At 44.8% G+C, this 71,362-nt stretch overlaps 2 protein-coding genes across 8 annotated transcripts; both read right to left on the bottom strand.

The window, feature by feature from the left end:
• Window positions 1-10,790: 10,790 nt before the first annotated feature.
• Window positions 10,791-63,174, bottom strand: PROX1 (prospero homeobox 1). 7 transcript variants are annotated; one of them, XM_032318175.1, is made up of 7 exons: window positions 62,961-63,174; window positions 62,720-62,825; window positions 57,050-57,093; window positions 53,193-54,984; window positions 46,112-46,219; window positions 39,436-39,630; window positions 10,791-16,382 (listed from the first exon to the last, which is right to left on the bottom strand). In XM_032318175.1, the coding sequence occupies exons 4-7, from the start codon at window positions 54,915-54,917 to the stop codon at window positions 16,194-16,196; spliced, it is 2,217 nt and encodes a 738-aa protein (XP_032174066.1). In that variant the 5' UTR covers window positions 54,918-54,984; window positions 57,050-57,093; window positions 62,720-62,825; window positions 62,961-63,174; the 3' UTR covers window positions 10,791-16,193. The 7 variants fall into 7 exon arrangements, with proteins under 7 accessions (XP_032174066.1, XP_032174065.1, XP_032174072.1 ...); XM_032318174.1 differs by lacking the exon at window positions 57,050-57,093; XM_032318181.1 differs by lacking the exon at window positions 57,050-57,093 and having other exon boundaries at window positions 10,791-16,379.
• A 1,130-nt stretch (window positions 63,175-64,304) lies between these two features.
• LOC116576715 (collagen alpha-1(I) chain-like) lies at window positions 64,305-69,784 on the bottom strand. The gene is made up of 4 exons (XM_032319196.1): window positions 69,709-69,784; window positions 68,037-68,667; window positions 67,591-67,687; window positions 64,305-66,394 (listed from the first exon to the last, which is right to left on the bottom strand). Exons 1-4 carry the CDS (start codon window positions 69,782-69,784, stop codon window positions 66,326-66,328), a joined length of 873 nt encoding a protein of 290 aa, XP_032175087.1. The 3' UTR covers window positions 64,305-66,325.
• Between the last annotated feature and the right edge of the window lie 1,578 nt (window positions 69,785-71,362).

Genomic DNA, 71,362 nt, shown 5'->3' with positions numbered 1-71,362 from the left:
TATACCTTCCCTTTATGGGCCCTACTTTCCTTTTTCTAAAAAAAAAATGAAGATAATTGATTTCATTAATATCTCATAAGGTTTCTGAGAGTAAAGAAATCTTCTAGTTAATTCCTAGCACATTATAAGAATGTAATAAATATTGGTTACAATTATTATCATTATTGTTGTTATTGTTATTGCCTGACTCAAGTCTTTTAGGGCTTCTTTATGTCTTTAGAGGAGTTTTATAGCTTTATTCCTGATTTTTTGTAGGTGTGGTTGTTATTTTATTTCCATTGTATGCTCTCATTGTTTTTTGCTAATATGTAAAAAACATAAATTGAAATGTACATGAATTCTCCAAATATTTCTGAGTGTCCTCTATGGGCTTTCCCCAGTTCTTCCTCCAGACTAGCTCTGGTGCCCTTGGGAAGTACCAGGTATGGAGAAACAAAGGCCAGTTTCAAGAGTCACCATGTGCGCTTCTCTCAAGGTTGACATGTTATCACTCCAAAATCAAACATAAATACACTTTTAATGCTTGATCTTTCATATTAATCATCCCTCTGACCACATTGGATACATTGGAGAATTGGCTATGTTGTACATGGAAGTAATAATTGCCATCAGAAACTCTGAATACTGACTTATATAAGATACAGACTTGACCATCTCCTTGCAAATAGCCACTATATATATATAGTTTAGGATCAAGTTTGTTTTGCGACATCATGGCTAACTGAGGATGCCCAACAAGAAGATATGGCTTGGCGGATTCCAGCCATTCCTACGATGCTAAGAGAAGAAGTGGCTAAGCGTTACTCAATGTACACAATGTTTAGATAGGATATTTTGAAACAGAAGATGATGTATAGCATCTCACTGTGCTATGCTAGTTAGACTAGAGTGGCTGAAGCTGCTATGAATCTAAAAGAATATCATCTCTCCCTTAAACCAATTACCCAGGAGATTCATCATGGCCCTGTGCAACTGAGTCACATCATTAATATCAAAGGAAAACTACAATGATCTCTCTGGTATTTAGATTTTTTTTTGAACTCCCCAAGATATTTTGTTGGCTGCGTCCAGGTCTAGGAAGCAGTTCCACAACTCCAGGGTTATTTATGTGTCTGCGGTCTTGCAAGTCAGTGGAGCCCACTCAGTTTAGACTCAGATCATTTAAAAGTGGATATTGCTGTTCCGAACACTGTCGAACTTTCTCTTCTCTCTCTTCATTCTTACCACCATGGTATCCCCCAAGTATCACTGGCCTAATTCCACTGTGTCAAATGTATGCAGCAGGGAAAGGGGATACACCAGCAGCTGGAGGAGCTGAGCGGAAGGAAGGAGACTAAAACATAGTAATCCCATTTTAAGTAACAGGCACCGTGTTAAATGCTTCCAGATACAATACCGCATTTAATCCTCATGGCACTCTTGCAAGGAGAACATTATTATGATTATTGTCACACACGAAGAAACTGAGGCTTGGACACATGAAGGTCTGAACCAGGGTCTCTCGGACTCCAACACCCAAGTGTCGGTTCGTTCTGAGCCCCAGCTAGAGCTCCCTCGGCTCTTCAGCCAGGTCTCCAGGAATCCCCGAGACAAGACCTGTGTGATACTGGAGCCAAAGAGGAGCCTAGAAGAGTTGGACCCATCCACATAGTCCTGGGTTTCTTTACTGGGAGGGTGATCTGCCAAGCTCTCCCCTGACAGGCGCGTCAGAATTCTTTCCAACAGAATGAAGACCTGTAGTCGTCATGGGGATGCGTCTCTGTTGTTCTTTCAGCTCCAAAATCGGCTTCTTGGAACCAGGTCACAGACTTGTAGGAGTTTCCATCCACAGTTTTGCTTAGTCGGTTAAGATCAGATGAGCAGGGCTGAGGAAGCCGTAGGCAGACAGCGTTAGTGGTCATTCTTTCCCACAATACCGCACTCCATTCTTCTAACATACCTCAAGTGCATGCCCTCGGCCAAAACAGATCTGGCAAGAGGGAGATTAACAATGATGACAAAAATAGTCCCTGACTTGATAAAACAAATATCAACTGGGTCAGGGAACAAGAACTGCCCATAACCAACCTGGGGATCTAATATGTTCTTCATGAGGGCAGGATTGCACCATCTTAAGTATTTCACCTCACGCTAACTCTGAAGTTAGACCTTATACCACTGCCCTTGAACTCAGTCAATATTTGCAGACTGCAGGGGGAAAAAAAAAGGCATGCAGAATCTGCAAGAGGGGTAAATGTAAGATATTCGGGAATAACTTATGTGGTTTCCTGTCAGCTCATAATTCCCTATTTGTTGATCTTTCAGAACTGACCTTCCGAGACTAGGTCACTCGGGCCGATGTTTTACTATCACGGTGTGTGCGTTGTTGGGGGGTAGGGGGAGGAGGAGGTGGCGCTGAGTTTTCATTGAATAAAACGTGGCTTTGTCTGGGTCCGGTCTCCCTAATTTCCTCTCAAGATAAAGATGAGCTCATTGGCACCGATCCGCCTCTAGATCAGTAAACACTCTGCATGGGTCAAATTCCAGCCCCGGACCTGAGGCTCCGGCACTTCGGGAGCCCATTGATTTTCCCCTTCCTGGGGCTTCAGGGTGAGAGGTCAGGGCAGGTGGGGGTGCCGGTGGCCTGCATTTCCTCTGCCTCCCACCTTTGCCACCATGCACGCTCCGCGCAAGGCTCCAGTTCCCAGAAGTGTGAGCGGTGAATCCCAATACACCCAGTGCCGGTTTCCAGACCTGGGGGCACCTTCTTCCCCGTGGCCCTCTGCACCCCCACTCTGCCCTCCACCCAGACTTCCAGCATGGGTTTTGTGTCATCTGTTTCACAAGTTAATTTGCTTTCCTGCTCACTCACTCTGAACTCTGTTCTTCCTAAATAAAGTTCCCCTGCCTCTTTCCCCACTTCTTCCTTACTAGGGCCCCATGTGCCCCGACATCCTGCTTGGACACACTCACTGGGGGAAAAGGCACCTTGCTCCACTCCTGTTTGTGTACCATGCTTGCTTCCCTTGCCCGATGCCCCATGAGAATAGATTTAGGCCATCAGACTGGCAAGAGAAAAGAAAAAAACCAAGCATCAGTGGTGACATTTAAGACATCAGTGACCACCCAGTGAGGACAGCCATGTCTCCCACACCTCATGGTCAACGGTAACCCTTCCCACCTGACCGCCTCTCCCTCCTACCCTCTCTTGAGCACACAGCACACTAAGCATTTTGCATAGCATGGCTCCTGGACTCCTTAGTTTGAAAGGTAGGAGTTATTTATTCTATAAAGTGAAGATTCAAAAGAACTAAAAACCAAAGTCAAGGCTTCGGCCTCGGGTGTAGGTGTGTCTGGCTTGGTGTGTCCACCTTCTTCAGGAGTCGCCGACGGCTGAGGTGAGCTTGGCGGTGCAGGCTGCCCACCAGGGACCACCAGCCAGCCCAGGGGAGCCACTTTTCGGGGGCAGGTCTTGTTTCCTCTGCTGTGCGGGGAGGGGGCGCTTTACCTCTGTGCTTTCGTATCTTAATACACGTGCTTCCTACAAACCATAGTTGTGCTTGCTTGCTTGCTGGGGGGAAAAAAAAATGTATGCATTTATTCAGAAATGTAAAAAGTAAATGTGGAAACTCCCCTGTCACCTAAATGCCTTCTGCGCTCTTCCACTCCCCGGCGGTCGCATTTACTATAAAGCTGTGTGTTCTCACCGATAGTGCGCGTGCACACAGTCATAGAGCTCTAAATAAAGGAGGAGCTGCTTTAAAAAAAGAAAAAACAGGAAAGTGGAGTCATGTTATATACACATTTTGTTAGATCTACTTAAAAAATTGACAACATACTATAGAAAACTTCCCATTTCACTACATAACTGTAGCTCAATCTCAAACTTTTATGGGTACATAAAATTGCATAGACCATGGAATTAAAATACAAATCTTACTACTAAAAAATGCAAATAAAACTCTTTAAAAAAAAGCACAGATAAGATTTCTTTTTTTGCATGACTTTTTTTTTTTTTTTTTTGCATGGCTTTAATTTGTACTCTAGTCAAATATACCTTAAAGAGGCATTTTATTTTAACATATTTTAACAATTCACCCAGTGTTGGAAGTTTAGTCTGTCTACAATTTCCCCTTGTTACTTGTAATCCTGCAATGAATATCCCTGAACTGTCCCCATAAAACTGAGATACAGTAACTGAAGTTTTTGCATCTGTGACTCTTTCTTGTTCAGTCCCGGGCAAGCACAGTTTCTGGAAGGGATTCATGGAGCGAATGCAGAGAATTAAGAATCAAGGTTTTCACTTTAAAATTTCTAAATAGGGTCTTAACATTTAGTATTGAGATAAAAGTCAAGGTTTTTAATTTGCCAGAGCCAGCCTTTTTGTGTGTGTGTGTGTGATAAGAAAGACTGTTTTATGTCCTTTGCAGCATTATTTACAGTAGCCAAGAAAGGGAAGTAACGAACCTAAGTGTTCATCTATGGATGAACAGCTAAAGAAAATGTGGCGTATTGTATGTAATATGGAATATTATTCAACCATAAAAAGAAGGAATTCTTGCCATTTGTCACGATATGGATGGACCTTGAAGGTCTTATGCTCAGTGAAAGAAAGAAGTCAGATAGAGAAGGACGAGTGTTGTATGACCTCATATATGCATGGAATCTAAGAAACAAACAAACCAAGCTTATAGGTGCAGAGGAGAGATGGGTGGTCCTCAGCGGTGGGGAGTGGAGGATGGAGAAATGGGCAGAAGAGGTCAAGGGGATCGAAGAGGACAAGCTTCCAGTTATAAAATCGACCTGTCGTGGGGATATGAGCGCACACGCGCGCAGTCATTGCCATTTCATTACATACTGGATGTAGGGAGGGGCTGAGTGGGAGGAATCCTGAAATTTTCCTGAAAACTAATTTTGACAGGTAAGGGGAAATAACATGTGTTTAAACGCCAAAAGAAAAGACTCTAGTTTCAAGAGTAAAGCACCAAAAGAACCAAGGCAAAAAGCTTAATCCACAAATAACAGAATAATAACAAAAGAGGAGCCAACTTAAACTTTTTGTCACTGGATGGAATTTTTCCTGGACTGAGGGACGAAATGGCCAGAAAACTTAGGTAGACCCTGTTCTTGTAAAGACACCCTGTCCTTTGTGTTCTGGGCTGAGCCTGAGGCTTGGGTAAAGGTGACCGATCAGCCCAGTGTATCTGGGGTTTAGAAGAAGGGATTTGTGTCTATGTTCTCCCTGGCACCTTGACCCTAGAAGGCATGTAGAAATGTCCTGGGCCAACATGGTGTGGCTATGGTATGGTAAAGACACCATGAATACCAGTCAAGTCAGAGTGGCTTGAGAAAAGAGTCAAATATTCCTGTGTCCACACCACTGGACGTACTACGGCCAAGAATGAGCCAGCAAGGGCTTGAGAATGCCTCGGAGGAAAGTGGTGTGAGTTTGGCATGACAGAAGCCCAATGCAGTGATGACTATTTTAGCAAAGCATGGCACCTTGATAATAACTTGGAATCAAATGCTCCATGCTTCCCTGCCCAAAGACTAGAGAGGACATCCCACCAAGAGCCAGAAGCCTCCTTGCTAGCCCAGGAACTTAGATGCCCATCCTAAGGGAAGGGCGCAGAAGGGAATAAAACCTAGTCTGAGATGCTGAGCATGCCTGAAGTCTGAGATGGTTTCCCTCATCAGACAGAAAAGGAGCTTGATATTAGAGTTTAACCTGAGTTGTAAAAAAAAAAGAAAAGAAAGAAAAGAAAAGAAAAAAAACACACATTTTAAGGTAACCAATTATGTGCTTTTGTAATTCCTCATGCATGCAAATATTCTAAAAAGCTGATTGCTAACTGTGGGGCTGGTGAGGCAAAGGCATGCACAATTTTTAAAAAAATTATGGATGCCAAATTCCTCTCCAGCGCCATGTTACTTACAATGGCCGCTCTCATATGCTTCACCAAACTGCCTGGGGTTCATGCTGCCCAACTCACTTCTTTAGAGCGGAATAGTTCACTTTTTAGTCTTAGAATATAAACACATAGGTTTTTATTTTAAACTGCTATGCTAGAAAAGGAAAATTTCGGGATTCCTTTTATGTAGCTTGAATAGTCTACTTTAAATTAGCATTATTTTGCTGGATTCCTTTATTCCTTTTTCTCCTTCTCTTTGAAATTGTTGAGAAAAATCCTAGGGTTCTCTGTATGAATCTGGTTTTTTCCAAAGATTGGAACTTCAAAAATCCATGTTAAAATGAGATATGACCTCTGAGTTAGGCAGCCTGGCAAACTAAAATGGCCAACAGAGCAAAGGCTCCTTGGCCCTTGTTAGAGAAAAAATTAGGAGAGACTAGCACATGATGGTTGGATTAGCTGACAGTGCCAATAAGAAACATTTGTTTCCATTGTCATTAGGAGGTAGGAAAGATAAAACATCAAGAAATTGTTCCTGCTTTTCATCAGGAAGTAAATCCAGATCTTCTTTCATTTCAGTTTATTACAAATAATGAACCCTGCTTGTTTGTAGTATCATGTTTTTCTTTTTTACTACACTGCGCAACTAAATATACTTACATTTTTATTTGGGATTTTTGAATTTGTGGTACTCGATGTGGGCTTCATAAAATAAATTGGGATGAACTATTTAGCCAATATGATCTCTTTTTGAATATTTTATGTATTTCACCCATAAAACTACCAAGGCCACGTGCCTTTGGAGAAGGAGAGACTTTGGACAACTTTTTCAGGACAACTTTTACAATTTCTTCCATGGCCTTGGATCTTTTAAATTTTTCTTTTTCTTTCTTTTTTTTTTTTTTTAAACTTATAGACTAAAATTTGATACATTCTTTTTACTTAGAAATGCACCCACTTCACTGAGATTTCTCACATATCTAACCATAGTGTTGATTCTATAAATTCTTGACTATCAAATGGAGAAGGCGCATATATAGTACTCAATTGGTAATGTATAATTCCTCATGAGTTTTTCAGATGTACACACCCTTATCAGGCTTGAGTGTTTAATCATTTATGCTCCTCTGTGCCAGATTCCAAGACTCTTTTGCTCCACCTCACTATCAGCTGCTGAGCTGGGATTTAGGGAGAACATTTCCTCTGGTTACCAAAGATTTTCCACTTCTAAATAATTGGAAATAGGACCATTGATTTTTGGAATCATTTCCCAACAGGTCAAGGGTAACAACAATGACAAGAAATCCATAGCCCCAATTTTGATGGTCTAGAGCTACTCACACCAAGGAATTTCCAATACCAGCAAAGCACGGAGTACTATTTGCACAAGCAATGGGGAAAACCCAGTGCTTTCTCCACTGGCAGATTTATTTGTAGAGACACAGGCATTTTTTCCAGCGCGGCTGCCAAATTATCTCCTGAGCCTGTCTAGCTAGCACCTGGGCTACTCAGCAGGGGGCTTTGCAAATAATACCCTCCCCTTTGCCAGGGTGGAGGCAGCCTGAGTGATTCTGTTTCAGGCTGTTGTGGCACCTTAATCTTTCTAAGCTGCTTCACTCCTATTCTGGGGCCTACCCAAGCATGGCTGGCTGGAGGTGGGGCCACAGCAGCTCTAGGCCTGAGGCTGAGGGCAAGGGGCTGGAGAAATGGCAAGTGTGCGAGAGAAGCTTCCAGTTCCTGAAGAACTTCTGTGTTCTTCAACATTCGAATGTCCTGGGAATTTGCAATGGGTCTGGGCATAATTCTTCCATCACGACTGAAAACAACATGGCGAGCTGACAAAAGCCATCAACCATGGGAAAGGAAAGGAAACGAATAGTGATTCAGCACAAACCCACGTCCCAGCTTCTGTGTTCTATGTTGTAGGAATGATCTCTCTCTCTTTTTTGAAGGTTTGACAGAACTCATAGAGCTGTTATTTAATTTTTACATTTATCCTTAAAGATTCCTTACTCTACCCAATGAGTCTTGTGTTGTTGTTTTAGCAGAAAACTGCTTTCTTTAAATGAAGGTTTGGCTGAACTTACTTGCTACTTATTAATCATATTCATACTTAGAGATCTGCCCCATCGCACCTGGCGAGATCATTGTTATTTCAAGCAGAGAACTATTTTCCCCCCAATGAACATTTTATTGTCTTACTATAAAGATGAAGCTCTTTTGGCTAAGAGGGGTCTCAATCTGGTTGTCCCTGAGATAGTGTCATATTACCTTAGAGATCTGGAGCATAAAAGCCACTGAATTTGATTCTCTTAAGATTTCTTGAGTGCTAATCATTTCCTCTACCAGGAAAATCTCCAAGATCCAAGGGAGAAGGGTCCCTCCTTCTGTGAGTCTTTATGAATGCTTTTTAGGGACATTTGGAAGGACTCTATGACCGTGGGCAGGAGACAAGTCCTGGGGAGGGAGGGAAAGAAGCCCGAGGGGCAGAAATACTCTGACAGATAGTACTGCCATCGGGCCACGTGTAGCCATGAGTGATACCACCCCAAAGACCTGGTCTCTGTTTTGTGGAGGAGGCCCAACCCCTCATTGCTCAAATTCAGGTGACCTTGGACCTCATATGAAAATGTAAAATGCATCCCTGTGCTCCAGTAACTTTTTACGCGCATACCCCTGGAAGAGAAACACACCAACACCATGGTAGCTAGTTAACTTTATGGATGGCTCACCCCTGTGGACAGAGGGAGGCGGGGGCAGCACAGGAGCGCCAAGGCCTTGGCGAGGGGCAGAGACACTGAAGGGAGAATGGATCGTGAACAGAGAAGAAAGGATCCAAAGTCACTCGCTCAACTTCAGAATTTTGTTCTTGCCTTGTCCTGCATCTTAAATTGCCTTTCTTATGAGAAGAAAAATATTTTAATAAGGCTTTTTTTCCCCCACATGGTCATCTGCCTTTCTTATGAGAAGAAAAATATTTTAATAAAACTTTTTTTTCCCCCACATAGTCATCTGTCAGAGAAAGTTAACAGGGTGGCGATCTGATCCCAAAGATTCGTTTGCCTTCTTTGGATTCTTCTGGGCACTCAGGGGCTATGTGTCTTATCTAGGTTTCCCTGGGTAGTGAAGATTTTTAGAAACGAACAGCTTCAAGGAAAGTCTTCTGGCACTCAAAGCGGTGCTCTCTTGACTATCTTCCCTTTAGCCAAAGAAGTTACCCTTCCAGTTTGACGCCAGTGTCTTGACCCTCCCTCCAAAGGGTTATAATATTGACCGGGGGCGTGCAGCACACTTATTTCTTCAGTGATCTTTCATAATTTTGTTTAGATGTCTTACCAGCCGGTTTTTAATGACTGTGGCAGCTCTTTTCCTTTATATAGACTTTTCTTTTATTTTATGCCTTTTAAAATACAGGAGTATTCATAGATTCCAGGACTTGGCAATACACGGCACATGTCTGATGTTTTCCTGTGACTCCTACTCCGGGGTATCTACTCCTTACCTCAGCACATGGTAGTAAATTAATTGTGGGAGTCCTTCTTAGCTGTAGGTCTTTAAGAAAACTTGTAAGTTGCTTATGATGACAGATGGAGATAACAATGAATAAAACCAGCATTGTCTTTTTTTTCTTATTCGTGTGTTGGAGCTTATACTTTCCGGTAGAACATGACTACTGGCTGACATGGAGACATCTGTGGAATATGGTCTGTGATCAGGGATCAGTATTGTTCTAGACCAATGCCACTGGATAATTTAGAGTCACCAAAGGAATGATTTGGTGCTATATTGGTAATAAGCCTATCAAAAACCGTTACCACCTGCTGTAACGTCTTGGTGATTTAGTCGCTACCTGGATTATCCGATTTAGTTTAAAGCACATCAGTTTTAAATGAGTACAAGAAGATAGAAGAGTCATTATGTTATTCAAATGTCTCCTGTCTTCCAAGAGCAGGTGGAAGACGGACAGCTTCTTCATTTTCCTCCAATCACGGAATAAATACTTGGCGCAGAGAGACGTAGCATGCTCTTTTGCCCAATTAAGGTAGGACGACTGGAATTTAAGTCTGTGCCATTGATAGAGAAATAACATTAAGTGGGAAAATACTGTTATTATTTAATTGTTTTGATAGTGTTAAACACCTTTGTGTGAACAGGGTCAAATACAATGTCATCATTTAGGTGAAAGCGAAAGAATTCTGAGATTGAGAAGACTCAGTCTACGGTAAAATGGAAGCCAGAAACAGAGGTGCAGCTGTGAATGATAGGTCACAGAGTCAATTTCATGTAGGTGAAGGATTTTTGCTAATTCTTCTTGTTCCTGATTCAAGGATAAAGGAGACAGGGTTTTAAACCAAAGCGAAAGAGATAAAGGAAATTTTCAAAAGCCATAGGACCAGCGGTCTTAGTATGAAACATGCTGCCAGTCACGTTTGAAGGAACATTCTAGAAAGATTTCAGAAAATTTACATTAGTACCTAGTTCTGACTCCAACCAGAGGGGAAACAATATGAGCTCTCCCTCCCCATATTTCAAGTGATATATTTGCCATTTTTGATTTCTGGGAACACCTCTCCTTGTTCTTAGAACTGTTAGACGTTTGCAATTTTGAATTAAATTTAGCTCACTAACATTGTTTTAAACCAAAGCTTTTGTCATTTTTAAAGTTAAATCCGCGAGAAGAGGTCTCAAAGAGACACACAGCCCTTTGCTACAATAATCTGAATTAAAAAAGATCATTTCTAGGAGTTGCAAGCATTCATGTTAGACTTGTGAAATTAAGCATTTTAATGAAAGCAAAGTCCGGAATGGATATTAGTCACAAGCAGCCCGTTGTCCTAAAATGGGACACGGGTCCAAAAGCTAAATGTCACGTGATTAAAAAAAAAAATCGAACGGCACTGAGCTTGTAATGTATATTTTATTTTGCACAAGCTTGCATATATACTGCACATACATTCAGTTTAAGAGAAGATGGAAGGCACACAAGGCAATTGGACTACTGTATCCTTTAAGTGGTACAAAGCAAAAGGTAAAAGTTTGGAGAGTATACAAAAGCTTAAAACACACAAAGTAAAACCCCCTACCCACCCCACCCCCACAACTTTTTCTGTTTTAAAATTTAGTAGCTGCCAAACTAAATTTTTGTACTTTTACTTTAAAATCAATTGTCTACTGCACCTTTTTATTTTCTTTTTAATATGGACAGGGAGTCTCATTTTTTTTAATCATATCAATTAATATTACAGTACATCCTTGGTAATACAAAATTGTACACCTTCATCAAATAAATTAGGATAAATTAAACCAATAAATTATGCAAAGTCTTCAGAACAATAGACAACAACAAAAATCCACAATTGAAATTGCCTCTAGCTAAAAAAAAAAAAAATCAAAAATTGACTTTATCAGTTCAGTTATTGTACTATATTCAAATCAAAGGGTCTTTATTACAAAAAAAGAGCTTAATAATGCTATTTACAACATATTGCTAAATAATATAAAGGCAGTGTTTTTTCACGGTTTATACTATATACATATAAGAAGTGGCTGGGACAACATCGGGAGAAGCCATGACCTTTGATTCTTGTAGGTAGTGCTGAGACCAACCCCAAATGCATGTTTTTCTAATTCTATCCTTGAAGTGGTAATATACAATTTGAAAATGTTTCCCCCCTCCCCATGTGGAGGATTAGAATATTTTTAAAACACAGAATGAATACCTTTTCACAAAAGCGGGCCAGTCTGTTTGCCTTTTCTGCTCGTTTGCGCATTTTAGAGGGTGTCAGATTTGAGAGAGGGCTCAGTTAAAAGATTCAAAAGTCCAGACGCTTCCAGATCCTGCTATATTCTTAGAAGGATGATTATGAGAAGATGCAAAGGTTGAATACGAGTTTTGATCCCAGCTCTGAATATGAACGTTTTAGCTTTAGTTTTATAGATGGTTTACAACCAACAGATCTACAGAAAAAAAACTGCATTTCCTTCAACAGAACATTTAAGTGCAATGCAGTAACCGCTTACTCATATAAACCAGTTACATTCTTTTAAGGGGAGCTTTTTCAAAACAATGCTTCTTGTAATTTGCAAACACAGAGTTTGTACCAGAAGGAAACATTTGTACTATTCACACCAATGAATATTCTATAATATACAGGGCAAAGAGATTTTGCTCTGTCCTCACATGTACACGGCTTTCAGGGAGTCAGTAAACCACGTTTTCTTTGATAAATGTATGATTGCTTCTGAGGGACATCCTGTTTTTAAAGCCCCCAGATCTTCAGCTCTATGACTTAGTATTAACCTGTTTGTGTACGTGCATGTGTGTGTGAGAGTGTGTGTGTGTGTGTGTGTGTGGTGGTGGTTACTTGCTAAGTGTTTTCATGTACATAGAAAAGAAATTTCATAAATTTACAGAAACTGCATTACCCTTGCCCTTGACATCTGATGAAAGAGACTGTTATCTTTTAAAAGTAGAGAGCAGGATTTTCAAGAATGCTTTCAACTGTCTATACAGTCACTGTAGTGTTCCTAATAAATTCAACAGATGTTGTGAGAATGTAGTTATTTATTAAAATCTCATGTCTTACGTAACAACAGCCATGAGGTTAAATATTTACATTGCTTTATAAAAGTTCCCCTCTTGCTTTAGTGTTTTTATTTTGCTTTTTTTTGTTGTTTTTAACATTTTTAAAAATGATATTCACCCACATCCCTAGCACAGCAACAAAGATTCTGCAAACATAAAACACTTGAATTAAATAATACTCGGAGGCACAAAGCAAACTTCAGGAATATGTGGGTGAACATTTCCTTAAATAATTACTACATTCTACCATCTTCCACGTTGTTTTACCATTTAATGTGAAACGTCCTCATTAAACAGCCAGAGATACAGTAAGAATTAAATGTTTTGTTGTTGCAAATAGAACATTCTTTTCACAAAACATAACAAATGTCTAAAATAGGTCCTTAAATCTAGATAGGAAAAGGTAAGCTTTCCACTTCACACGCATATATATATGTATATTTTTACATGTGTGTATATGTGTGTATGTGTCCTCGTGTTCACACACCTGCACACACATATACAGCACATGGTATGAAATATTGCTTCTATACTACTTTTCATTAGGCTAAGAAAACACAAGATTTGCACCACAGTTACAAAAAATTGGCTTCTACAAGAATTTTCAAAACTCGAATGCTGCTCAAACAATTGAAGAAAAAATAATTTGCGGTATCAAACTGTTCTAAAAATTCTCTTCTTCAAAAACGTATTCTCCCGCTTTGTTTTAAAAAGACACAAAATATGCATAGCTATCAACGTTATGTCAAACAGCCAGAAAAAAAAAAAAGATCTAGTGTTTATTGCAGCTGTAGTAATTGGAAATAAAGTCAAAAAGATGAAATCGAAAGCCACAGAAGGCACAAGAACAATTGTACTTGTGGGAAAAAACTGGTATTTTGAAGGATTTTTAAAAATCCCCCCGCTGGTGCATTTTAGGTCTAGGCACAGACTATCACCTCAAGTGTATATGCAAAAATAATTTAGGGTTAGCAGAAAATAAGTGGTAATGTGGTATTTCAACATGCACTTTAGACTTCTTTTTTCCTATGTAAACTGTCCCTCCCACCTTCATAGAAAGTTAACTTTCTCCCAAGTAGCCAATTTTCACTTGGTGAGAGTTGAGCTGAGATTGGAAAGATGATGATTAAAAAACCAAACCAAACCAAACCAAACCCAGAATCGTTAAGTAGGAGTTTTGAGAGACAGGCTTTTGTCACTTTCCAATGCACTGGGAGGCACAAGATTTGTGATCGTAAAAAGGGGAAAAACCACCCAAAAGCAAAAGTGATCGAACAAAGAGGTGAGTTTAACCTCATGCAATTCCTACTCTGAAACCATTTCTATGCCTCAGTGAACCTCGAGCGGCTATTATCATAGATAAGCACATCAACGTTGGTTGTGAACACACACTTTTGCTGAATCCGTCTACTTAAATTAGAAAGGCAGGGGAAAATAATGCTAAAGATCCAAATGAGCCTGGGATCGTTACTGAATTTGCCCCAGATCAGAAGATGCTAGCAGTCTGTCTACATAGGTGAATACACTACGGTTTTGCCTTCTACCTTGTAAATGGCAACACGATGCTGATGTCAATTACACGGAACAGCGAAGACCCAGTGGTTTCATGACGTGAACAATGAATTCCTACTCTTTCACGTGAAGCAAGACAAAAGAGTGTGACCACAAGTTGAGATTGCTTCCCTACTTTGTGCTGATTGGATTTTTTTTTTTTTTTTTTGGTTTGCTTTTTATTCCAATGCAATGATTATCCAAACATTTTTTTATTTTTTTCCCCAAGCAAACCGGAGCAAATTGGATCTGCTGGCTTGGTGTGTGCTACGTAGGGGAGCATGAGCTGGATGATGCATTGGTTGGGGGTGCAGAGAGAAGCCAGTGGTGTTCCAGCCCGTGTCGCTGCACACTGCGAGGGCCCGTTAGCCTCCTGAATGATGCTGGGCATCACAGGACTGTGCTGTTTAATTTAAAGTCAGCAGGTTTTAAGGCTTTGTGCTGACAGTAATTGCCTCCATACATTCCTGTCCATCAGCAGAATTTATAAATGATGGTAAATTACAGCGATTGGGTCAGCTAGTTAGTCACATGGGTCAACCTGCATTCTCCAGAGTCAAATGTAACTTTTATGAAAATTAAGGGAAAATGGTATTTGTGTTCAGTATAATCTAAATACCAGGTTTGTTCCTGTGTCATTTTAAGCGTACGTCCAATGCCCTAAGGGGAGGGAGGGGGGTGTCTGGAAAAGCCTATTACAATGAACAAGGAATTCTTACTGCATCTGCACACAAAACCCATCTGGGAAAACAAGCGTGAATGCCGTAGGACTTTTTTAAAAGCAAGTATGGGACACTGTACACCTCGGAAAACCTGGAAAAAGAGAAAAAAAGGAAGAAGAGGAGAACCATTGAAGAAAACGCACACCAGCAGCCGGCTTTCTTAGGTGTGCTGAAATTGCGTCTTTTGGGTTAACCCCAACCTTTCCTATGCTGCCTACACACGCTTCGCATGATTTGGTCAGTACTAGCTTCTGAATTCGAAGAGACTTTCTCAGTTGCTTTAAAATGCTGTCCCTAAAACGAAGAAACACTTCATTAGACCATCACCACTTGGGATATCCATCAGGGCAGTGTGGGATCGCGTATGAAAAAAGAGGTCATCCTGACGTGGGCTCCTCTTTGGTGGTGAAGATCAAGTCAGCTCACCACTGTCAACAAGAGTCTAATGTAGGCAGGAATTTTATGGTCAACTTGGGATGTCCTTTATTCCTTACTAGAGAAATGTATTCAGAAGATAGTGTTGTTGTTGTTGTTGCTTTTTTTTTTTTTCTTTTGGAAACAAGTGTTAAATATAAAACAGACATAATAACTCGTTGAACCATATAAACCAAATTAAGAGTCCATTTGAAACGTATGTGCCTTTTAATATCTGAAGTGAGATAATAGAAAATGATGTGAAAGGGGTGTTTCTCTATCAAAAATGATCTATACTCACTGATTACGAAGAACCGATTGTAACTCTTAAGAGCGATGTAACCGGAAGATCGGGTGCGAATTTCCAGCTTCATCTCGAAAGAGTCAGTTTTGTGAAGAATTGCTTTGCCCCCAGAAGAAACGGGTACACCCGTGTGGGCCTACTCGCCATTTCTCTTATGGAAAGGCTTGACCGTGACTATTTTTGGTTTTGGAATTTGGCCTTTTGGGGTAAACAAGGAATACAACTTACGGAGTTCAAACCGAACAAAATATTTAAGTTTACGTAGTGGTTTCATTGAGTTTTCTGGCCTCGTTAGCAGTAAAAGCAGGAGACACACGTCACCGTCGGTGGGGCAGTGCCGTGTCACGGGTCTCCCTCTGCCAACTGCCATTTGCGATAAAGTATCGATCAAGCAGAAGCATCTTTGAAATGCCTTTCCTTGTGACTAGAGAATTTCCACACGTCAACGTTCTTTTTCCCTGAAAATTAACCCTATTTTAAAGTCTCCAAATGTTAAGGGCCTCGGGCAAAAGTAAACTAAAGACCAAAGGAAAATAACCATCCCCTTGCAACGGAAAACAAGAGAAAATGAGCGCAAGATGACGAGGAGGAACTACCAGCTGATTCCATAACATACCCATGCCTCCCATCCACATCCATAGGAAATCAAAATCTAGACACGTACAACTTAGACATCCAAAGGGGACTGCTACTATTCATACATTCGAAAAGAGTTGTTGAAATTTCTACTCATGAAGCAGCTCTTGTAGGCAGTTCGGGGATTTGAAAATCTCAGGGACTTCACTATCCAGCTTGCAGATGACCTTGTATATGGCCTTCTTCCAGGAAGGATCAACATCTTTGCCTGCGATAATGGCATTGAAAAACTCTCGTAATGTGATCTGCGCAACTTCCAGGAATCTTTCTGGAACCTGCTGATACAAGGGGACAATGGCATTAATAAAGTTTTCAGTTTCAAGTCTCTAGTTCTTCAAAGGAAATGGAACTAAGTTCTTTCTTTCAGAAAGGGGCTTTACGTGGCACCCGCATTTGCTAAAAATGGCCGGCCTCTCTTCTCTTATGTAAAGTCGTTATATATAGTAGCACTGTAATGTGGGGTGGACAGCTTTGTGAAGTCCTAGAAAGGGACTTGTGTAAAGGATATACGCAGACGTACTGAAAAACCGGGATTCCCTTCTGAATGTTTGGGTGAGAAAGGGGACACACCGTTGGGATTCCCCACTTTATTAAACAGGTGCATTCCGGTGCAAGTCTCCGGCTAATCTTTCAGAATTTGAATCCTATTTCCTTTCGATTTCCATTATGAAAACAAAGTGTGGTTCTCAAAAGTAGAATAAGAGATCACTGGGCTTTGATATCACCGAAACCCCCTGTAAATGAAGAAAACCGAAAAATCTGTTTTCTTCTCATAGCAGCAGAGGACTGCTGACTCAAATGCCAAATTGTATATGGGAGTAACATGCACCAGAAAGTGCTCTGCGTACAGACAGGGATAAGGGGATGACATTAACATTGAGTCCCAAAATACAAAATCTCTACCGGTCCTAAAATTCTACATCGGAAATTATTTTACTTTGAGATTAGAATTGCTCCATAAGAGTGATTCATGCAGCTGATAGTACTAACGAAAACCAACATTTCAGGAGTGTTTGTTACGTGTCAGGAGCTCAGTTATGCACAGACTGTGAATCATCCCATTCCGTTCTCCCAGCATCTCTATAAGGTGTCCCTGTCCCCTTTTTACTGTGCGGAAAACTGAGGCTCAGAGAGATCAAGGGAATTGTTCAAAGTCCTTACATTCTAAGACAAATATCCTCCAAACATTCTTTTTTTTTGTAAATTATTTTTATATTTTAAAAGATTTTATTTATTTACTTTAGAGAGAACGAGAGAGAGAGAGAGAGAGAGAGAGAGAGAGGTAGAGCACAGCATGAGTGGGGGTGAGGGGGGAGGAGCAGATGGAAAAGCACAGATTCCATGCTGAACCAGAGCCTGACACCGGGCTTGATCTCACACTCCTGAGATCACGACCTGAGCGAAATCAAGAGTCAGACGCTCAACCGACTGAGCCACCCAGGAGCCCCTTCCAAATATTCTTTTGAGAATCCCTAATTGTTTATCCATTTCTTCCACAGCAATTAATAAGTATGTGTGTTCTCAATTGTTTATTTAATAGTCCAACGTCTTGTCCAGGGAAAGGGGTAGATGTTGATGTCTTAGTATTCTCTGTCAGCTACCCAAGGTAAAGCATGGCTTCTGTTCCCTACACCAAGATAAAGGATTTGAGCCCGATGCGGGACTCGATCCCAGGACCCTGAGATCATGACCTGAGCTGAAGGCAGCGGCCTAACCCACTGAGCCACCCAGGCGCCCCCGTTCCGTGAACTCTTAATTGCCCATGTACACATGGACACTCAGTAGATTTCTTTTAGTGGGGTACTTCTGCATTAGTAAGTTTTACTTTTATAGTAAGTGCAGATATATGAGGAAGTAAATGCACTGCAGTTGTACGTGTAGACAGATCTGTCCACACATACGGAAGGGTTCAAAGATTTTCGTCCCAGTTCACATATGCCATTTTACCAACTACACGGAGGTATCATCATGTCGAACAGATTTGATCTCTTTCTCCCACTCTTTCTCAATTTGTGCAATGGACCATTTTATAATGACAGTAACTATTAAGAAAAACTAAAATGATCACCAGGCATCCCTGTTTCATACATTTAAAGTTGGACAAAGAAGTTCACTCCTTCCAAAGGTAAGTCACTTGTCTTTTGTAAAGAAAATTAAAGGATTTTAATTCCCCAGAAAAAGAAAGGACCCCACGTGGGGCCTATCAGAGTCTAGAAAAAGTGAAAATTTTCAGTAGCCTCTTCCAAAGACATCCACCCCAGCCAGTTTCTCCAGACACTGCTCTCCAAATCATCCCAACAACCCCTTGTCCCTGCCTCGTCCCCCATGGATGTGCTAACCCTTGTACCCCAATGGCCATTCCCTGATGAGAATTCATCTAAATTTTCTACACAATGTTGGTAATTTCTCCCCAAATCTCCTGCAGATACATGAGTATTTGTGGGATAGGAGAAGCCTAGAGAAGGGATTGGCTCTCTCACTGACCTCACACCCAAAAAAAAAGTCATTAAGCAGTCTTTTTGCATACTCTCCCCTCTTTCCTCAAAGATAATCCTTTACGTTTTATCAGATGGGCATTACTGAGAGAGGGGATCTGGCTGGAGAACAGTGAGGCAGGGACAACTCCCCATCCTAACTACTTGGTTTGGGAGCTATTAGCCAAAGGCTAAAGAAACATAATCATAGGCATTTATTAAAATAAGCATTTCAAGAATTGTGGTTTTCCCTGCCATTGGCAACAGAGGCATGACACAGATCTATGTTCCTTGAACAACTAGGGACGCAGCAGGGCATGGCAGAGAGCAGTGCGGGACATAGGGGATGGTCGCTCCTCCAGAGGAAGTCAGGGAAGACCGGAAGCTCCTCCACACCAAGGGCCCACAGGAGATCTGGTGTACCCGGGGCCAAGGCAGCAGAGGTATTGTTTGAGACCATGAGAGGAGAGAAGATGCATCTAGAACAGCATCAGTGCTGGAGGAGGGAGAGAAGGTTCTAGGGGGTGCCTGAGGGCAAATCAAAGTAACTTGGCGGGGGGGGGGGGGGCCCTGCTTCTCCCACCCTATTATTATTTGCCATGCTTGTTCATGGCTTTTAGTGGGTTTTATCTTGTTTTAAACATTCATTTCTTTTGGTGGTAATCTTGGGCTATCCTTCACCCATCTTTTGTATTTCTGTCTTGTGTGGTTTAATTTTTCGCCTGCTTCTATCTAGTTGTAATGAATTTGCCCCGACGTGTCTTTAGATAAAGAGCCACGGTTTCTATTGTGGGTCTCCGCCACAATGCTTAACAAAGTTCTTTTGCATAGTCTTTCATAATGAGAGCCTGCCTTCTGCTTTATTCCACACTGCTCTGGAGTCACATGTAACTTCTCCCTCGATACTTAAACAAGAAAAAAAATTTTTTTTCAATAAGGCTAAAAGCTAGCATTTAAAGAGTTGGAATAGACCTCAAAAGTCATTTTGTAGATGAAGAAACTATGAGACTCTACAAGATGAATAAATTATGAGAACAAGAGACTCATGTGAAATAACATGTCCAGGTGTCTTATCATTAAACCATGCTGGCTCTCTTTTAATGCATTTTCAGTAATTTCTATTTATATGGGGCATCAAAACCTCGACAAGCTGTGGATCTGTGGCTGAGGAAAACCACAGAAGAGCTAGGAACTTCAAAATAAATGTGAATGGTACAAAGGATTCCCAGGAGGAGACTTAGGATATTGGTTTATGTTTGAGAAGGGATGAATTCTTTTTGAACAAATGAAATGGTTTGCTAATTTAGGGCTTACTTTGAGGCAATACTCATACAACAGATTGGGCTGGTTTAAAGCAATTGATAATGAGATCCTCTAATGCTAGAGCAATTAATCTTTTCTGGTGGCTCCAGAGAGGTAAACTGATGGGTAGCAACTGATCTTTTGAGAGGGTGCCAAGGAGTTCCATCCACAGGTAGAAATATCACCCATGAGAAAAGAGACCCTTACCCCTTTCTGCTTTAAAACTTTCCCCAACTCCATTTAACAGACTAAAAGGGGGCCCTTTCTGATTTTGGGGGGGCTGCCTTAGAATTTGGGCTTACGAGAATGATGTTGCCCATATTCTTCTGTACCTCTTCACACCTAATGGATTTCCAATCACTAATAAACATCTGCAGAAAATCCCTTAGTGACAAGTAATCCCTTATCTAGGTTTCTTTTAATAGAACCTAACAATCTGCAGAATGAACCCCAGAGTGTCTCCTCAGCATCAGGTGGCAACAGTCAATCAAGTCCCTGGAATGCAAGACAATGCAGGCTGCTGGGAGGGGGGAGGGAAGGCCGTGCCTTTGGACATGCCACAGGGAAAAAACAAAAGGCTTCCAAAGTCTCTGGCTGGAACTCTGAAGCTATTGTGGGAGCTGCTCTGCTGAGTGTTCTTCAGGAGAGGAGAATGGAAACTTTGCTTGATAAAAAGGCATCCCAATATAGGAACCTCACCCCAAATGGTCTTGCCTCTCCTTGCCTTGATATTTGGAGGAGAAGAGAATTACGACGAGGTACTTGAATGCACTCATAAATCTGAAGGGGGCTGGCTATCAGCGTCTACCCATCTCATCACGATTATTTGTATTTGAGTCTCCTCAGAGCAAACAAGGGCCTTATGGGCTTTGATGAAATGGGGAAATCGGGAGGACGTTATCAGATCTGCTCCGGCTGTGGCTGGGTTGGGCGCGTGCGCACGCACACATGGATCCACGTGCGCACACCCACACGCACAGTGTGTTGGGTGGGGGGCTGTTCTGCTGTTCTTTTTCTCCCCACCCCCCCGCCCCAGAATGAGTGGCAAAGACACATTTTCCCCCTGTCTTCCTCCTCCTCTTCCCAGTTGCTTTACCTTCAAGGATGATTTGTTTTATTAAACTGACTGTCCCTAGCCTCTGCAGTACATAATAAAAGCCTGACATAGCAGGCTGCCTGCCTTCTGTGTCCTGCAGACACTCATCATAAGTGTCAGGACATACCAAGGTTAGTGGTCACTGGAAGTGTGCTCGCTGGCCCAAACCTTGCCAAACGCTCTTGGCAGCTGAATGAATGTCACAGAGAATAGAAGGGGAATTACAAAGGTTAAAAAGAAGACAGCCTCCCCTATTTTCTGGAGACAGAGAAGCTGATTTTTCACACCTCTGAAAGATCCCCAAGCTCATCCCTTGGCCTTTTGCGGGAGACCTCAACCTGGCCCTTTGCACAGTTTCCCATGGATACCTCTCCATCCTCCATCCCCTTTAAAAATTGGTCCACTGGCCCCATTTTATCAGTGAAATGATCTTTGCTGAAATGGAAGGAAAACAAACCAGGCATAGAGCTCTCTCCCCAGTCCCTCCCCAACATCCAAAGGCTCAAATGGTTTATCAAGGTTATCAATGGATTACAATCTTATCAAGGGAGATCATCTATTCAGTTCATCTTTTAAACTATTTTTTTTTTCAAACTCACTTTGAAGGGAAAATGTAAAAGGGAACCTATGTATGGGCAGGAATATTTAACGGATGGAAAAGTAACATCGTGGCTAGTATTTTGGTGAATTAGTTGGTGTGTGGGTTTTCTTTCTTCTTCCCCCTCCAATTTTTTTTTTTTAATACTATAAAAGGGCAATAAAATGCTGACTGTAAGAAGACAATGTCAAGGAGAAAAGGGTACTGGTATTTTGGATACTCTTCACTGCTCGCCTTGGAGAGAGAGTTATTCTTGTCACAAACCCTTTTGTCTGCATCTGCTGACTGCTTGCCTGTAGCCAGCAGCATACTTTAACTGTTTTGTCACCTCCTAACATCACATGCATCAGCTGTTGGGCTTTTGTTACGGGTATTGTAGAACTAATCCACTGTGGCTGTTCTACTGTGCAGTAAATAAAACAGAAACGGGCTTCTCAGACAATTCTGCATGAATATTTCAGATGGCTTTACAACTCCAATTCACAAAATCAAATAAATAAATAACTCCCCCAGCCTCCCCCAGCCTCTACCCACACAGAAACAAAACCCCTCCAACTAGACCCAGATGCCTCCAAGTCAACTGCATTGGAGACACTGACTTGAGCCTTCAAGCAATTGTTTCGGTGAAGTTGAAAGAAATAATGCTCTCTAAACTTGAACGCCGCGGTATTCATATTTATTATTAGCGTTAGACACATCTAATTCCAAAAACTGGGTAAGCAGCTTTGAAAATCTGGAGAGCTACTTTTCTCCTTGGGCTTTCACACACGCGTGTGCGTGCGCGCGCACACACACTTTCTCTCTCTCTCTCTCTCTCTCTCTAATGCCATCGGAAATAGAGTTGCCTTGTCTAAACTGTTTTCACTGTCTCCAACTGCATCTCCTTCCCTCCCACTCATCTGAGCAAGGTCAAAGGAAGACGCTTGTGCATCTTGTTCATCCCAAGAGTCTTTCCAAAATGTTGAACCTGTGTAAGAGCCTAAAAGGAAAAGTCGAACTTGGGGCTTTCAAACCTGAATTTACATCATGAGTTCTCTTAGAGTGTGAACAATGCACTAATCACATTTCGCGAGGCATTTTCTCGATGACTTCTAAGTGTCTTTGGAGAAGCTAAAAACAGAAAGGGCCTCTGCACGCGCACACACGCGCACACGCGCGCACACGCGCACACACGCGCATGAAGGTCCTAGGGAAGGAGACAAAGTTAAAGTACTTTCCCGAGCATTCGCTTGCTCACCCTGGTGCGCACATGATTCCTCTAAACAAACTCTCCCATCCCTGCTGTTTGTTAAGTAAATATTGATCAAGGAGAGACGGAGCTCCTGACGGCAGTGGCACAAGCTGGGGACTTACACTGCAGACAGAGTGGACTTAAATGGATAAACTCAGATGCTTTAGTAACTCCTCCAAGATTATCAGAGGAAAAGGCAAAAACAGAGACGACATTGCTGCTCCTCTCCACTGTCTCATTCTCCCGGAATTTTCCTGTCGGGGGCAGAGGAGGAAACCTGGAGCAATCAAATATGGTCACAAGATGCCATGGCGCAGGGTCTCCCTTGCGGGCGGGCTCCCGTTTACCCTGAACGCTCGCCCGGGGCCGCAGCGGCCCGGAAGGAAGCCATGACGCCGGACGCCGCGCGCAGTGCATTGTGGGATCGCGTCCTGACGCCCCGACGTGGCGGGGAAGGCCCAAGGGGGAGAGCAAACATGGATGCGCTTCCGGGAAGCGTAAAATACCCCCGAACGGAAGGTGATGCTTGGAACCTTTAAAGAAGAGTCCAGTTCCTGGCAAGTGTCTCACTGTGATGTGTCAGTGTGTACAAGGCAGTATTTTGAGAGATGCTTTGAGTATGTTTGCTTCAGCGATCTTATGGCCCGAGTCAACAAGTTGAGAAAGTTGCTTTGTATTTCCCAAGTTTTATTTCAGTCACTTCATGATGGTGATCTGAACCCCTGTCTTAGAGCTTAAGGGCCAGTTTTAAAATGGTCCCCTGAGATTCGCTGGGTGCCATGGTCAAAGAACGAGCTAGTGGAGTTCCCACCAAACGGCTACATGGTGTTTAAATTTTACTGGGATCCTCACACCTATGTTTGGAAGCCTGGCGTCATCCGGGGTGCCCGGGCTGCGAAGCCACTTGCCGAGGCCGGACGGGTGATACCAAGAAAGGCAGAGGAAGATTCTGCGGCAGCAACCGGGCTTCGGACTAAAGTCTCTTTCACTCTGATGCTCCAAGTGGCCTTCAGCCTCCGGGGACCGTACGGGACTGGGTCAGCATAACGCCCATGCAGTTTTAGCCTAAGAGCGGGCTCACTTCCCCCAGTAACGTGTTTTGCTACTTAAATATGTGAAGAGTAAATGCTTATAGAAAGTGGTTATAGTTCAAGGCTGCCCTTAAAAACAAAAAAAACAAAAAACAAAAAACACACAATAAAACAAAAACGAAAAAACAAACGCATGTTTCCTCTAAGCAAAGGAACACATGGCAATAACAGTCTGTATCATATTTTTTTTTTTTTACAAACCTTCAAAAGAACAATGTTCTGTTGAGCAAAATTCAGTAGCATTCTGTAAACATTAATTTAAGGAAATCAATAGACTCAGTGAGCTAAAGCCATATTGCAAGATAAACTGGCCAGAGTGCCACTTTGTCAAATAGATTTTCGTTTTCTCGGCTAGATAAAGACAGTTTCAAAACGGGGCAAACGTGTTGCAACCAAGGTTTGAAAAGTATGTGGCCTTCAAACAGTCTGCTTGTTCCTACGGCAAAGCTGGATAAACATACTTTAAAAATGATAAGATGGCTTAGAATTGATTTGGCTTTCAGATTCGGCATATAGTAGATTTCTTGGTTGTCTCACAGAAAAAGAATAAAACAAAATCCCACGCATTCAGAAAAAAAATGTACTTGGGAGAAGGGGTTAAATTGTCTTGAGAAAAGGAGCTGGGGGGGGTGGGGAGGGCAGTGTCAGTTGGTGCTTGACTTTAAAAAAGAAAGGAAGAAAGAAATCTTTATTCATGCTGACCTGATGGGCAACAGGCCTTCTTGCCAAAATCCAAAAGCCAAACTCTCTAGTGGGTTTGGGATCAGAGGTTTCAGCTGGTGGAAGCTGTTCCCGTTCTGTGCACACCACGCAATGTCATGTTAATGTGCCAGGGGCGGGGATGGGGGACGGAGCGGGAGGGAGACCCACACAACGGTCCCCAGGTTGCTCCCAGCCAGACTGAAAGAGCTGCAGGGATAATTAGAAAAAGTGGCAAAAGGAAAGAGCGTATCTCCGTCTGTCACTGCGGCAGGGACATACATTGAGCTTGTGGCAGGAAAACTTCCAAAGGAACACGCCTGGCATCCTCCGGCGCAATACCAGTCCGTGGAGATGCCGGCAGAGGAGCCACCAGGGAGACATGGTGGAAATGGCCCCACTGGAGGAAGTGTAATAAACAGAATGAAGAGTCACATGGGAAGGGCGCGAGGGAGGCTAAGATCCACCTTGAACGGACAGCGGAGTTCCATGAAAAAGTGTCAGGGACGTGAACTTGGGTCTGCAGCGTGGGCAGGGAGGGGCTGGGGAGACCACAGACAATCATCCCTCGTGTGGGCTTCTCTGACAGCAGCATGGAGGAAGGGCGGAAGTGTGCCCTGACTCCCTTTGTTTCCTTACCTAAATGGAATCTTCCTCATTTCAAAGTGGCTATTTAGAAAATACAGAATGCACAATAAAATTTCTACACCTCCAAGATGTTGATGAGGTATGTGTTGATTTAAAAAAATCACGTGATGATCAAGAACTATGCTTGGATGGAGAGTTTTGACGAATTGTGACTTTTGAGAATAAAAAAAAAAGAATGTCTTAACAGCTACTCTGCCTGCTAATAGTGCGTGTATGCTTTTTAAATGGCATAAACCTTCCATTGGAAACTTGATAGAGATATCAAGAGAAATAAAACTGTCTCTCTCCTAGCCCCAGAAAAGGAAGTACTTAACTAGCTTGCTGGGAACAGAAAGGCAAATGCCATTAAAATACATTCTATGACCCTGTCAAAATTATTTTGTGGCACTGAAATTTGGTTCACCAAATATGACGAAAAAGGCTAGTTTATTTGCTCATGCTTGGAAGTCTTGGTGGCATACGTGTCAGGAAACACAATGATCATCATGTTATTCGTGGTGACAGAGTAAATGTTCCTTCCTTCCTGAACTCTACCCATGTTTCAAAGAGTGACTCCAACTTTAAATAGACAAAACAAATGAACAAATAAAATTCAACAAAAAGAAAACCAGAGAAAAAGTAATAAAAATGAAAATCTAATACTTTCCTAATCTCTTTAGCCCCAGGATTCATTGAAGATATTCTTAGATCTTAGACATAACTGGAAGCTCCTGCCGGAATTACACATCTGGTAGGCTGTTCAGTAAGACCTGGACCAAGACTATTTCATCCAAGAATCATGGAGTTTGGGAATCTCAGGACTCGGAGAAAGTCTGTGTTCTCCAAGAGAGTGAAACAATCCAAACCAGGGGTTGGCAAACTTTTTCTGTAAAGGGCTAGATAGTAAATACCTAGGCTTTGTGGGCCACATTCTCTTTCTGTTGCATATTCTTCTTCTTGTTTACAACTTTTTAAAAATATAAAAACCATTCTGAGCTCAGAGTCATAAAAAACAGGCTGAGGGCCGGATCTGGCCAACCTCTGCTCTTAGCTAAACTTGAGGGCTAACAATGGTCCTGAATGCACTTTCATTCTTCACCAATCCCATGTGCCTCACCGGGTCAGCACACTACTTGTTCCTGTAGGGTAGCTGGGACTGCTTCACCCAAATTCAACCTGCAATGTCTTGCCATTCCTCAAATGCATGGAAGGCTGCCCATGTCTATGGGCACACCCAGCGATCATCAAGGCCCAGGAAGACTTCAGTCCTTCTCTGCCGTGATGAGGAGCATTTTATTAGAAATGTTCCTGGCAGGAAACATTCAAATGTACGAGCTGGAGGAGTCCAGACCCTCCTGCACAGCACACCAAAGGAATCAGCTCCGTACTTAGATGGAAAAGCAAGCAGCGTACCTTCACACAGCAGTGTTAACTCCCTTCCCCTCAAGGTAGCCCCACGAATTATGTGCCATTGGTATCTGAGTTCAAGACAGGCTGATAGTGCTTAAAGTTTAACTTTTGCTACAACTACTGGGTGAGATGGTAGAATAAATAGGGCCAAGCTTGGTGCCACTCTTGGATGGGAGATTATCCAAAAACAACAAGACATAAACTCTCCAATATTGCACGAAAGGAAGCTGGGGCACAGATAATCCACAGTTACTCCTGTTTCGTTCAAGAATGCATTACGTGATTGTTTTCTGCGGCGGGTTTATCTTCGTAATTAAGCTTTGCCTAGACTAACATGGAAGCTAGTCTGCATGTCCCGTATTCGTGCTAACAGAGCTGAGGAGCCCAGGGAGAAACTGTTAGGAAGTGGGGTTCAGGCAGGACGATGAGAAGAGCATCACCCGTGGCAAGCACCAGAGAAGGCACCGTGAGGTACGGATGATGATCAAAAGAGTGTTTCTGAGATCCCTGGATCCTAGGAAAGACCACCACTCTGGCGACAACAGAGTATGCATCCCAAATAATACTGGGGCTGCTCTGAGAAAGGACTGGGATTAAAGGCCTCCATCAGGTCTTTTGGTTTTGACTAAAGGATTTTAATTCTCTCAGAGAAATTCTGTTTTGTGTTTCTAGAATATTGTATTGGTCTTTCCTCCACAATTACCCTTTGCAAAAGGAAGGATGAGTTGTATTTCAAAGTAACCTAAGAGCTTGGAATGGCACTGAAATTCCTTTTTCAAGAAAGGGAAATAGTTTGGGAAAGGGGAGGAACTGATTCTTGAACGGCTCCCAGGGGCCTTTGGGAGCCTTCCAGACCCATGCCAACACCTAACGGGACTTGAGGTAATGTTTGGGAGTGTTAGGACGCTGTCAGGGATTGGCCCTTGCATTGGTCCTGCTGGAAGGCAATTACAGGAATTGATACACAGATTTTCTTGCCATGGTCAGGCCACTGAGAATGAGAAATCTTTGAAAATTGTCTCTATATTCAAGGAAACACGGTGGCCTTGAAACCAGAGCCTTTCATCTTCCTCCACCCACTTCTGCTTCCGGCTGTTCTGCCTTTGCACCACTCTAACCCCCACAATTGTTCTCAACAACATACTACCTTTTACTAAAAGTCACCTTTAGAATCAGATTTTACTTTAAAATGCTATGGAGCCCCTCCTCCCCCACAAAAAAAAGACATTGGGGACTAGGACCCTAAAAAGATGAGAAATACATATCCAAATGACTTGTGTGAAGATTCGATCCCTACCGACCAGAAACGCATGAACACATACCAAATCCCACTGGGAAAGACTTTCACGATCAAGATTACCACCATATTAGGAGTCCTTAAAAGAAAAGGTGGTGTTGCTTTTACAAAAATTGCCAACCCAGCCCAATAGTGAAGGTAGTTATCCTAAACAACCCTTTCTGTCCCAAACGAGGGCAGATGTTGTATCTTAAACAGAGGTTCACGCACAGCGCAAATTCTGATGGTTGGGGGGAGGTGTGCCGTAGTGCGATAACGTGTGGGCACAGGTATACACGCCCTCTCTCAGTTCGTTCAGTTCTGCTCCATCTCCTAGAAAACCCACTTGCGTGAGGGCTTCGGCACAAATGTCCTCACTGTTCAGCTGCCCCCGCCAACACAACACGTAAAGTGAGCAGAGTATAACGATCGTGCCAATTCAGTCAATAGATGTTTATGAATGTAAAAAATTAGTCTTTCTAATCCCAGCACGGGAGTTGCCACGTCTCCAAAGGCACTGTTGAGATTCAGATCTGCAAAGAGAGCCTTAGGAGAACACGACAATGGGCACCCTAGAGACTTTCACTGAGATAATTAAGCCACAGCAGAACCACAAGGGTAGAAGTGGCCCTACATGGACACCATCTGGATTCCTAGGGGCTCCACAGTCACTGCTGAAAGCTTTGCCTCATGCCCAGGATTTATTTCAAGAAGGCGGAAGGTCTTCTAGAATCACCGAATTTCAGAGATAGAACAAAGCTCCGTGTCTTATCTTATCACTTGACAGGTGAGCAAAGTAGAGCTCAACGAGGCAGGTGTTGTCAGAGGCAGACACCCCCCCCCCCCCCAATCTGGTGCTCCCTCTGCCAGACCCCATCCCCTCACTGCTGCCCTTCTCATCTGGAACCCATGACTCCGGAATCCTGGACCCGTTCCAGGCTAGTGCCACACCTGGGGCAGGAGGACTCCCTTTCTCTTTTTAAAACCAGTTTTGCATTGACTCTTTGTCCCAATTCTGATGAGAACTCCCTGTTTGCTCCTTTGTTTGTTTGCCTATTTAGGGTCAGCAGGAAATGGTGCAAGAGTTGAGTTACTGATAACAGCAACAAGGTAACTTTTACTTGGCTGCATGAATTAATAAAAGCAGATGCTTATACAGCACCTACTTTGTGCTAAGGTCATCATGTCTAGTCATGTCATTCTCAAGACAACTCTGTGAGGTAGTTGCTATTATTTTCCTCATTTAATAGACGAGGAAACTGAGGCACAGGGAGGGTAACATACTTGTCAGGGTTTCAAGGACCCCAGGAGCCAGTTCCAGAATCCATGCTGCACTATTATTAGTTCACGACCACTGACATTGCAAAGACTCCCCCAAAGGATTTCCTTCTTAAGATCTCAAGGTGATGCTTTCACATAAAATAACACTGACTTATAAGTAAACATTTTGTTTCCTCCTGAGAATAATTCAGAGGCCAGAGCTTTCTTGCCCTAGTTTTATCATTTTAAAGAATCAAGCCCAAGATGAAGGTCATGTCTTCATGATACCAAATACCCTGATACTTCATCTACAAGAACACTGAAAACATCCTGACAACATAGCATGGTGGATCTGCCCGTTTTTTGTTGTTGTTGTTGTTGTTGTTTTTATTTCGCTGGCTATGTCCTGGAGACACATTCAGATTTGCCAGAATAAGAATACTTGCCAAGTCTCATCAATTGTTCTCATGGGACCATCTTAACCAAAAAGCGCTACTGAGATGTTACTCAAGAAATCCAACTTCTGAGAATAAACTTTTGGGACAAACAAAACAAATCACAGTGGGTGTGTGTGAGAAAGGTACAACCACCAAACCACAGTGTGGCCTGCCCATAGCTCGAATTAGGTCTCGTGGTCTGCTAAGTGTAACCATCCCTCGAGAAGACACAGTCACGCCAGAAACGCATTACAGAAGGGCAGCAAAAATGATCATGGGCAGCCCACTTACTGTACAGGATTAGATTTTTAAAAAGGATTAGAGCCCCTTAATCTGGAGAGATGAAGATTAAGAGGGAGGAATGATCAAAGTCTATAAAATCAGAAAGGAAATGGAGAATATGGCCATAGTCCTGTTCACAAATCCCAGGATATTATAACAAGGGAGATCCCTTTGGAGTTCCAGGGAAATCACTTTAAGAGCCATAAAAAGAAGATACAATTTTCACAGCAGGTAATAAATTTAGAGAATTATTATCTTGAGGAGTGGTATACTCTGAGAATGCAGTTAGGTTTGAAAAAAAAGGTTTAAATAAACCCATGGGTGATAAAACCATAATGAGCTAATAATGGAAGCTTGGGAATGTTCTAGGGACATCCTGAGTCTTTTGAAAATGATTCCAACAGTGACAGGTACCAGCCTCTCCCGACGGGCTTTCTGCCCAGGGGGCTGGGTAGCCAACAGATCTGACCACCTCTCCCTTCACTCTTCCAGCCAGATCATTCCTAATACTCGAAAAGGGGCTCTGACTGGAACGTGTTCCGATCTGGTACAATACAACTCATTCCTCGCAGGGAGTTTTCTTTATTCTTTTCTAGTGTCTCTGTCCTAGGGTCTGACCATGATTTCCATAAAAATATGAACTTAATCCTTAAAACAAAAAATCTCTGTCTTACTCAAAGATAGAGACATTTCAAATATCTTATGTTGTGGTAGTTTAGAGATTAAAAAAAAAACTGGTAAAATTCTCTACTGGGGAAGTTACTGATAGTATGGTAGCACAGACCAATTACTTCAAATTTAAGGGGAAATTAAACATCCCAATTATGAAGCACCCATCACAGCCCAAGAGATTAAACTCGGGAATTTACTGCAGTTAATGGAGAAACCAGCACACCTTCCCAAAAGCTGTATTTCTGTGAAACACACAGGATAAGACTGAAGGGAAATGTTTTAGCTCTTTTCCAGAAGATCCAAGCGCTAATCACTTTAACTATCTAATAATAGGTCACTGTTGGGGCTGGGGAGGTTAGGGCCGCCGGAGGAGGCAGGGGACTTTGGTAGGGGGTAGAGTGGAGATGACGACTCCATTCAGAGAAAAAGAACCTTCAGACGACCATAACATGCACAGCGGAGCATGAAGAATCTTTCCTGTACTCGCATTTGAGACTGCTCTCTGAAAATTGGTAAAATGTGGCAATGCGTAGAAAGCAAAAAGAGGAAAGGAGTGGCATGCAGGAGAAAGGCATCCGTCCAACAAGCGGTATCTAAGAACTCCCCATCCTAGCCCCATCTACCATCAGACCCCGGGAGCCGTCCCTTGGTATCTGGGCAAACTGTAAGTTTGAAAATGTCAGCCCTCGTGTTGGGGAGCTATGCAAAGTCACCATCCATCTGGGGAACGGAGAAGTAGGAAGGTGGCAAGGGGGTGGGGCTGGGTCAAGGGGTAGAGTCGCCCTGTGGACCTCAGAGTGATTTGGGCAAGAAAACTGGGACATCTGGAGTTCAGAAGTCGAGGAAAATGGGGAAGAACCGGGAAGATGAATACATGATCATCAGCGACACAAAAGAACGGAGCAGAGAGACGCCTGGGCTTGGGCACTCGCGTCTGGCAAGGAGGCCGGCAGCCGGGCTAATGAAGCATTTGTGGTGTGGGATGTTTGCCAGCGCAACAAAGAAGATGTGCTTGGGCTCTGCAGATGTGCCAGGGCCCCCAGAGCAAAATAATGACATAATCACCATCAGTGTCACAGACCAGACTGTACACAAGGTGACAGGGGAGGGGGGGGGCCTGTAATACACACACAGGGAGGACTCACCACGGCCCATGGCGGCGGCTGCCCCGAGGCCTGGGAGGCAGGCAGAGCCACCTAGCCTCGCTGTCTCTAGCTGGATCTTCGATCCCGAGGTAAGGCTTGTCCCCCAAGCACCAGTGGGTGCTTCTCCTCTGACCCAAGCTGCTCCCAAGGAGGCAGCAGCAATCTGAAAAGCTTATGAGAGCTTCAGACTGGCAGGAAAAAAGGCAGAAGGAAGAGAAGCAAAGGGAAGTAGAAGGAGAGAATTTTGAGACACGCTCCCTCCGTCTTCTGCCAAGTTCTGGGCTCAAACTTTTCTCGACCCTGGCCCCGGCCCTCCCACCTGAGATATCAATACGATCAGGGACATCCGTGTTTCAGGCCGCGAAGAGAAGGCAAGAAAACTCCGGGGGCACCTGGGTGGGGAGGACACGAAGGGGCCGTGCGTGGCCCCCCTGGGTGCGAGGGCCCGGGCGGCGGGCGGGCGGGAGGAGGCGGCCCCCGCCCACCCGAAACCAGGTCCCGCAGAGGGCTCAGCACCTGCCCGCGGCTCCCGCTCGCTAAGGTGGGTGTGTTAGTACAGCTGTCTGGCTTTTAAGTGACTTTTGTCAGTGTGAAAGTGAAAGTCTGTTTGAGGAGCTGCGAGAACAATAGCCCAGAGCCCGGAAGAAGAGCTTGCAGCACAAAGGACCGAGACTACCCTCGTGTCCCTTTTCATTGCTTCTGATGAAAGATTTATAAGAATAACTTTAATTTTTTATGACCCCCTTTTTGGTATGACTATATTAGTTGTGTCAACTTCCATACACAGGTTCTCTTTAAATACCAAAAGGTCTGTGGGGAAAGTTGTTCAAGGAGGCTACAGGGACAGAATCACTTCTGGCCATCGTGATGGGTCCCTTCCTCCAGGAGGAGCTGCTTTGAGAGACCCAGAGATTTCCTTAAGAGATGGTTCCCTTCAGCCTCGACATCCCTGTGCCCCCGACAGCGAACTGATCTTAAACCTTTCTAATGTGCCCGTTCAACCGCTCTTTGGAAGAACAATTATATTTGTTTTTCTTGGCTTCACCCTATTTAACAGGAACAGAAGTATAATAATCATTAATGGCCTTCCTCTTTTACTTCTCGAATAGCTGTCTCTACATTGAATCTTTCAGTTTGTGTCTCAGCCAAAAAAGCAGGGGTGGTGGTGGGGGGGGCACACAGATTGCATTGTTTTGTGTCATGTTACCAAATAGCACTGACGATTGGCTTAAGGCAATCACTGAAGGTGACACAATATTTTCAAACGAGAATGATCTACTCTCCAGAACCAAAGTCCTAGGCCTCACCAAAAAGACCGGTTGCAGAAACACTCACTCTTGGAAATTTATACCGAGACACTTAAGAGAAATGAGGGAATGAGCTCTACATTTTCTGCCCTGCGGCTGAAAAAGAACCGAACGGGTTCCAGTGAAATCAAATCCGGGGGTGGGAGGAGGCTGAGGAAATTTGATTTAAAATATTATCGTCCACGTGAAAAGGGATCGCCAACTTCTGAACAAGCTTTAGGTGGCTAAATGAGTTTGTTTCATCCAGACGAAATAAACAGGCTGGTTTTCAAAAGGCTGTCAGAACTCCTCCAGACACTGAAGCCAGGATGGGCCGAACACAATGCTAACGTCCCACCGAAAGCTCCAACCACCACCGGCGGCGGCTCTCCGCAGAGAACTTGCTCCCTTTCTCCTATTGATAACCCTTTGTGGGACGAAAAAAAAGAGCAGAGGCAAGGAGAAGTGAATGTCACACAATAGACATCACTCCCCACACTGTCTCTGAACTTCCCTCATCTCTGAAGGACAATTAATTATGAAGGCCTTAGGGGTAGGTCGAAGCAAGGGAAAGCCCACTGCCTTCCCAGCACTACGCTGCCACCTCTGTGCTTGCTAAATGCCTTCTCCTGTTGGGGCAGAGCCACCAAGAGAGCCAATAGATCATTGGGGGGGGGGGGGAAGCAAAAGATTTTTTTTGTGTGTGCGTCTGCCCTTGTATAATTCTATTCTCACTGTGAACTCATCCATACACAAAACACAAGGACAATTTTTTTTTTTTTTTTTTTTTTTAAAGAGAGAAAAGCCACAGGGTAGGTTGCAGCAGAAACGGCCTCTCAGTGGTGTGTTAAAAAGGATGGTCTTTTCACCAAATCATTTCACAGAGGCAAAACAGACAAACACAAAGAGTTGAGACTTTTTCTCCGACATTAAATGGAGTAACTGATAAGGTCAGACATATGATACCTAAAGACATGAATCTGTGCACTCTTGAAGTCAAAGGGCCTCTCTGTGCTGAGGAACAATCTTTCAAAGGAAATAGATCATAGAACTCCACTGAATCCGCTTTAAACTTTATGAAGCAGGAGGAGAAAAAGCTCTAAGTAGGGAAGCTTGACAGAAGAGCCTTGAACTATTTTCTGAAGGAAAGATGAGACCCTCCCTAGGCTGCCACAAAACATTTTTTTTTTCTAAAGGCTTCTCTGAACTTTGATATGTGCCAAGACACTGCCATTGAAAGTTGTATAATTATGTGCTATAGCCACTGTGGAAAATGCTTTGTTCACCCCAACAAAGGACAATAAGCAAAGTGAAGCGACGTTACACTGTATCTTTTTCTTTAAGAATGTTGAGAAAGGTCATGGAATGCTATAACTAATAAAGCTGTTGAGTAAGGAGGTTTTAAAGCTGATCTTACTGTGCTTGAATGTAACCCAATGACAAAAAAGACACAGGGAGCTAAAAATGCAACGACATTACCAAACAGATGATAAATCAATGGTCCCGCTTCATTATACTGATCAACACCTCGAATCCCAAAAGGACAGTGGTGCAAAAACGAAGCTCCGTGCGCGCACAATCCTGCCTCTGCCCCCCACCCCCCTCCCACCCCCTGCCCCCCGCCCCTGCCAGCCCACCTCGGAGCCGGCGTCTTTTACCGTCCTCTCCCTCACTCTTCAGGCCCTCATTCTGTACAGGAATGCGTTCCCAGACAGCCATGTGTCTACTTATATTTAGAGAACATTCATTTAGTCTCTTAAAAGATCAATTTGGCTTGTCAGTGGCGGGACTGGCAGGGGAAGAAGCGGGAAGAGCGTCTTCTCCTCTTGCCGCCCACCGAGGGTGGGGGTCACGTGATCACTCAACCGCTCGGCGGCTCCGAGGCCAAGAGGCAGCAGCGGCAGTAAGAGGGTTTCACCCGTGCGCCAGTTTCCCCAATGATCACTCATATTTAAGTATCTCTTTGGAGCGGAGGGAAATGCTTCCTAAATCCACCTGTCCTCATTTTTCTTTAAAGAGATGACAATGTGAATGAAAGACTTCCAAATACATTAAATCTTCTTCAACGCGGGATGTGTGGGGAGCGGGAGGGCTGGGCGCAGGGGCAGGCGGGGTGGAGAGGATGTGTTCAGCACGTGTTGTTCAGTGTCCGGGGGTAGGGGTGCGACGGGAGGGGCGCTGGGGGGTTATTTTCGCTTTCTAAGGGCAAAGCAAGGCAAGGCAGCAGTGGGTCCGCAGAACCACCCTTCTTGCCGGTCATGGGACGCCTGGAAAAGAGTTGAACCCCAGGCTCTGGGACGGAGCATCTGCTGGGTGGGGTGTCAGTGTCTTAGGAGACGGCCTGTAGGAGCCCATTAATCAATGAGTCAGGTGCCCCCCATTCTGTTTCTTTCTCAGCCTCCCATCCCCGCACTTGGGTCTTGGGGAGGGGCGGAGCTAGGGACACTTATAGGGCACTTGGACCCTGCCTGCAGGTAAATGCCTGGCACTGGCAGGCCTGGGAGGGATGGCGGCCGGGCACGGAGGGGCGAGAGCTACCTCCTCCCAGGACCGCAGAATGACAGGGAGCGCGGGGGCAGCCTTGGAAATTGACAGCCATCATTACCTTCCTTCCTGCCCCAGTTGGGAGGGAAACAAAAAAGTAATAAAATCCAACTCATCTGCCCCTAAAGTCAGAAGTATCAGTATGATTTAAAAACTGGGAAGGCATCCCAACCCTCCTCTCCCTCCCCATAAAAAGATATTGGAACCTCTTCAAAGGGAAGTGAGAATGAAGCATGGAAATATATACCATAACACCTGGAAAGACAAATTTATTGTTGCCAATCTCATTAAACGTGCGAAGTAGGAGTGAAAGATGCAGCCTGTAATTAAACACCCCTTTCCTGCACACCTTCACACACTCACCTTCAGAAGCGAGATGCCCCACCCCGTGCGAGGTGGCCAACTTTCCTTCCTCCAGCACAGACTGAGGGCGGCGGCGCGTGGTGCGTGCCCCTCCCCCTCCGGGTCTTCTCCCACTTCCCCTGGGTCTTCTCAAGCTCTCACCACACTAAGTGCTGTGCCAAGAATCTTGGCCATTGTGTAAACTGATACAAAAGGCAGAACAAGCCCTCCTGTCACTTAGAAGGTCCTGACTCATAAAGGCCAGGAAACGCAGGGTCTAGAGGAGGAGAGAGATCGAAGCCACTCCCTCCTCGCTAGTGATAACCTTCCCCATCTGCTTTATTTTCCTGCAGGCCAGGGGTCAGCAACCACTCTGGCCTTGAGAGCCAGGAGCAGCAGGGGCTGGAGGGGGATGGTGCTAGGCGGGGACAGAGGTGCCGCCAGCCAGCTTATGACAGAGGCAGAGACAGACGGAGCACAAAGCTGAAAAAGGCAAGTAGCAGAAGAGAAAGAAAGAAGAAAGTCATGGTGAAGGGCGGAAAGCGTTAGCATCTTTCTCTCTTTCCCTGGCTCTACCTGTTCCCACCAGTTTAGAATCACTTAAAAAAACAGGATAAGGCTTTAGGCAAACTAAACGTTTTCTTCTAGTAACATCCCCAGCGTTATTATTGCTCACATTAAATAAGTTAATACTGGTAAAACACTGAGAAGAGTGCCCAGGACACAGTACAGCCAATAAACGTTAGCTATCTTATTGTTGTCACAAACAACAGATTGAGAAACTTAAAAATGCCACCAATAAGCTGTTTTATTATTTGACCAACTAACATTTCATTGGGTGAATAGATAGTCCTCGGAACGGACTGGATCTTTGGGCAACATGTAGCCATAACTTCAAAGTCTCTCTACCATGCTCCACCCCTGTCTAAAAATTAGGGAAAAAGGAAGAAAGAAAGAAAGAACCCCACAAGATGTACCGTTCTCTACCTGGCCATCCTCTTTGCTCGCTCCTATAAGACCACAGATTCACTTTACTTGATCTTAAAAGAAAGTTAAATACAAAAGTCAAGGAATGCACAAAGCACCAGCTGAGATATTCTGCTCAAGGTGCTGGGGTCTGCTGTGGCTCGCGGCCGCCGCCGGCAGTGGTAAAACCACACAGATAAGACCAGTGGCTTTTTGAGCATCTCACTTAAGCACTGACTTCCATGCACCAAGGCACAGAAGGGAAGGGACCATCTCATCCGAAGCTTCTGTTAGTAAATGAGCCCAACTGGGAGGCGAAAGGAAAATCTATTTAGCGACCGTCTGTGGCGGTGGGCGTGCGTGTACACGTCTGTGCCTATGGGCGAGTGGCGGGGACAGCGCGGAACCCATGTTCCTGCTCTGCGTCTTACCGCATTTCCGGAAAGATCCCAGTGTTTTACTTAAGAAGGAAAAGACCCAGAATAGACCAATAACTTGTCTGAAGTCACATGAGAAGTGACAAAACTGCTCCCAGGGCCCCATACTCCTTGCACTGAAGCAGTCTTAAAATAGACACTGCAGATAAAGGAGAGGTGTCCTGGCTGGAAGTGGGTATGATTCACAAAGAGAGAAATATCAGATGTTAATCACATTAAGGGAGGATTTAGATGCTGCTAAATGGAACAGCTTGTTGGGTACTTCTCAATGCCAGCCGCCCCTGCTTGTGTCATTTTGGCCCTTACGCTGTGAGCAGGGGCTTAAGTTCCAACCAGGTAAGGTTTAAGAACCTTAAAAATCCGAATGTGCACCATAAGGATTTGTCATCTCAGAGTGTATTACACAGCAAAAAGGCAGAACTCATGGCGCGAATCTTGGGCAATTCTTTTAGAAAGCTTGACGCACGTCGCCGAACAAATATTTGCCGTTATCAGCTGTAAAGAGTTCACTAGCATACAGTTGAGTTCTCTTTGGGTAAAGTTTAGAGCAACAGACTCAACAGAAAGGGGGAGAAAAAGAAATGAAAAGTCTTCATAGGATTTCTTTAAAATGGTTAGCCCTAGTCCTATCGGTCAGCTCTAGAAGAAATCCTGAGAGAGTTCTGTCAAAACTCTGAGTGTAAACCTGAGCTCTCTAACAGACTTTAAAACATGGACCCTTTACAATGGAGAAGCAATGCAAGAAGGATCCCCACTTGTAATGTGTTCAGCCAAAGAGAAACGGAGCTCGTAACACATATTTCACCGTGGATACCAAAGATACGTTGGCTTACAGTAGAAGCATTCAAACTTTCAAGGGAAAACCATGACTTCCCCATGGCTAAGTTTCCACCATTGCTGCATGGTCAGCCACCATCCCTGATGTGCACTGCCAAAACCCATGTGAGAAGAGCCCCAAAAGGAAAGGGCAGGTCCCTTTCATTGACCAGTCTAGACCAAGATGCCCTTCTCTTCCTTTGAAGTTGCCAACTTCCTGGGTGTTTCTGGGTACCTATCTATGTGAGGAAAGCATGAATATTAACATAACGTCCCCTGTAAGAGCCGATGGCAGAGAAGAACATTCCTATCCTGAAGATAACACAAGAAAAGAACTAACATGGCAAGCCACCCACAGCCTGTCTACACTCACCATCGGGGGTTCAGCCTGCAGAACTCTGCCACATTCCCACCTCTCGCTATTGTTGCCTCAGCCAGCAGGGCTCAGCAAAATGCTTTTGTGAGGGCTGGGAGATTCACTAGTGTTGTCGCATAGAGTCATCACGTTGCAATGAAAACAGTTTGCTGAGGCACAGCATTAGCCGGTAAAGAAACACCTTACTCATAGCCATGCATCCTTCATTGTTGTGTAGCCACTGCTTTCTGGGAATCATCTACACTGCTTTGTGTGTATCTAGAATATGCATGTTGTAGATACGTGTGTGTGTGTGAGGGTATGTGTATGAACAAAGAGCGGCATGCTTGTGAAGCTACACATAGGGATATAAACACCCTAGGCTCTCCCCCCAAAAGAACAAAAGCAGAAACAAAACCATAAAAAGATGTGGATGGCTCTCTCATTAATACATACTAAGCAAATTCTTGTACCATTTCTTCCATAAAGGAAATAAATGCCGATTGAAGGAGAAACCACAGAATCACTCCCCTAGTGACCTTTCTAGACCTATTTAGAAAACAATGTTTGCAGCCACCATCGCACATAGCCTATGTCCGCTCAGTTGACATGCCGGAACCTAAGAGCAAAAAGGCCTGTTAGAGTGGGGACCTCTTCCCTGGAAAGGGGAGTCAGTGTGTATGGGTTCCTTGCTATAATTTCTCTGAATTCTTGGGTTCCCTTTTCTGTGGCCCATGGTTCTTCATGCAAGCAGCAGAGCCGGGGAATGGGAAAGGACATAGGAGTGGGTCAGTCCCCCAGGACTCTGCCCATGGAGTGAAGGCTCCTCCTTCTGGCCTCACCTCTTCCCCTATTGCGGGATGCTCGTGTGACATACCAAGACTAAAACAGATTTGGGGACATTGCCAAAGAAAATTAATTCTTTTTTTTTTTTTTTTTTTTTAAAGAAAAGGGAGATGACCAAACAATAAAGATGAGTTCCTACCTCAAAGTCATTTGCTTTATTGTAGTGCATGTTCAGAGCCCTGTAGAGCTCACAGTCTCTGGTTATAGACAGCTCTTCCGTACTGGTGACTCCATCGTTGATGGCTTGACGCGCGTACTTCTCCATCTGAATGTAGTAAAACTCACGGAAATTGCTAAACCACTTGATGAGCTGAGAGGTAATGCATCTGTTGAACTGTCAAATTTAAATGTTGGAAAGGATAAGAACATGGCCATTTTCTTCATTTATTCTTTAAGCATTTGAAGTCTTTTTAAAGTTCTCATTTCCTCCTTACTTGGACAGAGTATGTTCTGGATTCCACCAAAATGGTGGCAGGAGGGCTGAAAGCAGTAGTACATGTATAAGAGATTATAAAACCTATCAGCCATGGAAATCACCTCCCAGTCCTCCATATTTCCAATGAAAAACTCACATTCTAAATCTGAATTTCCTTAAGAAGCTGAATATCTTATTCTAAACACCGCTCTTCCTCTTTCAGTGCAACAAACAGCATTTGTATAGTTTTTTATGGAAATGCATTCAAGCCACAGAGTGCTGGGAAGAGTAATTACTTGCAAGTACAGCTTCCCCTGCTTTTCAAAAGTTCACGTTCCACCATTTTGCTTTTACGAAAAGACCTACATTGGTACCTGGTTTCACGAACCAAAAGAAATCCAGAAAGGATATCTGCTTTTCAGAAGCAAAGCGACAAGGGCAAACGGTGTTCAGCTTTACAGCGAGCCATTAGGGTGGTGGCACGCTCCCCGAGCAGCGAGAGCGGCCCCCCCAAGCACCTTCTCCAGGAGCCAGGCTCAGTATCTCAGCATCATGGCGCCATGGCTTTGCACTGTGTCTGTGAGCATCTGTGCTTTATCTTGATTTATTTTGTGCATCTGCTATCAAGAAGTGTCCTAGGGTATCAGAAAAGTCTAAGAGAGCTTATTTTTTTGGGTCTGGGAAGGCTCAACGTTTTTTCCGTATAAATTGACGGTAATTGGTCCTTGGCTTTCCGTCATTTGGGCTTATGAAAAGTTTTGTAGGAACGCTCTACTTTTGGGTAGCGGAGGAAACCTGTACCAGAGATGGTGAGCCACATGACTTCACCACTAGTGTGATTTCTTTCTTTTTTTTTTTTTTAAATAAGAATTTGTGTCATCACATGACGACCTCGTGCAATGCCAGAAAACAACTTTCACACAAAAGGGGAGGAGTCTGGCGTTGGCCTATGTTTTGGTAATGGGTGATCCCCATGGCCATTCGGCTGTGACTCCACTTTCTGTTTGCACACGGTGCTCACCTCTGTCTGGCCAGACCACTGTGCCTGTTCGCACACTTCCTACAGCCCATGCTGGGTAAGACCCACGTCCCTTTCTGTTGGAGTCTATGTGTTCGAAGAAGTGGTTAAGACAAGAGTACACAGATGGCCCAGACGGACACTTTATTACATTTTTTTTTTTAAATGCCAAGTTACCATAACATGATTTGGCTTTAGAACTTTGTTTACCAAGGTTTCCTGATGACCTTTTAAATGAAGATGTCTTCCTGGATTCACTGCAAATGATACCATTCTTATTGACAGTCCTCTGTTCGCGGTAAAGGACAGATGCATCTCAACTTGCCAAGTCAAAACCAATAAATCCATAGCTTTATATCAGGCGGGCTGACAGACAACCCCCTACCTTTTGTCATCACAGGCATTCCCTTCCCTGGGCCCCCAGAAAAAGATGTACATTCATCAAAAATCAACAAAGACCACTTATCAAACAGCGGCCATGAGAACATCCAGACTCCCAACAAGATGACAGCTAAAGTGTGTACTGGGGCTGTAATTACTACACAGAAAGTTGTTTCCATACTAGCAAAGATAATAAATGAATGAAAATTTATGGCAGGGAATGGACATAACAAGGAAACAGAAGCAGGAAGACTGGTGTTTCTCCCAAAAGGCCACCTTGCATCATAATTGCCATGGAGTTGCAAGGGCCCTTACAGATAATTGACCAGAAAATGATTAAGTCATCAGCAAATCGCTTCTGCTTGCAAGAGTTCAAACATGTACTTAACCTATCCAAGAATTATATTTTCACTCTGTGTGTCTGCTCTGTCTCTATTCAGCCTTGCGGGGAACCCGATTAAAAAGACAACTGAAGGACCCCCGTTATCTGATCTTCTGGTTGCCGATTTCAATAGAACTTAAACCCATTACGATTTGCTGAACTTGGAGTTCTTTCCATTTTATCTCAGCAGTAAAATACACTGTCCAAATTTCCAGACACTGAGATAAGGACTACAGGCCCCCGTGACGGCTTACTGTTCCTTTTTAATTCTTTTAGAATAAGAAACAAAACATTACAAAATGATAGCAGGCTGTGCACTGGGGAATGAAAATTGCTTTGACATGGAGATTAGGCTTCTGCATTGTTACAAGACATTGTCTCCTATGGACAAGAGTACTGTAGAGGAAAAAAATAGAAGGGTATTTTTTTTCTAGAATGGTCATGAATGACCTAATGGGGGAGGACAAAAAAGTAAGTGCACTTGCCATTATTTAGGAATGGGACATAAAGGGAGATTTAAAGCTTATTGTTACAGAATGGAAATACCAGAGAGAAAGAATGGGCAAAAACAACAGACTCCCCCCGACACAAGACAAGTGAAATGACCAGCACAACAGCTTGGAGAACTGGGTTTCCCTCCACCAGAAGTGCACTGAAATTTGTTCTGTTTCCAGTTGCTGGCGAAAAGCAGAGGCAGCACCGCCCCCCCCCCCCCGCCCCTTTTTCTAGATATTCACGCTGGGGGAGAAAAAGTGTTAAACTTTAAAGAGTTAATTTCCCCCCCGTTCTGTAGTGGCTTACAAGAAAAGGATCAATTGTTCTATAAAGGAAAGCTCTGTAGTGTGTTAATGTGTTACTGCAAAAACTAATCGCTACAATAAAGAGGCTGTGTTTCCACAGTGTGTGAGTCTCTGTGACTTTGATTAATGCTTCCCACGGGACATCTCAGCCTCAATATGGGCTGAAGAAACTTCCTAAATATTCAATGAGCATGGTCAAAAGATGTATAAAACAAATCAATCTGACACCTTAATCTGGCTAGGCAGCAGTTGACTCAAGGGGTGGAGGGAATGAGATACATCATTTAACACTGCCGGCTTGAAAAGCTGTGAGCGTCTGTTCTTCAAAGCTAAAATGACACTGAATCTGTGGTACTTAGTGGTCTAAGAGTTATTAGTTGATACATTAAAATCAGCCCCCAGTAGGTGCACAGGAAGACAGAGGGGCCCCATCAGTCCTCGGCATGTCCTGTCCATTTGCCTCCTTACTCTTCTCGAAGGATTTTGAAGCCTTGGTGAGCTGAGCTTTTTGTCTGGCTAAATGTCACGGTGAGGGGATGGAGTTGGTCTCTGTGAGAACCTGCCACTTTGTTTAGATTCTTACTCTAGGCATGAAACCAAGTCAGCCCCGGTTTCATCCTTCGTATAGATCATCGCTGGACAGCTCTCACCAAGCCAGCATCTGAATCGTGGGAGGTGTTCCCCCGCCCCTTTCTCTCCAGAATAATTTAAAAGCATTCACCTCCTGCCCAAATGGAAGTCACTTGCGGAGAGGGAAGAGCTCTATCCCTCCCTAAGGAAAAATGCAAGGCAGGGCGTACCACCCTGCCTGGGCTCACCTTCTGGGGCCCATCAGAGGATGCACTTGGTCTAGCATGATCTTCCAACTGTGTCTGATGACACCTAGGCTACGCCTGACTCATGAAACAAAATATTTTCCACTTGTGTTACTTCTCCTGTTTTTGTTTTTGTTTTTTTAACTTGCAAAACTAACTTGGGGTCCCCAATTTGAAATGAAATGACTTTGATGATTTGGAAAGGTATGTTTTGCTAGGATTAGGAATTTTCACTTAGATGAAGTCAACCACAATCAAGTATAAGCTTGTGTTGCTGGGAGAAGTCTGACTTGGTCCACAGACACATGACTACATCTTTCTCAAGACAGGTGATATAGGCTCTCACCTGTTATAAATTCCCAAGGTCCTTCCCCTAATTTCTAGAGATCTCTTAATTCTGTAGTGGTTTTCTTGAATCTACCTACAATGAAATAAAATTTTGGATTGCATATTCATATGTAGAGAAACACCTAGTTATTTCCATCTTGCAAGTAAGTATCCACGTTTATGTATCTATATCTAGAAATAAGTATGTAGGTATATATATGTACATATACACACACCCACTTTATTATGTATCTATACATTTATAACATCCATATAAATATACATGTATATGAGCCTATGCATTGTCGGCATTCAAATTCTGGATTTTCTTTACTATTAAAAAGTCCAAGAATGATCTGCTATTGTTTTCTACCAAGTTTCTGGAACACCGTGCCTGGACTATCCTTCCCTTTTCTATGCATGCCTTTCCAATTTCATCAGCATAAGCTCAGGGAATACAAATTCATTTATTACTAGCCAAAGAAAAAACATAATTAGCAAAGTTAAAAATGTATAATTCATTCCAAAAATAAAAGAGAAATGACCTTCGGTGATTTTCTGCTATGCATTATATGCCCTACCGTTTCCCCTCCATTAGAGTGGATAATTGGGAATTAACCAGACTCACGTATACTTTAACAGCCTTCTCTCCCAGTATGGATAGAGTATGGATAGAATCTATCATCTGAATATCAGTGCTTTTTTAAAAATAAAATATTCACCCCGGTATTTAATTGTTATTTACATAGTGATTATTTGCAAAGCTCAATTACTAGATGCATTCTAGAGGAAGAACAATTTCTTGTCAGTTTACACTGCCGAGTATTTATAAAGATTACAGATTAACTACTACAGATTAACAATCTCCCTATTGCCCTTCTCCCCCAGCCCACGAATGTTTCTCATCTTTACATGTACTGCCGGATAGTGTTGCTGGCTCAGAATGGCTGCTGCTTTCCACCCTCCCGAGGCTGCGTTTCCAATGGTGGGTGAGAGATCCCTATGGATGCAGTTTGTAAAGCGCTATGGCCACCTTCTTAGGAAAAGCACTATCTAAATAATATAAGGGATTGTCTTTATTATAATCACAACAGTGCTGACCATTGCACTAAGAGGAGTGGAGGAGGTAACATGGGCACCTAGACACACACACACACACACACACACACACACACACACACACACAGGTGCACGGTAACACTTTCTTCCTCTCGTCCATGTCCCCCCTTCTTCCTGGAACTTGGGTGTTGAAAGGACTGCTCCCCACCCCCGGCCCCCAAAGAACTCTGCCAGGTTCCATTGGGCTGCAGAAGCTCTCCAGTCTTCAACCAGTTGGCAAATTCCCTCCCTGGTGTCTGTTTCAGATGGTCCCCCACGAAGTCCAAACCCTCTTCCTGGGCCTACCGTGTCACTCAGCCTTGTCTGTACTTGAACGATCCTCAACCAGCCCTCCAAGTTACTGCCTCTCTGGGCCTTCCTATCCGGCCCAGAAGGCTGGCCCTGGAAGTTGGGGGGACACGCCTGCCACTTAAGGAGCTCCCCCCAGGGAAGGAGGAAGATAAAAGGCTGAAGTGGATACACACTTCAAAAGCAAACAGAAGGGAAAACAGAACTTTTCTTATAACATCAGTGAAGGAAATGAAAATGAGTTGGCCTGCAAAAGGGGGGTGCAGCGCGGCCATGGGGCCACGGGGCTTGAAACCCTCTGCTTGGAGGGAGTGGTGCCATGGTAAAAGCCTGCTTTGGCAGCTCCTGAGTTCTCAGTGGCAGGAATAAGAACTTGTACACATGGGGGTGGGCAGCGGGGGGTGGGGGGGGGGAAGGCACCCAACCCTAATAAACTAATCTCAGCTAATGTAATGTTTATCGAGTTCCTCGGATAATGATACCATGCATGTGATTATCATCATCAAAACCCAATCTATGTTTTAAAAAGTTGCAGATGATTAACACAACATCAAGTTGTTGCAAACAATTACTTAAAACCCACACACAGACACAGACGCGCACACACACATCCACACACACACAGAACCAGGAGGTCCCCATATTCTGTAGAATGAGGGAGGCTGCAGCTGTAGGCCGACAGCTTTCATATCCTCATTTGAATAATGTGTCCTGAATCTGTCACTTTATTCATTCTCCTTATGCTCAGTGTACTCTACATCAACAACAAATTAAGTTGTAAATAAGAGACAATCATCACTTTTGTTTTTAAGCAGCTACTGCATAGAGAATTTCAATGTACGCTCCTTTCGACAGGGGGGAAAAAGAGGTGTTAGAGTTTGCTTTCCTAAGCGCAAATATGGGGAAACCAACAGAAACAAAAACAGAAAACAGTTTACTGTTGCTGAAGGGAGGGGAAAAAAAAAATTCTGGGAAGCACACCCATTCAGGGCTGGCTGAAATTTCTCCCAAGAAGTGACTAAGACATACAAAGCAAGAGGCTAAGTTCCCACATCACACTGGAAACCCATATGACTTGGTACCAGCCTCCTGGTCTTATGGGGTATCTTTGCCTGGCACGGCTTTTGACAAAAAGACAAGTGCATTGCATCAATTAAACACAGGTGTATTCTTGGATTGATTTTCACACTCATCTCCGCTAACTTCCAAGAGTTTGAATCACGACCACATGCACAGAGACTGATAAACGACCGATGAAAAACATCCTTACCTTTACATCGGAGAAGTAGGTCTTCAGCATATTTGAGCTGGGATAACGGGTATAAAAGAACATGAGCTTTGCTTTTTTCAAGTGATTGGGTGACAATCCTTCCTGCATGTAGGAGGCATTTCGTTAAGGAAATAATGTCTTTAAACACAAGCACTCACCACCCACTCCCCCAAAGAACCTGGAGGCCCATCAAGCAGCTGAGGGTTGGGGGGAGGGTGGAATTCTGGAAGGTCAATGGCGCGGGCCATGGAATCCATCACTACGCTGCTGCCCCTTGCTCTAAAGGACCCCCGCTGGTAAGAAACGGCCAGGTGTAATGGTGAGGGTGGACAACGGGGTTGCAGAGATCTTGACGGCTCCGTGGTGAGGATGGCAACACCTTCCCCCGTCCGAGGTCCTTATGCTCCCTATACATTCACTTGTTGCTAAGGAGACAAATGCACCCAACACGGATCGTACAACTCTTAGCCTGAGAGTTTTTTTCTTCTCTGCAATTACAGTTCTGTTTGTCCTTCTCTCCCCACTCTGCAGTTTACATCAAGTTATTATCCTAATGTGCACGAAAATATAAAATGCATTATTTTGAACACTGTCAGGCAAGCTGCGTATTTTACCTTTTAGTGCTAATCTAATGGAGCATTTTGACTCACTTTCTTCCTATCTTATTATTATATCCTTTTAATTGTTTCCTTTTAAATAGCCGCAACTTGGGAGGGGTAGTTTTGGCACAGAGGGCGCCGGGAGGGGGTGTCGCTTTTGTTAAAGCAACGATCCAAGACCAAATACAATTTGCTTCTCCTGGATTTATAGTTAACTCCTTTGAGAGTGGCACAGTGGCGGGGGCTAGCAAATCAATAAATGTGGGTTAGCAGATCAATAAATGGCCACTTACCCAAAATAAGAAGGCCTATTTATCTGGAAACATCATTACCTTTTAGATCTGTAAACAGCAGCAACTAAAACAGTTCCCAAGAGAATGTGAGGCTAACCATAACAATCCAGGCTTCCTGATTCTCCCCCAGATTCTTGGCAGTCCTCAGCAGACTCAGAGCTGGGATGGCTCTGGTCACATCTGTGCCGCAGCCTGGCCCTGCCATTTCCTCAGCAAATTAATGGCTTTATAATTTATCAGAAATGAAGATGCACGTGGAGAAAATCAATGTGGTCCCCCACAAGGTCAATTAAGGGTCCTTCCTAGAAGCTTCTCTAAGGATTTTCTCTTAAAACAGAGTCTGGGAAAAATAAGGAAGAAAAGAAAAGAAAATCTGCACTTAAGTGTGTGCGCGCACACACGTGTGCGCGCACACACACATCTTACTAGGCAACAAAAATGCCACACCTGGTGAAAAAAGGTAAAACAAAACAAAACAAAACAAAGAAAAACCTCATATTTAGGAAAAGTCAAGGTTTCTAAATGACCTCCATCAAGAACAGCGTGACCAGTCTTAGGAAGAGAGAGAAAGCAGGAAGTTGGTAGAGACGCATAATCAAATTCACACTGATAAGCTCTAGACCACTTCTAGCAGGGTATTGAATCAAATATTCTGCTGGAGGTTGGATCCACTCGCATTCCATTTAACGTCATGCAACCTTTAAAAGATCATCTTGGTTTGTAAACAGAAAAGTTCAGTCTTGCGCTACCCCCCCGCCGCCCTCCCCAGGGACAATACGGACTGAAGGAAGAAATTTCGATTTTCTGTCTGTGAGCCAAAGCAGCTTCACTGAACTTGTGTTTTTGTTTCAGATCCGTAATGATCACAAAGACGATAATTTATGACTGACATACTTCTTGTGCCAAGGAAAGAGCTGAAAGGCCCTCCAGTAACCTCCATTAGAACGGTAGAGAAGACTAAAGGAGCCCAGCACACTTCAGGACCATCTGTCCAAACGGGTAAGTGAAATAATAGTGGCAAGCTGTCTCGCCTTGCCTTGTGATAAGAGTTTTTAGGCAACTCCAAACTTCAGCAGACACTCTCAGATCTGGGTTCTAGTCTTTTCTTCAGATGGACAGATGAAAAAACAACCTTGCACACTGAATTATTAGCAGGGGAAAAGTACTGAATGGTTAAAAAAAAAAAGTGGTCTACTGCAAAACACCCTGTTTTGCTGTGATTCTCTGAGATAGAACTACCAGAGAACTTCCTGACGCTTTCAATAGGCTTAAATCATGCTTCGATGTTTTAGCTCTTTTTATTTAAAAAACAACAACAAAACAAAACAAACCACTATCCGTCTTATTTTGATCAGGATTTAGAGGCTTTTTAGTTCATGAAAAAAATGATTCTGATTCCAGTGTCTCAAGTTCGTTTTGCTTTAAAGTGTTTCCTGTTGGTAATACTTAGAATTGATCAGTTGAAATGGAACAGAGAATAAATCTTTATCTCTCGCTCGTCGTGTAATTAAGATAAAATTCCCATAATATATGTTTCTAATAAACTATTAAAAATAGCTAATGAAACATTTAAAAGCCAACAGTTAGATAATCCTTTTTTTTCCTCCTCAAAATAAATCTGAACTGACCAATTGGTTAATTTCCCTTTTAAGTGCTTGTGCTGAAAAGCAACTGTTCTTCCAAGAAAGCACTAGCTGTTTCCAGGATACTTACACACGCACAATGACTCATGATGGAATAGATTCAGTAAACATACAGCTGTACTGAACACGAGCTAAGCTCCATTCAAGGCCAGGAAAGAAAATGAGCACAAATAAATATTAAGGAGGTAAGGGGGGGATGGGGTGAGGGGGATGGAACGCACACAAGATCTGTCCCAGCAGCTCGTGTGGCTTTGCCTCAATTCTCTTAGCCATAGCTTTGTGAAGACAGATGACATTCAATTCTATGTGTAATGCAAAATAGACAATAACTACTGAAACTTGAGACAGCTGCCAGGTGTAAAAAAAAAAAAAAAAAAAAGAAAAAGAAAAAGAAAAAGAAAGAAAGAAAAAAGGAAAAAAAAAAGGATGATAAATCCATAAATTAATGAAAGACATCTGCTCAGGAATAGAAAAGATCAGAGAAGTGGGTACTGCAGCTGAACCTGCAGGGGGGGCGGGGGGGCCTCAAACAACCTGGGAATCTGAGTGCTGTCTGTTTACCAAGCTCAATATAACCTTACCTACACAGTGGTGGCAGGGGAGGAGCAGGGCCGCAAAAAGGCAAATGCAAGAAAGCATTGTGAGTGCTAGAGGAAGGGGATGTTTCCCCCTCTCAGCTGAACTCCGAATTGTGGCTAGAGATTTTACCAGCTGTACTTCCAACCGAATTGGATTGGGGCTACTTACTTACATTTTCTAAAATGCTCTGAAACCCAAAGAATTTTTTTAGCACTCTCCTGATGCTCTGATTTGCTGTTTCCAAGAGGATTTCTCCCTCAAATGGGGAGAGAGGATCTAGACGGTCTCATTTAATCAAAGTGATAGAACACGCTGTTACTCCATTAAGAAGTTGAACTCATAAGATGTGTCACTTATGGAAATTAAAAAAAAATATTTACTGAATAATTTTTTTGGTGGGGTAAGAACCCAGAGTCTCTCAGTCTTTTGTGTAAACGTTTTCCCTGTAGCTCATGAAGCTAATAGAATCACTGTGGCTCCACAAGACTTCTAAAAATGTCTATGGACTATTTCACATATCAGAAATTCATTTTTAATTCATGTTTTCCAGTTAGATTTTAGTTTCAAATTACCAAACAATTTTCCTTTCCTAAACTTGAAATGCTTTAAATATTCTCCCCCAAAGTCAAGTCGGGGGGATGCTGGCTGTCACAGGAAAGGGGCTCATGTTCTCCACTGGTGCATCTTAAAGGCTCCTAAGACTACTCTCCGGCTTAGACTTGGGGGCATGCAAATGTCTGAGGCCCAAACAAGGCTGTTTTTCTTGAGATGCAAAGAGGATGAATGACAAGGAACATCATGAAGAAACACAATTGGCTGTCTCTTTCTTTTGGAATTTGAATAAAACTTAGTATTTGATTAAATAGATTCATTTGCAAAGATACTGAAGGAACACACACACGTATCTCTGAGCTGTGCGCTCCTGGAGCAGGTGCACTGACATGGAGTTCAACAGGCACACATTCACTACTTCCTTTGGATTAGAAAAGGATAACGAGGTAGTGTGTTTATATAGATTACATATGCTTCATGTGCTGAACTTAGAATGGATTTATCTGATAAGCTGGTGTTCTTAATAGTTCTTATCTTGGCTACTTTGTTCAAAGAAGCACACGATGCCCTTTGAAGTGGGAAAGAATCACTCCTTAAGAATTATATTATTTATTACTATTGGAAAAGCCATGACCACAAAGAAAAACATAGTAAGGACAACCATAGAGGTATCATTTCATCCTTATTTCTACTCATGTCTATTGAATTTTTTTTCTAGGAATAACTCGATGGTTCTAAGGTGGCCTTATATACCTAAAAATGAAGTACACACCACACTCCAGGATTCCCAAAAGAATTCTTTCAACTAAAAGCTTGAGAATTTTGCCTACACGCCATTGGGTAAGTCAAGGGAAGAACTCATTGCCATACAAGGATGGAGACAGGAGACCAGTGGACCCAGTCTCCCAGAAACACTCAGACCCTCATTGGCTTCAGAATCATGGGGATTACAGAAAGGGTTGCTTGCCTATCTTCTTCCCAAGAAAGAATGTATCAGTGGGGTGAATGGTTAAAAGTACGGCATGATGGAGGGGAAAGAAACAGAGGCTAGAAGGCCAAAAGTGGGACACGTAATCATTAACTGAGACAAGGGGCCAAAATTATTTAGCTCCATGAAAGAAACAGCTCCGGGTGTAAGCAACATTTCATACGAACACAGGTGTTTCCAAGCCATCCCTGTTCAACAGCCTCTTATATTGGTAGGAGAGGGACGTTATTCAGCTGAAGAAGCAACTATATTCTCCTTAAAGCCTTTGATATGTATAGAAATAAAAGGAACTTCTTTCTATTCAAATCCTCTAAATTCTTCAGGGGATTTAGAGAGCATGAGACAATGAATGTAGCCAACACTTAAAGCAATCTAAAAGATTTTTTCCTAGAAGACCCAACTTACATTAAAAAAAAAAAAAAATAGGCACAGGCATAAAGATCTGGTTATGATAAAGAGTCTAATAAAAAAAACAAAACAAAACCATAAACTGGTTAGAGTTTAGTGTGCACTTATGGGACTGTGAGACCTGGCTTTAAATATTCCTCAAAATGAGTATGTCCCTTTCCTCTGAGTGTGTGTGTATGTGTTTGTGTGTGTGTATGAGAGAGAGAGAGAGAAGGGAGAGAAACAACCCACCATCATGACTACAGCCTTCAAAATGAAGTAAGATAGGGTCTAGCCCTGGACCTCAGCCTTGTGTGTATCTCAGAAGATCCTCTTCCACCCAAGGAAAACCATTCCAGGCCCTGCATCTTCTTGCCTGGCCTTTCTCATCGCCGACACTATATGGCAATCACTTTGACCGATGTTTATTGCCTGTTTATAATGTGCAAGGCATGGTGCTTGGCACAGCTTTGATTCATGGCTGGTAGATTACATTTTAGGTCTTCGGAAGGTAGAAGTTAAATTAGCAACCAAGCCAAGACTCAATTTCTGTTTCTATATCTAAGTCCTCAACATCTTCATCTTCCTTCCTCTCGTGACATTATTCTCTTCTTCCTCACAGTGGAAAGAGACCATGTTTCAGTGCCCCAAGTGGGTCTCATACTCACGGCTCATCTTAGCAGACATCTTCGCTACTGTCCTAAGAGCTGGTTAGAAGAACGGCCTTCCCTACACAGAAAAATGTATTTCCACCATAGCTGGGACTTTGCACTTACGTGGCAGCGTCTGGAGTGGGCTTAGATGCTAAAATGTCAATCTCTAGTCATCAGGACAATTGCTCAAAATCCTCAATTTAGCAACAGCCAACTTAATTGCTAAATTTTATGTCCATCTGGCAATAGATTATAAAAGAAACATGCCTCTACCTGCCCCCAAATGCTACTATTCGACTACCCCCAAACACCAACAACCACAAGAGTTTTTAAATTTTACTGAAAGGACCAAATTACAGAGGAAAAAAAAATGTCCATTAAAAATAGCTGGAGTTCAGGACAGGTCTAATAAAAAAAATATAACTGGCACCTCTACCTAAAAAGTCAGGTTCAAAATATAAAAAAGTCATAAAAAAGAGCCATTTTTAAGTCGAATACAGCTGAGTTTTATATTTAATTGTGCTCTCTTGCTTTCCAAAATAATTTGCTTTGTGTATGTTAGGACAAAAGATTTCTGTGTATGGCTGAACAGAGGTTAATCATGCATAGAGGCAGCTGCACCAGACCCAAAGAACAGACCTTGGGTGAACGAGAGAGAGAGAGAGAGAGACCGACCAATGCCGTCTGAATAAATCAGTACCTGTATATTTCCTTAAAGAAACACCAACAACGACAAATGACGTTACTTAAAGATTAAAGAGAGACTCTGACTCCCCCCTCCCCCACCCCTGTGTCCATTTTTCTCTCATGGGAGCCTCCCACCAGTAAAGTGCTCTTCATAAGATTAAATCAGGTCTTCTTTACATGGCCCAGGAGCCTTGCAGATGGTTTAAAGGGAGAATTCTTCTTATGGAATCTTAGGATCTCAAAACTGACTTTTCTCTTGACTCCATGATAAAGCTTAACACCTTTAAAAAAAAAAACTGATAGAATTCAATATTATAATGATATTTTTTTGGTCCATCTCTGACTCTACTCCTAAAAGAAATTAAAAAAAAAAAAAGAAAAAGAAAAAGAAAAGAAGAGAATGCAGGAAGAAAGCAGAAAAAGCACTGCTGAAAAGCACATATTAAATACCAGCTCTCTGAGGCAATTAACAACTTGTGAAAGTTGCAAAGATGTAGGTTTCCTGCGAAGCTTTTGTGCCATCAGGAGTGCAGCACGTGTGCCGATAAAAGCCTATTACTCTGAATAATAGGAAAGATTGCGTTCCTAAGAAGATACTAATCTACGTTATTCTATATATTGTGGACACCCGACCTTTGGGGAAGCCTTTTGGTTTTGTTTTGTTTCGTTTTCCTCACGGGGGTGGAAAAGAAAAGGATATTGCACTTCCCGAATACGGTGAGATTTCGGACATGTCTTGAAGATCGCCACACTCGGACTTGATGAGCGACAGGGAGAGCCCTTCTGCGGTGCTGGGCGGGTGTGCTGGTGAACAAGGATGGTGGCTCAGGTGATGGGATGACATCTTGGTCCTCAGACTCGTGGTCTCCCTAGTTAAGTCTAAGGATTCGGGAGAGGCTCTGTCTTTTCCCGAGAAGGAGCCGGAGGGAGCACCTAATGGACTCTGAAATGGGTAGGCCATCAGGGGAAGGGGGAAGGGGTGGCGGAAGGTGGACGTGGTGAAGCCAGCGGTGGCGGAGAGAGGCGACTGGTGCAGGGGCTGGTGGTGGCCGCCGGCCGGGGGGCCGGTGGTGGCCTGATCGGAGGAGTTTTTGCGGACCACCAGGGGCAGTGCTTCCGTCTGGTCTGTGGAACTGGGCATCTGCACGTTGCCAAAGGTGTCCAGAGGGTTCGGAATGATGACGTCGCCGAAACACTGCAGGCGCTGGTTGGCGGTGTGGAAATTGTGGTTCTCCCCGTTGACGGCGAACCTGGCCTGGGGGATCTGGAGAGGCGGGAAGACCTGAGGAACCTGGCGGGAGGGTTTGGCTGCAAAGACTTTGACCACAGTGTCCACAACTTGCGACATGGCAGTGTTCAGTTCCTGCTTCAAGGTCTCGGCCAAATGTTTGCCTTCTGGTTGTAAGGAGTTTGGCCCATGATCTCTCTCTTTGTTGTTGCCTTCACGTTTCGGCTTGTTCTCCGCCAGCTCCTGCTCCCTGATCAGGGCGCGGGCTCGGTCGATGAACTGTCCCGGGTCCAGCTCGCACATCTCGGTGTCTGACCGCCCCACGGAGTCCTGGGCCCTGGCGTCCAGGATCTCCGAGCGCATGCTGTCTTCAGACAGGTTCCCATCTTCATCATTTTCAGAGTCGGTGCTGTCATAGATTTGGTAGAACTTCTCCTGCAGCTGGCGCAGCTGTTTCTGCATGTCCTCCAGCTGCTGCTTCAGCTGTCGGCGCTCCTCTCGCTTCTGTTCTTTTCGGGCTGAAACCAGCTGCTGGAAACTCTGTTGCTGCTGCTGGGGCAGCTTCTGCTTGCGTTTGTTTTCTCTGTAACTTTCTCGGGGACTCACAGACTGCGGGGCCATCTCTCTTTCATTTTCATTGCCCCTTAATGCCACGCTGGGGGAATGGCTCATCCCCCGAATGATGTTCTCAACCCGGGCCCGCTTTGCTCTCAGGTGCTCATCACATAAGCGATCCATGTCGAACTGGCTCATGGTAGGCCTGCCGAACGGGGAAAGACACTCTGGGGGGCTGTCTCTTGAAGAGTTGCTGCATATATCCTCCTGATGTACTTCGGAGCCTGTACTAGAGAGACCGCTGGCTTGGAAACTGGGCTCCGTGCCACCATTTTTGTTCATGTTATTTTTCAACAGCTGGGAAATTATGGTTGCTCCTGGAAAAGGCATCATGGCATCTTCATACGAGTTCGCCCTCTTCAGCAGCTTGCGGAGTACGTTTGACTTTTCCCCATCTGCATGCTGAACCACGGAATATTCAACATCCTGCTCAGAACCTTGGGGATTCATGGCACTAAAAAACGTCGCTCTTGCCTTAGCAAAAAATGCAGATGCTGTCCCTACCGTCCTTTTCACTCCAATGTCAACTCTTCTCCTCTTGGTCTGCCGGCTTAAGAGGGCTGTGCTGTCATGGTCAGGCATCACTGGACAGCTACTGTGCCATCTTCAAAAGCTCGTCAGCTGGGCACAGCTCAAGAATCCCGGGACCCTGGCCAACAGAACAAAAGGACTGATGAATCATTTTCTTTAAATTTCTCCAAATTTCCTGACCTCAATCCTGAATCAAATGCAAAATGCATAGGCTCTGGGATTTATGGCACATTACAATTATTGCAATTTATTATGCACTCTGCTTGAAATGAAACATTTTTAAATATTTCTGCTCCACTGGTTTAAGATGGATTAAGATTAAAAAAAAAAAAAAAAAGCAAAAACTGCTTAAGCACCAGTAATATGATTCTCTTTCACAAATGCCTAAAATGATACTGTTTATCTTCAGAAGAAACAGTAGATTATAAGAACACAGCCTCTGACAACCAATTGATTAAATTTTGGGCATTGAGATTCATATTACAGAAGAAGATGAAAGTGGTCTATACTTAAGAAATAAGGTTCAATTTTGAGGCCGTGTGAAATCTGGGTGAAAAATTCCATTTCTGAATTAAAATTATTGTGGTTTTAATGCTATTAAAGGAAAAGGACTTGAAAATAAATGCAAATAGTTAACACACCCCCTTTATTGCTGAATTTTAAAATATTTTTGTCATATACGAAAAGGGAAAGAGAACACCCCCATCAGCATCTTTCCAATATAAATGGTCAATTTAACATTGAAATAAATGCACAAATACTCATTTTACAAGTCTGCTTATTTAGCATAGATATGCATTTTTATTAGTAAAATTACATTCGAAAATGGTATCTATTGCTATATTTTAACACAAGTGTGAGAATATTTATACATTTCTGTGATGTCCTTTTGATGACTTAAATTATTACAAAGTTGGACTTGCTGCAAGAGAAGGAATTGCCACATTTTAGAAATCGATATGTGGACCAGTAAGCTGACTTAGGCAAGGGTAAATAACATCTCTGGTATCAGTCTTCTTCTGTTCCAATCTGCCAAAATAATACTCCAAATGCCTAAGGAAACTTTAACATACACCATTTACGAATCATGTTTCTTATGCAAATTAAAGAAAAAAAAAGATAAATAAAGGGAAAACTGGCATCAATCAAAATACAGGAGGAAAGAGCAGTACCTTTTCTGCATATGAACTTCCATTGTTTCTTGAGGACCCATAAAAAAAGAGAATATCCTCCTTGCATTTCATAAAAGGCACTTGACATATTTTGTGACTTACTACCTAGTGAGGCTAGCCCCAAATTTTGTGTAAATATAAGATGTTGTATCTTTTTGCTTACAATTAACATTTTATGAAGAAAATGAAAATATTTTTTTCACACAGGGTTTATCTAATATTAAACTTCACGTTTGCTTAACAGAGCACATCTTCACAATAACAGGGTCTATTGCCAAAGGCAGCGTGCAGAGTGTTTGGAACAGCTCCCATCTCTTTCGGTTCACCTGTAAAAACATCTACGTGCTCCCTAGGACTGCATCTGTGGCTAGTTTTAAAGAATGACTATCCATGCAAATAGGCATAATTTCAGCATGAAATAACCTGTAAAAATCAAGAAAATGCTCAATGCTTAGATGACAGTGTGTGGGTTTTTAATTCTTTTTTTTTCTTTTTTTTTAAGCAACAAAGATTTCATCCTGCATTCCTTATTCCTGGTCTCTATATGAAGATACAGCATTTTTTTTTTTTTTAAAGACTGTTTTAGAGTATCATGCATGTGATAGGATGTTTCTCCATATTTTTTATACGCTTAAAAATGAAATACTTTTTGTATGCCCCAGGATAAAATTTCCTGAAGTCGGAATGGAAATAGATCTTAAGAACTTCAATGCAGGTTTCAAAATCGGTTTCAGAATGATTTGGAACCCTCACACATCAGTAATAAAACTGCATTCAGGAATACAAAAATGCAATGACCAAATATTTCACTGACATATTAGATCTGATAAATCGGGTGTAATGATCAGATGAGAAAAAGAAAAAGACCAAGACAAACAAGAAAAGGGATAAATTATTTCAAAGCCCAGGAAGACTTGCACGTGGGGGGGTAGGTCTTTGCAAGGAGGACTTTTTTGTGTGTCTATCAGCTCTCCAAACATAGAGTTCATTGCCATTATTTAAAAATTTTACCTTTTTTTCTTTTTGTGGGCAAATCCTTTTCTCTTTAATATCACCTGAAAAACACACAAGTCTCCAATCAAAACCTTGAACAAACTTTCTGCAGTCTTTTTCTTCCTCTATTCATCTTAATCTAGATTTTTCTCCTACCCATCCTCCTACCCAGGGGAAGAGCATTTCTGCAACTGAGGCTCAGAAATGACAGGCTGGTGTAAGGGATGAGCACAAGGTCATGCCCAGGCATCCTTCCTTTCCCAACTGCCATTTACCTCTGTGTCCACTGCACTTCCTCTCAGCCAGCCTAGGTATCAACAGCTGCATCCCTGCCTCATACCCAAGCCAAGAAGAGGGCTGTGCTCTTCCTAAGGTGCAAAGACACGATACTCTCATCTTTGGTGGATGGTTAAGTGTGAATTAAACATCCTTGTTGGGTCTTTCAAGAAGAGAACATCCTGTTACTTCCTTCAAATTCACCAAACTAAACTGATTCTTGCAATCCTCTTTTAACCAGTCATCATTTTTAGATTAGGTAACGATCTGTTATCTGTTTTAGGCTAAGAGAATTTAAACACTTTTAGGTCTTATAAAATGTTCAGCTGAGATGTAACCAACAAGACAACACAAACAGGAAAAATTGTATATTCCACACTAAGACAAGGCATTCTATTAATAGGCACAAGTCACTACATCTCTCCATAGAGCTAAGACCTAAAACTAAAACTTAGAACTAAAGGTATCGTAGTAGTACACATGGGGACCATAACCCATGGAGGCAACAGAGATGAAGCCATTATAACTGCTTGACGTAATACTTCATTAGCATCTTGATTCATAAACAAGATCTCTATGTGAACACATACACCACTCGAGAAAATGCATTGTTATGTGACGCTAATAGAAATTAAATCACTCAAAAACACTCTTAAAGGCGCTTCCATGGATTTCCTAATTCGGAATTTAGAGACTGCTATGCACTGACTTTACCACTGATACCATCCTGTCCATTAAGATGCTTAGAAATTCCCTTATTTCTCAACATCTGTACTAAGCCACAAGGTTTCAACTACAATTATTATCGACTCTTATTATATTTTAATCTTAACATTAATTTTGAGTTTAACCAGGCAATATGAAACCTTTTGATCAGAACTTGTGAACACCTATATCAGCAAGTCTGCAGAAAAAATTACTGGTATAGAATTTGAACCCAAACAGATCGTCGTTTGGATTACACATATTGTATTCCTATAAACTCCTCTGTGATTGGGATGAAAACCTAGACAGAATAGTTCTATTTTTAAATATTTTGCCATACATTTGGTATACAAATGCTTTACTAATTCTTATACAATGAGTATCTTGACAGAGCAGATTCCTCCCAGAAAAAGATAAGAACACACATCCGGGTATAATCAAGTCAGATTGTAACTACTCCAAAAGATTCATTAAGATCTGAATCATCTGAAGAATGTCAGACGATCTAACATGGGGACTCCTAAGGAACCTGGTGGCTTTGTGTTAGAAAAGAATTTTCAGTGAAGAATTTCAAAGGAACACTGCAGTGTGTGAAGGAGAAAGTGGTTAAGTGCTCTACTTTAATAAAGAAGTTATTTGGGGGAGGGGAGCTCAACTTTTACTGTATCTATCTGGAGTCCAGATTCTGGACAAAGAAGTGTTCATTATGGTAATTATCCAAACAGTTCAGACAAATCTTTTATGAGACAGGGGGAGTGTAAGGTTGGCATGGTTTCCTGTTTGGATCCCTTAGATTATCTGTCTTTGTTGATGAAATTATTTGAAGAAATTTCTCAAGCCTACGCTTTATTTCCTATAGAAAACCGGCTTTGAATGGGCCTCTAACTTACTTGGGCCAACCTGGTTATGAAATTTCAAGTGGAATATCACTAACAAAGAACATTATAAATCCACCTAAAATTCAGTCATTCAAGGGGGGAAGAAAAGATCAGATGGTTAGATGGAGGGACTCTCCTCCAACACCACCAAATCACTAAGCTGCCCTCCTCACTGTATTCAAGAGTTCATTTCTGCTAATTAGCAACTTGCCCTTCGGAGATGTTTCTGCTTATTGTAAGGGTTAAGAAAGCGTTTTATGTTTAGCCTGAAGAACCCACTTGATACAAGTTAATACTTCAATTAACTAAGATTGTATTGTCAAATCTTATATCAGGCTTCAAATTTTCCGATCATAAGAGAGTCCTCAAATCACAGCCATTTCACTGAAAATACCTCCATCCTATCAGAAATTCCACACATTTTCCACCTGCACAATGAGCACAGAGTATTTTCTGAGACATGCCAAAAATATTCACTTGTACTTACTTAAAAAGCAGTAATTCACCAAATTACTAAATAAATGATCTCAAGGCAAAACACTTACGCTTTTTTTCTTTTCGTGGAACACTGAAACACTCTAAATGTTCTTTGAAGCATTAGAGTACACTAGGCGGTTAGGTTTGAGAAATTCCTCACGTATATGTCCTTTCCAGTTTATACAGGTACTTAATTAGAATCCAATTATAATAACATGTCACACACAATCCATCTTCATATCATAAAACCACTAACATTTTATAATTTCTTTGTTAATCCTAAACCTAAAAATTCCTTATATTAGAAAATATAAGACAATCCCTTAACTGATACAAGAAATTCATGAAAAAGGCCTATTTGCACTTTGAACAAATAAAGAGCAACCCTGGCAGCTAGCTTATGTTTTAAGATTGCAAGGGCTCCTTACAGAGGAACCATGCTAGGAAATGAATAAAGTGAGAACAAAGATGCATGTTACGTATGCATGACTTTTTTTTTCCCACAAGGTGGTGATTAAACTAAACAGAATTCTGCATAATGGACACATAAAAAATATCAGTAAGTACCCAGCGCAGATAATCCCCATTAAAAATAGAGCGAATGGACATATCCATAGATGACATGAAAGAACTTCCAAAGAATCCAAGGAAAAGTATCGGGGGAGGGACTTGAATGTGTTAAGGCTAAAGAGCAAATACACAGGCTATCGCATTTTCGTGAAACAATGATCACCACCCAAACAGCAAAACCAACCGAGAAAACCATTCGCCCTGTAATCTATTTCTATGGCACACAAGAAGGAGCCTGCTTCAAGAAAAACTTTAAAAGTTAAGTTTGAATCATCCAGCCATAGTGCTTACATTGAATTCTCAGTATCTTCCTGCAACATCAAGCCTCGGGCCTTACCTTCCCCTATTTTACCATTATATAAACAAGTCCACGTTGTAGCATATGCACAGGTTAACCTGAATGCTCCCCTCTTCCCTGCTCACCACACACAGCCCATTCCATTCTGAAAATACTCAGAAGTTCTTGCAAGAAACTCTTCAGAGAGCCGACTGCTTGCATCTTGCATCCAACAGAAACAAACAGTTACCTCTCACGTACTTGAGATTTTCCTTCTCCATCCAAGTAATAACTAGGACATCTGGCACATGTCTGGTACAATGACAGGCTCATTCTACTTTATGAGAGTATTTAACATCGGACTTGAAAGACTTTGTCCACGTACCTATTCTTTCTGGGCAGGGAGAAAGCACGCTAAAAAGATAAGCTTTAACAACAGTAACACTTTCAAATGACTTTTGGTATCCTGGCAGTTACACACACCACCCGGGGCTGCTTAAAACACACAAGCACACAAAAGACAGCTCTCCCCCACCCCGCTTCGGCACCGCAGACCTGGGAGATAGGCATAAAGCAGAGAGGGGAGCAAAAGGAAAGTCAATCTCCGTCCACCTGCTGCCTGAGGTGGGGGTGCTTTCCGCTGCCTGGCAGACAGAAGTCTGAGACACAGCCTCAGCCGCAGTCTGCCAACATCCTTAAGAAAAATAAACAAACACAAACCAACTCGCCCCCCCCACCCCCCCAAGCAAAGAACTCCCACGGCAGGGCTCAAAACGTTAACAACAGCCTGGTTCCCATTAGCAAGGACAATCCTATTAACCGGGGCGCCCATAAATTCATAAACCTCGGGAAGCCTGGAGCACACATTGTGGTCTGGAACTGCACAGACACACACAGACACAGAGGAAATTTGCACCTGTCTTTCTTGACACAACACACCTGTCAGGCCCTGCCCATGCACAGCACTCTACTAATAGACCTCTGCCTACCTAGTTTAGGAAAGGAAATTATTTTTTTGTAAGGGAGGTTATAGGTGGGAGGGAAGGAGGGTGGGACGGAGGGGTTGGGGGAAGGGGGGGCAGAGGGGAAGAGGGAGAGAGAACAAGACACTTACAGCCTTGACTTTGAGAGAAGGCCACCCTGTGCTTGCACTGTTTTTATAAGCTCAAGGAGACAACACAGACCTTCTTGGAAAAATAAAAACAAGCAGGTGAGTTCCCAGCCTTCCCCCAGGCGGAGTAGGGTTCTGGATTGCCAAGAACAGCAGTTTCACACTCCAACCTGCCTCCTTGGGCTATTTAAGACGGTCGCCCAACCCCTCCTCCTCCTCCTTCTCTGCCAGCCTGGAGGGCTCTCAACTTCCGAAAAGAGCTGAGAAGTGGCGGGAGAAGGAAGGGTGAGTCTCGCTGGAAAGCGACTCCCTTCAGCCATTCCACGCCCCCCACCCGAACTCCAAGCCACACTTCTCACCAACATTCAGCTTCAGCAGGAGTAAGCGGCTAGCCCGCCAGAAGAACCGACAACTTGCTAAACTGGACTTTGGTGATGTCTCCCTGCCAACGCCCCCCCCACCCCCCTCCTCCTCCTTCTAGTCTGTTCGGCCAAGATAGCGGCTCTTCCCGCCCTCCTCACCCTTCTTCCCAGTCACAGTCCCCCTCACCTCTGTTCTCCTCCCTCCCGAGTCCTCGGAACTGGGGCAGAACCGCAGGTACCACCCAGACAAGACCAGATCCGAGCAGCCCGCCAGCGCAGACTGCCAGCGAGCGCGGAGAGAGTCCTCGCGTCGCGCATCCGCAGCGGGAGAACATCCCCTACCCCCACCCGCACCGCGACCGCTCGGGCCCCCCGCGGCGCTCGCCCCCCCCCCCATCCCCTGCACCACCCCACCTCCCGAGGCTCCTGCGCCGCCTTACCCAACTCAACTTGACCTAGCCCTGGCTCCTCGGAGCTCGGGAGAGGGGCGCCGCGCGGGTTTCCCGGGACCATCTCTCCGCCGCTCCAACCCCGATTTCAACATTTCGGCTACGACAGCGTTTGGCGAGCAAAGTCACAGAGCGCCCTCCTCCTCCTCCCTCTCCCCTCCTCCCTACTCCCCAGCCCTCCGCAGGGGTTAAAAAGGAGAAGTGAAAGGTATGCAAATGACAAGCAAATTGGAAGAGCCTGGAAGAAAGGCAGCTATAATAAACAAGACAAAGAGAAAGGACGAGGGGACCAGCACCGGAGTTTTAGCCGGGGGAGACGGGGAGGATGAGGCTTGGCGGAAAGCGGGGATCCAGGCGAACAAAAAGCGACCCGGTCCCCCTCGCGGTCCTCTCTCCCGAGGAGGCAGGGCAGGAGAAAGAAGGAAAGGAAGCAGACGCCTCCTCACAGCCCAGAAACAGTACACAAAAGGTGACAAGATCAGCGACAAGTCCAGCCGTATCAGCCACCCCCCCCCCCATCGCCACCACCACCCCAGCCACCAGCAGGAAAGAGAAAGAAATAAAAGCCAAGCGGATCACTTACTCTTAGGAACTGGGAGGAGCGGAGCGCTGAGTTCCACGGAGGCTCCTGCTTAGAAACTGTTTAGAGCCTATTTTATGACGCTTCATTCAAATAACACCATTTTCTCCTGGAAAAAAAAAAAAAATGTTTACACGGGTATGAGTAATGGGAGCCTCTTTTCTTTTCTTCCCATTCAAGAACAAGCCAGGACAAGTGATTCTGGAAAAGGGGAGGGGACTGGCGAGGGGGAGCGGATACTTACGCGGTGCAGAGGGCAGGGGGACCGAGCGCGGTTTCGCCGGCAGGGAGAGGAGCACACGCGCGCGCACACACGCGGCGGTGTCTCGCGGGGGATGAATGTGATAATTGGACCCGGGCCGGTGAGTGTGCGCGAGCGGGGCGAGCGGGGCGAGCGGGGCGAGCGGGGCGACGGAGCGGGGCCGGAGGGAAGGGTGGGAGGGGGCAGGAGAGGAGAGCAGAGGGGAAGAGAGGGAAGAAGAGGAGGCAGGAGAGCAGCGAGGAGCGGAGAGAGAGCCGCGGAGGCGACAGCCGCGGCGGAGAGGGGCCGCGCGGGGCGGGAGCGGGCGGCCCGGCGAGAGCTCTTTTGCGCCGCGGCGCTTCCCCGGCTGCAATGGTGTATGATTTCAGAGCGCTCCCTCAGCTGAGGGCTCCGCTCCACAACAAGATTTACTTTAAGACACAGCTGAAGGAAACAGGAAGACTGCACGTCACAGTCTGACTGACGTACCCGGCCCCAGCACCCAATCGCGAGGCGCCTTCGGATTCAAGGGGGGATAGCGAGGCAAGAGAACTTGGGAGGAAAAAAAAATATATAAAAGGGGTGGGGGTGAGGGGCTGGGAAGAGAGGAGGGGAGAGGGGCCCCGCGCTCCCCCTCCCCCCGCCTCCATCCCCGGCCCCCACCCCCGCCCCCGCCCTGCCACCGCTTCGGGGCGACGGGATCGCCGCGCCGGGGCCGGAGCGAGCCATCTGCGGGCACTGTGCAAAGCGGGCGACGGCGCGAGCGGCGCTCGGCTCACACTAGCTCGTCCAGGACGCAGGTCCTTCCCCCCCCCCACCCCCCTTCCTTCCCCAGATACGGCTGATCCAGTTCCCCGAGTGGCCGAGCGTGGAGCGGACTTGGGTGGAGGAAGGCACGGAAAAGTGTACTGGAGAAAAAGTGGGGCTTTAGGGGTGGGGTGGTCTAGGAGGAGGGAGCGGGGTAGCTCAAATCGTTCGACCTTTTAAATGATCATAGATAGTATCAAGAATACATGTCACCCTTGCTTCCTTTTAAAGGCGAGGTGGACAATAAAATACAGGTAGGTTTGGGATTAAAATCATGGGTGCCAGAGGTTTCCCTTGGGCTCCGCTGCATCTGGTAGCCGACCAGTATTGGCTGACTTCCAGTTAATCTCCCGTCAAAATTATTAGGAATATGAGTATTTGCCCTTGGTTATTTGGGTTGTAGAAACAGCAGCCTTTTTTTTTTTTTGAGGGGGGGGAGATCTTGCAAACATTACCTCGCAATTACCCCGCACTAACTCACTCACCCCAGAATGACCAAAGAGAGAGGTTTCATATAGGAGTACACAGTTTTGACGCCTGGGTAACAAACTTTGAAGTTTATTAGGTAAGAAATTTCAAGCGCTTAAATTTCGGGCTTCCAGCATAAAGCTATAGAAAATTCACTTTGGTTTGACATTACTTGGATGAAAAATAACTGGCAAGATTTCTTTAGATAATGTGGCTCTTAAAGAGCTCCTAGGGGGTTTGCAACTTACAAATGCTAAAGGGCATTTCTAGCGGCAGCCAGAACGTGTCTTTCACCGGGCACCGTAAACGCTTTTAATAAAGCAACCGTGTTTATGTCCTAAAGATCCTATAAAAGCCAGGACTTACAAGGGCTGTGAAGCAGAAACATTCATACCTAGTCGATTACACACTCAGTTTTTAGGTAGGATGGGGGCAAGTACTTTTTGTATGTTCCTCGAATTCAGGCAGATCAAAGGTTGAATGACTTTGGGACAACAGAGTGTTTATGAGCTATGTTAAAAGTACACTGGCAGACAACTACCACCATCTTCTGCAACACACACACACACACACACACACACACACAAACACCTCTTTCCTAGGACATTTACAAATTCAGCCTCAAATTCATCAGACTGTGAAGAAGTCTTCTCTTTGAATAAGAATAGAGATGATAACATGTCTGAGACTATACCCTGTAGGAAACTTTTGGCACGGGATTCAAACATTGAAAAGAAGGGGGAAAAAATCAAGCTGGCCAGGGTAGGTGTCAGGGATAAGAAAAGACACTTGCTTGAGCATCCCCAGCCTTCATTCCTCCTCTTCCACCACCCCCAGACATTCCCTCCACACCATTAGGGAAACCACACAGACGCACACAAACACACCACTCACACTTAGAATGATCGGCTATTGTATCAAGTGTTGTAACCGGGATGTGACCATTTAGGCTGGGAACAGTAATAATCTCTCAACGTGCCCATTAGATACAGGATGGAATAATGCTTCTATTGGTTGGGTCCTTTCGAGGTAAGCGGGTGTATTGAGCGAGGAAATGTGCGTTCTGTGAATGGATCAAGGCTACTTCCTTTCTTCTTTTCCGTCCTATTATTTTCTTTAAGTATCCCAGTTTGTACATATGTTAGCGCCAGCCCACAAATAAACGGGTAGGAGTCAAAGATATATGCCCTCCACACCTTAAAACCATCTGCTCAGTTTGACATTTAAAAGGAAGGAGGGCAGGGAAGGAGGAGGAGGGTGGGGGAGAAACGGAGCCCAGGGACAGAAAAGATTCAGAATCTGGAAGGAAATGGCTTGAACTTTAGCCCACAAGTTATGTCAATTGCACCTAGCGCTCGGATGCACGTTTTGCACACTCTACGCCCCGGAACTGGCGGCAGGAAAAGTTCCCTGCGAACCCCAGGAACCCTTCTGCCACTCCCGGGGGAAGGCAGGCCTGAATGGAAGTCGGGGTAACCCGCCTGGAAGACAAGGAAGCTCCCCCACCCCTCCGCCGACGCAGCGGAGGCTCGCGGCTCGCCGCGCTCTGCCGCGGCAGTTCGCAGCCCGCATTAGGGCGCAGGAGCGGCTGGTTGAAATAGGAGCGCGCGCGACGCTGGGTGAGCGAGCTCGGTCCGCAGCCCAGCTCCGTGAGCTACGTACGCGGCGCCCTGTCCTGTCCCCTGCCGTCGGGGCGACGTACAGGCCGGGCTCCTGGCAGCCTCTCTTGCCCAAGCTGCGGCGCTCTCCCAGGTCTTGGGCCGCCCAAGAGCAAGGCGTGAGGCCCGAGCCCCCTATCTCCGGCGACTCCCGGTTTGTTTTCTGATAGGGGCGAAGCGATCGGTCAGGTCGGAGTCGAGAAGTCGCCTAGATATTGGCTCCATCTCTGCAACCAGGGGCCAAGCCTAGGGTCAACCCCTTCCTCCGCCCATTGGCAACACAACCCCAATAACTTTAAAGTTAACACAAGTTCTGACCGGTCTTCCAACAAATCTCATCCACGCACACTGCATTTACTTATTTATGGGAAGGGGATCTGCAGTGAGTTCTTAGTCAAACTCCTGCAGTTACCACTTAATGCATCTGGTCCTGGGTTAAACACACGTTGCTTTGACGATTCTTCGGTGTATTTCGGCCCCCCTCCACCGTTCTTTCTTAAAGCCCTTAGACGAAGGAAGGAGGGAAGAGGGCACATAAGGAATTTAAAACCTTACAAAGGACCGTCATCAGATCCAAAACAAATCAATTCTGGGAATTTCAACTGGATCCGGTACAGAGGCCAACGTGAGCGTGGATTTCGGGAGAAAGATGCTGAAGATCCCTACCTGGACACACAAATACACAGAAAACCATCCACTCTCCACCACCGCCACCACCCTTTAGAGGAGAAGAAAAAGAAAGAAAAACCAAGTCCAGGGTGCAGGCCGGCCTGCTTCCGGCTGTCTAAGGGCTGACTGACCGCCATTCTCTCATCCCCCACCCCCTTCTATCCCCTGTGCCCAGTGTGACTCCAAGCCCCACCTGGATCTGTTCTGAATTGGGGGGGGGGGGTAGAAATGCCACAAGATCAGTAGCAAGTAGCAGCTGCCGCGTTTCTCTCTTGGGAACCCCACTGCTTGAAGCCTCCCCAGTGATGTTTGTTTAACCAACAGCTTTCAAAGTAAACAGAGGCCAAGCGCTCCAAAGAAGTTGAAATATAACCCTTACAAGAATTAGGGGGCCGGAGTGCTGGCGGAAAAAGTAATTTTTTTTTTTTTTAAGTAATAAAGCTTCCATTCCAAATAGGGGTCCACCACAATGCCTAAAGGAAACTAGAATTGTCATAAAAATATAAATTCATCGAAAGGATTCATTACAATCAAGTGACCTCCAAGAAAAGCACCCTTCGTCCACACGCGCGCGCGCGCACACACACACACACACACACACAGACACACACACCTGTGGGGCTGGTTGTCAGTGAGGGAAGGGGCACATTACTAACTTGATTTTGGGGAAGTGGGCGAAAACAATCGAAGGGAGGTACATTCCCTGCCCGGGAGTAGAAAAGAGTAGGCTTGGAGCTCTGTGCCGCCAACCCTGGCTTTGCCTCAGGCACCGAACTTTCCAATATCAAGATATTAACAGATGGTGGTGAGCACATGGAGGGCTGTTACTTACATAATCCAGCCACTCCGCCCGGCCGGGGAGCCCGGCAAGGCGTCCTCCAGGCCGCGCGCGCGCCTCCCGAGGGGTGCTGTTGCCCCCCTCCCCCGAAATAACGTGCCTTTCTCCAACCCCGCCCGGATCTTTGGGGGCCAGGGTTTGGGGAGGTCGTGCTTTCAGAAAAACTATTCGCATCGATCGGGCTGTGCTTTACCTTCTTCAGTCCACAGCAGTAAAGAAGCTGGAGACCCAAGGGCAGAGGGAAGCGGAGGGGACGCTCTCGGGGAGACCCGGACGCTCTCCCCCGGGATCTGGGGGGACCAGGGAGTGGAATGTTCGCAATTTACATCCCTCCTTCTTTGGCTCAGATTAGCAGGTCCTTCCCAGTCCCTGAAATACAAAGGCAGGCTCGGGGCCGCAGCCGAGGGGGAGCGGGGTGGGGTGAGGGTGTGAGTGCGAGGGGACGCCTCTGCACGCGGGGGCGCAGTGGGCAAAGTTACGCGGAGCCGCCGGGCACCGCGACGCTCCCGAGCTTCTGCAGGGTTTCAGGCGCCGCCGGTCGCGCGCGGGGAGTCCCTTCAGGCTGTGCGGCCGCCCGCTGCCTTCGCGGCCCCCGCCGCCTCCCCCGCGGCCCGGTCCCTTCCGGTGTGCCTTGTGTACCTCCGCCCGCGTGTCGGGGGACGCGTGTGTGTGCCGAGCCTCTCCCTGGCGGCGCCTCCGGCCGCCGAAACCCGTGAGGAACACGCCTGCGTAGGTTGGAAAAGTTTCGGGTTGGGAGGGAAGCCTGCGAGTCGCCTCTCCTGGGCCCCGGCGGGAGCGGGGCTGCCCGGCCGGCGGCTTCCTCTCGGTCTCCTCCTCCCTCCCGGCCCTTCCTTCCTCGCCTCGGCCCCGCGCGAGGTGTCGCGGCCTCTCGGCCCGGAGTCCGCGAGCGCGAGATGCTGCGGCGGCGGCCGGGCGCTCCGAGCAGAGGGCACGCCCCTCCGGCCGGCTCGGGCCCTCGGGGGTCCCGCTCGCCCCGCCGGGGCCCCGCGGCCCTCGCCTCCTCCCGGGCCGCCGCGGGGCCGGAGCCCTGCTCGGCTGGCCCGCGCTGGGCGCACGCCGGGCGCAGAGGGCAGCCACCTGCTCCCCGCGCCGCGCGGGGCAAGGACCGTCGGACGCAGCCGGGCCGGAGCTGCCCCGCGGCCCAACCCCCGCCCCGCCCGCCGCCCGCCGCCCGCCGCCCGCCTGTTGCTGCGCGGGCCGTTCCCGCTGCGGCGCGCCCGCACCGGGGGCCGCGCTCCACCTGGCCCCTCTCCGGGGACCCAAGGAGGGGTGGGGGCTTTTGAAGGGATGGAAACCTCCCCTCCTGTCCACTCCCTTTCTTTTGTCAATTAACCTAAGGATATCTGGTCGTTACTCCAGCTTTTTTCTTTGGTCTTTCGACTCCAGGGTGTGAATTCCCAGGAGGTGCTCGATTTTTGATGGGTTTTGGGGATTTGGGGACTTCCTGTCCATCTTACTGGGCCTCTATGCAGGAGCGGGTAGAGATAAATAGGTGTAGGCCAGGCACAGAGAAGGAAGCTCCCAGTTTGGATTTATTTGGGGGAAGAGAGAGAGAAACTCTGGAAAGTTGCATTTTGTTTAAATTAGAGCAAGACAAAGTTGAAAGCCAGATTTCTCTAATTTTTCTGGTGATATTTCTTTTATGAAGTATCTAAGTGTCTGTTTGTCATCATTTTAAGATCAAAAGGAAAATCCATATGCTGCAGAGTTTTTCAAAATTGCTATTTAAATATGTTTTAAATGTTTTATCCAACGCGGAGATGACTGCTCAGAGGCAAGACCGGTGACAGGGATAGCGGGTTGGTTTGATGTGGAGCAGCGGTTCCCCAGAGTGGAAAGTAATCAGGAATCACCAAGGGAGCTTTTCAAAAAACAAAGATTTCTGGGCCCATCCCGGCTAGGCAATCAGTGGGAGGACCTGGGCGTCTGGGGGGTCATGCTGTGTTTCCAATTACTGCTCAGTTATTGATTCTGCAACCTTAGGTGTGTTACTTAATCTATCTGAGCCTCAGTTCTTTTCATCTGTTAAGTGGGGATAATATCCAGCTTACAGAGTTATAGAGAGTAAAATTGTTCAGCATATGACTGGAGCCAAGGGAACCTATTTTCTCTACAAGTGTGTGCTCTGCACATGCGCACTGATCTTACTGATCTAGTCTCCTTTTATACAGAACCCCCCCCCCCAATATTTTGATGAAGCTAACCGGAGGGTCATTTGATAGGTACACATAGGCACATTTTAGCATATGCTTAGCTGCAACTTTGAGCCTTTTCTGTGCACACATCTCACCTTTTAGGGCATAAACAGTAGAATTAGTGCATGTTTGGAAGCTAGGCTCTCTGCTCTTGGACTTAGGCCTGTCCATCCTGGCAGACAGAAATCATTCAGTGATCTGAAGTCTGCTCCTCTCACCTTCCCTGCTTTATAGATGGCAGACGTTTCCTACCGAAGCTGCCCATCAGACCAATGAAACCACAAGACAAAAAGTTCTATTCAAGAAGGGAACAACAAGAAGGAAAAAAGGTCAACAATCCTAGGTAAAAAAAGACAAATGTGTATCATCTATGGTATGTTTTTACATGTCTGATGAACAATTCCCCCAAATCTGGGTAAGGTAAACTACAACCCTTCCTGAAATTATTTTCAAAGCAATGAACACAAGCACACCCCAACATCCTTACGAGGGGGCCCAGCCAAAGATTGCTGCCAGAAGGCAAGGAAAGATAGGCAGGAAGATGTCAGCCCCGGCTGTGGTTCTGCAGTAGTGTGAGAAGAAGAAAGCCAGAGAAGGGGAATGGGCTGAATGAGCAGAGAAACATCAAGAAGGGTGACAGTTTTAGAACTGGAGAAGGCTGTGAGTAGCTAATTATACATCCCCAAAAAGGTATTTGCTGGTACCCTCCAAAAGCTTGAGATAAGTAATCAGGGTGTTTCCTGGGCCGGGATAAGGGACAGATGGCCAGCTTGGGGCATCTGTGGGCCCAGTCCCTAGTGAATGACCCCAGGGGTTGGGAGGAGGCACTCTCTGAGTGACAGGGAGGTCAAGCATCACCCCTAGATGCCTGTCTTCCTAGGGGTTGTGGATATCTCTGGGCAAATGTGGAAGATTCGTGCTCTCTGGACCTCAGGGAAATGGCTGTGACTCTAGGGGACAAAACAAAGAACCTCAAGACAAACACAGAGAAACACACATCTGGGGCCAAGCTGCAGGCAGGCAGGTGGCACTGACTTCTTACTCCCTGGGTAGAAGGAGTCCTTTGGCCTGTACTTGAGATCCTGGTGGAGAGGTGGGGGGAGGAGGGGGCAAGGGGCAGAGGCTGAGGGGGTATAGTGTGGGGTGATGGGCAGAATTTGGAGGGGTGGGGGGGGAGTGAGGGTGGGAGGGGGGTAGTCGGGGATCAGGAGAGAAGGTAGGTGTATGCACTGCAGAACCCAAGTTGGAGAGGTCCTGGGGTTCAAGGGAGCAGAGTTAAGGGGAGAGAGCAGCCAGTGCGGGGCGGCGGCGGCGGGGGGGCGGGGGGTGCCTGTGACTGGAAAGAGGCAAGGAGCACCAGTTCCCCTGCAAGGCAGCTCACTGAGGCCTGAGTGGTGCATGGAAGTGTGTCTGGAGGGCTGAAGGGGAGTCAGCAGAAAAAGTCTGGAGGCCAAGTGTGACCTTTGCTCAAGGGAGGATGAAAGGTCCAGTGACTGGGCTTCCTCAGGCCCTCACTAGCCGGCTGAGACTTAGGAACCCCCTGGCTGGCTTGACAGGGAAGCCCTGGGACCCTGCTTCAAGGCTGACTCAGGCCGCTGGCACCCTGGGGCCTCCCCCTGAGGGTGTGGGAGCTGGCAGGTGTACAGTGGGGGGTACCCTGTTCCCTGCTCCCTTTTTCCTCTGTAGGCAGAGCCCTTTGCCCCCAGCAGGGCCTCCCTTCCTGGGCCCCATTCCTACTGTAGGCCTAGT

Source organism: Mustela erminea, chromosome 17 (assembly GCF_009829155.1).
Source record: "Mustela erminea isolate mMusErm1 chromosome 17, mMusErm1.Pri, whole genome shotgun sequence".
NCBI lineage: Eukaryota > Metazoa > Chordata > Mammalia > Carnivora > Mustelidae > Mustela > Mustela erminea.
This window is presented reverse-complemented; position numbering and strand designations above follow the sequence as displayed.

Excerpts from the sequence above, each read along its gene's own strand:
- PROX1 (XM_032318175.1), bottom strand. The coding sequence starts at position 54,917 with ATGCCTGACCATGACAGCACAGCCCTCTTAAGCCGGCAGACCAAGAGG. Across the intron at positions 39,631-46,111 it reads CCTACTTCTCCGATGTAAAG|TTCAACAGATGCATTACCTC; the intron begins GTAAGGATGTTT and ends TAAATTTGACAG. Across the intron at positions 16,383-39,435 it reads ATAAAGCAAATGACTTTGAG|CAGGTTCCAGAAAGATTCCT; the intron begins GTAGGAACTCAT and ends CCCTTGTATCAG.
- LOC116576715 (XM_032319196.1), bottom strand. The coding sequence starts at position 69,784 with ATGGACAGGCCTAAGTCCAAGAGCAGAGAGCCTAGCTTCCAAACATGC. Across the intron at positions 67,688-68,036 it reads CCCCCGACACGCGGGCGGAG|ATCCCGGGGGAGAGCGTCCG; the intron begins GTACACAAGGCA and ends TGGTCCCCCCAG. Across the intron at positions 66,395-67,590 it reads ACTGCTGTGGACTGAAGAAG|GGCTTTAAGAAAGAACGGTG; the intron begins GTAAAGCACAGC and ends CCTTCGTCTAAG.